The sequence below is a fragment of the Pseudomyrmex gracilis genome, unplaced genomic scaffold (genome assembly GCF_002006095.1).
Source record: "Pseudomyrmex gracilis isolate BER0280 unplaced genomic scaffold, ASM200609v1 scaffold_22, whole genome shotgun sequence".
NCBI lineage: Eukaryota > Metazoa > Arthropoda > Insecta > Hymenoptera > Formicidae > Pseudomyrmex > Pseudomyrmex gracilis.
Window position 1 is genome coordinate 960,020 of NW_018020606.1, and position 72,089 is coordinate 1,032,108.

The 72,089-nt window shown below is 32.1% G+C and overlaps 1 protein-coding gene across 1 annotated transcript; it reads left to right on the plus strand.

Annotated features, from left to right (window-relative positions):
• The first annotated feature begins 1,505 nt into the window (after window positions 1–1,505).
• Window positions 1,506–42,147, plus strand: LOC109851906 (inhibitory POU protein). The gene is made up of 4 exons (XM_020422486.1): window positions 1,506–1,667; window positions 27,808–27,864; window positions 36,195–36,401; window positions 41,041–42,147. The coding sequence occupies exons 1-4, from the start codon at window positions 1,506–1,508 to the stop codon at window positions 41,803–41,805; spliced, it is 1,191 nt and encodes a 396-aa protein (XP_020278075.1). The 3' UTR covers window positions 41,806–42,147.
• Window positions 42,148–72,089: the final 29,942 nt, after the last annotated feature.

Consider the following 72,089-nt stretch of genomic DNA (forward strand, 5'->3'; position numbering starts at 1 on the left):
GATAAATTCGATGATAAAGATTACGTGAGAGCACGTGAAAGTATTTATACATCGGTAAGATATAACGATAACGCAACTTATAACATTTGCGTACGATCGGTGGCACGCGAAAGCAAAGCGCAAACAAAATAGCTAATATTTTGCTACGGAAGAGAAAGACGTACCGGAAGAGGTTACAGAGATATACGAATAGAAAGACGGGGACAGAATGAAAGCGAAAAAGATAGACTTAGTTCAACTAGAAATATAGAGAGAGGGTGTAAAGAGGATCGAGCGCGAACGCAACGGCAACGGGCAAAGCGTAGACGTACAAGGGTGAAGGGATGTCGAGACACCTACACTCACCTACATGCGCATCAACGTAGATGACAAACGTACACGAAGAAAGGATGGACAAACGGGTGGTCGCGGTTAGCGACACCCATGCGAGGCCTGAAAGCAAAGGCAAAGATGGCCGACGTGCATGAGATTAGGGGCGCAAGCGTAACCGCGCGAGGCTCCGCCCCCGTTCGGCGAGGCTTTGCGTCCCGCTGGCTGCTGCCGACTCACCCCCGTCAACACGCGAGCGAACCCTCTCTCTCGTCGTGAGCAAGCGCCACGCTGCGCCGCATCGTCCAGGACCACCACCGTCAACCCCCGCCGTCTCCCACCTGCTTGTCCCGTGATCGGACAGAACTTCTGCCATCCCCCTGGAAGAGTTCATCAGCGGAGCGTTTCTCGCCGGCCAGTCAGCGCCAAAAAGTGCAGAGCTTCGGGACGGAAGAGTCCGCGTATTGCGCCCTGTGCGTAACCTACTCCCTTGGTACACGGCAAGTGACAGGTGATGCCGGTGCCTCCTCATCCCTTTCCTATGCTGTTGTCACCCGTTAATCCCCTCGAGAGTGCCTCGTGGAACACGGGAATCTGGTGACTTGATTGCAATCGTTTTTCGATTGGTTCCTCAGTTCTCCTTGGCGCGAACGTTTTGAGCCCCTAGGTAGAACGCAAGTGATTCCCAAGTGAAGTGTCATCCAATAGCGTGCAATCGATTACAGTTCAGAGAAGAAAAGGTGCTTGCAAAAATATACGATCGTGATTGTTGTTTGTTGGATTGATAGACGCATGTAAGGAGCTTTTTTGTTAACTGTGGTTTACGGTGGCGAACGGTGTTCAGTTGAATCAACAGTCGAGATGTGGGACCGCAAGTCTTTAGTGCCTGCGTATATAAACTGATCGCTACTGGAATTGAGTGGCAAGTGAGATATTGTGTGTGCCAACATCTTTCATTCAAATCGTTGTAAAAATCGGTACATTTTTAAGTTCAGCTGAAAGTTTTTAACTTTTTGCTTAACTCGACTGGCTCGGTGAACTTTGAATCACTTTTGACTGCCAGATATTCGAGTATTACACAGATGCGAACCAAGAAGCGCAGCCGTCGCTGCCGGTGTTTCGCTCATCGTTCCGTTTGAGGGTGTCGAAAGTGCCAGGCGCGGACCTAAGCCGGGACAGGCTTAGCGGCACGCAGAATGATGTACTCGCCGGACAAGATGATGGGAAGCAAGGGGCTCCACGGGGCACCGATTACCGCCCCGGGTTGCTTCCCCTCGGGGAGATACTCGCCGCCACCTTATCGCGCCGCGCCGGATCCGATGCCGCCGCCGCCGAGACGATGTATGCCGAATCCTACCGTGAGTGAAACTGCCAATTCCTTTCAATTTCATCGAGAATCGCATCATCACTTTCGCTGAAAAACATTTGAATGATAATGTTGATATGAAAACTTTTCGCCAGATATATATATATATATATATATATATATATATATATATATATATTTGTGTCGAAAAAGAATAAAATATATCATCGTTGAGTGCACAAATAATATAATAAAAAAATCTAAATACTGAAGTTTTTTTCAATAACTTAGCGACAAATATCTATTCTAAAGTTAATTTTCTTGGAAATTGATGATTGCGAATATTTTCTAATATGTTTAGAAATAGATAAGACTAACTATAAGTTTCGTTCAACGATTATATTTCCTATTTCAACAACAAAGACGATAAATCGTAATTTTATGCATTAAGGAAAGTCTCTTTCATATGTTCACAGTTTTATAAATTATATTTAATTGACCTATAAAAGTGCTATTTTTTGTTTTATCAATGAAAAGAGATTAGATTTTTTAAGTGATTGAATTGATTGTAAAATCACAAATTTATTATTTCGAACGATTGATAAATATTCGAAACACTACTTAGCGACAATATTACACATTATTCTTGTTGTTGAAGTTTCATCCTTTAGAAGAAAAAATGTCAAGCTTATTATAACATGTAGTGTTTGTGTGACAGCTCGCCAAAGGTACTCTCAGTGATTTTTGCCAATACACTAGCTCACACTTCAATTGTTATAATGGCCAAAATTTACAAGTTGGGCTTTGCTGATTTACTTGCTTTATTCGCCACATATGGATCCATGTCATTTTTATTTCCAAATCTGAAAAAATGATTCGAAAGAAAAAGAAAGTATTGAACAACAATCTGAAGTCATCGATGCCGTAAATTGTTATATTTTGGCGTGCTGTCACACAAACACTACGTGCGATAATAAGTCGGCATTTGACATTTGTTTTTCCTGAAAAGATGAAAGTTATTAACGACAACAATAATGTAATATTACTGTCGCTATTTATTGTCGCGTTGTTTCAAATATGTATCAATCGCCTTTTGTATATAAAATTATTATTTTAACACAAAAAAGTTGCAAAATTATACACACTTAATAATACTGTCGTAAGATCCGAAACATAAAAGTAATACCTAGGAAAAATATTATTAACACAAAATATTTATAGATTTATTTAATTTAAAGATATTTTCTACAACATAGTTGGCTTAACTCGCTTACTTGATGTACCTATATGACATAGTTGAATATATTTAAAAACGTCATATTTATTGCATGTTAGTTTGCGAATTATTGTAAGACTAAGATATGGACATTCGCCATATGGACATATCCCAGTAACCATTTAAAATGGCGGACCGAATAAATGCAAGAATACGACACTGTGAAGCATTTGAAATACGTTGTTGAAATTTCTTCTCATTCGTTTTCATTGCCCGACACTTGACCGCGTCGGCATGCTGTATTTTTCATACTTACAGGCGACATCAAGACTCACTCAATTTTAAGTGCAAATATATATCTATAAATATAACTGTAGAGAATATCAAGAATACACGAACTCGTTTCTTTATTCATGGAAAGATCAATATTTCTTCCAAGTTGCGTCTATATTTATAAATCATCGTGCTTTCAAAGAAGTCTGAAACAGTTTCTTCAGTCATTGAGTCATATTTAGCTAATAAAATAGATATTTTTAAAAAAGAGAGATATTAATTTTACATTTATTTTACATGTTTTGTTATTTGAAAAAAATAACTTTGCTGAAAGAAAAATTTGATGTAATATCTTGTAAATAATATTTTCATTTGTGATGTGTTAAATTAATGTAAACAGAAAGAGAAAGAGAGAATCAAATATTTTCTCAAATACTTTTCCATCATTAGTAGAAAACACAGTATTTAATGTATTTGTAGTGTAGCTTGCTTTTTGAATACGATCACCATATTGAATAAGTAAAATTGTGTTCGTTGAATTGAATTACTTTGAGCCTACAATTTTGCAATCACAAATAAATATTTTATTACTCATATTAATACCAACAAATGTTTTTTTTTATAGAAAAGAATTGAATAAAACATATTTTGTGTGATATGTTTACCGTTAAGAAGGATTTAACAAATTGTATTGATACGAAAAGACTCTTATCTCTAATAAGCTTCAAATCAGAGATGATATAATTAAAGACCCAAATATTATAATTAAATTGAATTTATTATTTATTGTTATTGTAATTTATATACATATATATATATATATATATAATATTGTAGTACAATATTGTAATACAATTGTAAATATAACAATCAATCGCGTGGATCTGATTGCCGTAAATTACATTACCGATTTGTCGTAGAATCGCGCTTTGTTCGATGCAAAAGTGAAATTGCTCGGAGAAATATCCGTAGTGATAGAATTTGTCCGGTGAGAAGCTCAATAAAAATAACTTTTGATTCGCGCAATGCGGTTAAAATTAAACGTCTCAAGGTTTCATTTAAATCATATTCCGCCGTTCGACGAAGAGCCGCATTTGGAGTATGTACATTGATATCGAGCGCTGTTTTTCCATCAAGGTCGAACGAAACATCAGCACAGCGAATATATAATAGTTACTTATGATATTCGCTGTTCATAAGTTTCGAACAAGCATGAAGAAGCTAAACGTACGCATATACGTGTAAAAGAAAATTCTCTCTCTCTTTCTCTCTTTCTCTTTTCTCTTTCACTCAATAATATCTATATAAAAAAATAAGAAACTTGATGTTATTTGACAATAAGAATGAAACCAGTTAAAGGCTAGAATTTTCAGCAAATATTGATTATTTTAATGTCTTATGAGTGTCAGACCAAGTTTACTCAGTTGTGAATATGCCGTTAACTTTACCTTATATTGTTAGTCTTCATGAATTTATCAGAATGACACAGACATGAAAATCATTCATTGAAGTTTTTTTACATAGAATTAGCATTGTATTCATAAAAGAAAGTATATAAAACATGTAGAAATTAACTAAGATTTTTAAAACACTATTTTATTTATTTATTTATTTTAAGTTCACTTTTAAATATTAAATTGTCTTTTGTTTCATTGTTTTAAATTGCCAAATTCTTTGTTTTTTAATCTTAAGTTAGTTGATAGAAGTTTCTTATAATTTTTATATCAGTTCTATCTGTGTGCATTAGATACATATTGATATCATACGATTCTTAAGAAATTAGAACACAATACAATGTTAAAAAATTGAATTTTGTGTTGTTTTTTTTAATATTATTGTAGCTTTAACAATCCGAGATATATTTTAAAAGATCCTGTACAAAACTTCAAAAAAAAATTTGGTAATTTTTATCTTCTTTTTTATCTTCTTTTTTATCTTCTTTTTTATCTTCTTCTCCCTTTGTCCATTTCTCTTATAATTTTGTGATAATCATAAAGCTCTCAAAAGTTAATATCTATAACAGAATCAATCACAATTGAGCTACGGTTCTTTTCGAGTCCAATTTCTCTAGTTGTGGTGCTATCTCTCTTGTCTTGTTCTTTTCTTTCCTGATTCTTCGACTTCTCCAAAACTAAACCACATCGAACGACGAATCGAGTCTCTTTCCGACGGATGCGCGATGCGTTCTCCCAGGGTTACATCGCGGGCTCCGCAGTCTTTAGTTTATTCATGTGACGTAATAGGATAAAAACCGTCGCTACGAGCTGAGTGCCTAGATGAGATTACAGCCGTACTGTTACGCCTGGTAACGCGAATCCGATGTAATCGCCCCTTCCTTTGATTTTTCTGTCCAATTCTCTGGATAACGCGAGAAGTACTCATCACGCGTCCCGTTGTACTTATGCTATTTCCATCCTTTCCTCCTCTCGTATTTTCCTGTGCTAATACTTTATCGCGTTTTTTCTGGATACGATTGAGTACAATCAGAATAATGGTGATTGAGTTAACAACTCTGAACAAAAGACGCGCCCGAGAATAAAATACTTTCAATTTTGTTTTAAACTTTTATCTCTTTTTTATTGAGATATTTTAATTAATTTATTTTCAATAAAACTTGTTTTTTTTTGCAGACTTTCTTCTTTTACTAATTGTGCTTAGTTTCAGTAATTTACACACATGGAAACGTTTATGACCTCAAAACTTTGTTAATTACTATGATTAAACAATTGTAAACATCTAAATCATCTTAAAATCAATGAAAAAAAAAAGGAACTAAAAGATTTTTTACAATATTTTATTGTGTAGAATCCATTCGTCACAACAATATTGTCAATTAAGTGGTAATTATTGGTATTGTAATTCTAAATAAACTATGATGTATATAAGAATATACATCATAAAATCGTAACATTGTTGTTTAGAAGGCAATCTTTGTTATTTTATATATATATATATATATATCATTAAAATATAAGTAACAGTTTTATATGTTTATTAAATTAAACCTCTATTTGAGAGTTGCGTATAATTCACGATCCGTAACTTTACAGATACATATTATAAGATATTTACCTCAAATAAATGTAAAACAAAAGTGTGAGTAGAATTGTAGCTTTAAGTTTTTATGACTTTTACGACAACAAACTACAAGTCTTACAATTTCGACTAGAATTGCAACATTAATTTGAGATAGGTACTATGCTTCTGTAGTGAATATTTGCAGTTAAAAGAAGGTATCGATGAAGGTCGATCGTTAATTGTCTATCGCTATTAATTGTCTATGAGCATCAGGCGCGGTTTTCACCTATGGTGTTAATTATCTATGATAATTAATACAGAGATGCATTACATATTTATCGGCTTGATGGTAATTATTCACGCTTCGTTGGACATTACTTTGCATGTTTTCTGGGAACCCTTTTATCCAGCTGGCATATTAACGACGCAGCTTAATAAACGCAGCTACTCTTTTTACACGTCATTAATCTTTTAATTTTGTCTCTCACCGCAATGTAGTCGAACTTTGATATCAAACATTTGAATGCTGTGTATGAATTATTCAATGCATGTCGTGGTGTAGCAGATGAGTGATGCTCACTTTATATCGACTAAATTTTCTTTATCTTTGCATAAAAAGATATCAAAATATTCAAAAATTCAATTTTATTATGCGCTTCTAGTTTCTCTCGCCAAGAGATATTCTTACATGTCAGTGTTACATGCCAGAAAAGAGAATTAAATTTTTTTTATTGAAATTTCTCGTTTCACTATGCGTATTATATTTTAAGTTTTCTTCTAATTTTATTTAAATAACATCAATATATGCTCTTCTAGAGTGTACATGTGTATATAATCAGATCTAACATGTGAGACTCTTACTTGATATACAAATTAGTAATTCAGACTAACCGTACAAATTCGATTATACTAAGGCAACCTCGTCTACATTAAAACAATGTTCAAATCATTAATTACTATTTCTTTAAGTAGTTCTTAATAGTATTGTAACGGCACTAAAATTTCTTTAAAAAACATAGAATGAAAATTTATTTTAGTTTAATCTAATTTAATTTATTTTATTTATTTTATTTATAGTGAATTGTATATGTGTACCTAATTGTAAGTTTTTAGAATGTTTCATAATAAATATATAATATGTTTATAACTGTCTATAAAACGTCTATAATGTCAAAAAATTTACATTTGTTTACATTTTTTATTATCTAATATAGTATATCTAATTTTTAACTTTATAACAAGTTCTCCATACACACGCACACGCACACACACATAGTTTGATTTAAGTAAACATTAAAGAATATGAACGATATATTTTACATATATTTTATAAATTTTTACTCGCACGCAACTAAAAAATATCTCGAAAATTGCACTGAAAAGACAATGACAGCTGATAAACATCGCGTAAAGAGCGGCTAGAAGCGGTTATTGATTAGTTCTCTATATTCGGTGTGTATTACTCATTAACCATTGAAAGTAAAAGCTTTATTACTATCGAAGTAGTAGTATTATTAGACTCTAATAGTGATTTGGTTTGTAATTGCAACCTTAAAAAGTATTTTTATTAAGAAACAATAATCTAATAAAATTGTTTAATGTGCCATTGAACTTAAAACAAAGTTTTTTAACATATACATATATATTACGTAAAGATTCCTAACTGTCATAACTCTTATAGATTTAATATTTTTTTTTAAGTAAAATGAATCTTCTAAAATTGTGACCAGAATAATACAATTTGATCTTTTATACATATGCTTTTATAAGCACAGATATACACACATATCAAATTTCTGTTATAATTTTATTTATTTGCCTATTTCAATTACTTCATAAGCATTAAAAAAAATCTTGATAGCTGATAACAATCTTGCAATATTGTCGTGGCGCGGTTCTTTGCATGGTTTTTCGCTGCTTCACTTCTATTAAAATCTGAAGGGTATACATATATACGTCGTGACAAGCGATCGTTCGTGTGCGACGCGACAGTAGTAAGGCGACAATTAACGTTAGGAGTGTTTCATCGGGAAGGGGGAAGATCGGTGGGGAGCGGGCTTAAACTATTTTATGCTCGCGGGGATGGTTCAAGCATAGGGGCCGAAGGAACGATCGTAGCCGTGCATTACGGCGTATACGTGCCACGGCTCCCCGCTCGACCGCAAGATTGCATAATCGATATCCGGCCTACACCTGTGCCTCTCTCCACCGAGTACACCACCTGTGTACAAGTGAGGAAAGTAAGTGAAGCGTGTGTGCTTGAAAGAGATTATTCGTGGATATTTCACCCGCTGGAATATTTGTAACCTGCCGAATCTGAACTGACTCACTTATATGTGATATAAAAGCATATAGTTGCATTGTTAATATATTGATTGTAAAATAGATTATAGATCTTTGGTTTGGGTTTTTTGAGATTGGCGATTTGTGTGTGTGTGTGTGTGTGTGTTAGTCTGAATTTTATTAGAAAATAAAAAGTTTTTCGTACAACTAATTACAAAAATAAAAATTAAAAATTAAAATTTGTTATTGTTTGTCTTGTAAAATGTATAAATTTTATTTAAATACACAGAAATCCAATTTAAAAACACAGATATGTAAATGCATCATGTTAAGCAACATAAGAACATATTACATCATCATATGATTGCAGTATTATAAAAGAAGAAATTCAATAGATGATTAAAAAAAGAAGAAATTTAGTAGATGATTAAAACAAACACACACAAATAGAGAAATAAAAAAAGAAACGTTTGTAAAATAAAATTGACACTTCGTCAGTCTTATTTTATGTTTGAATTTATCTCATTATTCTAAGATTCTGATATGATAACAAAATTTTAAAATCCGATTTAAATTCAACGCAAAACAATTTATAAAAATCATCTGTTTTCAGTAAGAAAACAAAAAAATGTTTTCTTTTGTTATTAGAGATCTATGAAAAAACATGTAAAAATAATTTTTAATTCTGTTATAATGTTTTTTTACAGTAGTGGTTTACTATTCAGCTTAGTTCAAAAAAAGTTAAAGTTTTAATGACAGATACAATTAAAAGAAAAGAGTTTAAATAACAGAAGACAGTGTAAGAAATGCTCTCGTTGTCGTTAGTACATATACAAAACATTTCAAAGTATCGAGACACGTCGACGCCAAACGAGTACAACGTTTCATAGTCGTTGCGATAGTGAGGATAAAGTAGGTGGATGAGAGTAGCAATAGAAATCGATGTGCATTCTCGCGTATCTATAAGAATTGTCTGTTTTTATTAAGAAAGCAAGAGTGTTAAATTTATTTTCTAGATTGTTAAGTATGTCTAAATAATTCTTTTTCTAATATATAAGTCAATTGCATATAACATTGTATAGAAAATTAATTAAATGTATATGTTAAATTGAGAGAAGAATAATTGTTTAATATTAAAAAAAACCGATTTAATCGGTGGCAAAAAAAATTATTTTTAATATTATATTATTATTAGTCAATTTTCTTCAAGTTTTCACTTAGACGATCAATAGAACATACATTAAAATCGTTTAAAAAGAGATGTATATATTTATTATAAATAACAATTCAGCTTATCTCTGAATATATGAAGATAGTTCATCGTTTCACGATCACTTTGCTAGATACGTGTACCTCTCTCTCTTGGTCGTAGAAGACTCGCGGACGATGCCACACACGGGACACTGGGGACACATAACATCCCCGGTTACATCCCCAATCACTCCTGATTTATATTTACTACTCACTTGGCCCCTCCCCTTATTTATTGCGTTTCACGGAGACACGCAGAACGAAAATGTTAATTTACTCAATTGAAAATTATGTGAACACTATAAGCAAGAAACTCTTCGAGAAATGCGTTAACAAAGCTAAAGAAAGATAAAAGAAAGCTCTCTAATTTTTTGAATATTTCTTTAGAAGATAAACTTACAAAACTAATCTTTTGATTTCAACATATTTATATACTCACCCATTATATACTCGCATCCACACAAGCTTTCATCTTATTTTTTTGTATGTCATTATAGTAAAAATTAGATTATAACATTGTGAAATTTTCAATTACAAAATCATTTTTCAACTAATAGTTTTTTTTTTTTTTTTTNAAAAATAAAAATTTTTTTATTTAATAATTATTTAAGACAAAATTTTGAAAAACATAATAAAAAAACTTTACTACTTTTCTAAAATCATGTGGAAATTATAAGGCAGAAGTAACGACAAAGTGATAAGTTATTCGTCGTATCGTCTTATAAATAGGAACTTTACGACACGCATATACAACTTGTACACGCACCATGACCACCAGGGTGGTTGCACGAGAAAGTGAACATTATATTCCCATACCGTTTTCTCTCCGCGGTTTAACGCTCTTATTATTATTTTTATTAGGGTACCGTAGTATATAATGCCATCAACCCCTATGAGAGTACGCGTTCGCAGGAAATAAACCTAAGTGTATAATTACAATAATACTTATCGGGCTACCCTCTTCGTGGGTTCTCCCTGTCTTCACATACCCTTCATTCCTTCCTTCCTTCCTTCCTTCCTTCCTTCCTTCCTTCCTTCCTGAGTTCTCGTATCCTCTTCTATCTCATCCGCTTTCTCTTTCTCTCTCTTTCTCTTTCTATCTATCTATTTATCTCTCTTTATCTTTCTTTCGTGATTATATACATATATAAACACGGTTTTGTATATGCGTGCGTGTACCTAAAAGCACAATATACTAAAGGGGCGAAACTCAACGAGTAGTAAATTTATCAGAGGTTAGTCCTGGTCCCCTTGTTGCGATTAGATCTGTAACGATAAACGCGATAAGTGCGCTAAGTTTTTCCGAAGAGATTGGAGAAACAAAAATTTTACGAAAAATGGCAAAAATTATAACTCTAAACATATAAAACAGAAAAATGTGCATATAAAAAGCTAAATAGATGTGTAAATAAAATAAAAATAAAAATATAACATATAAAATAAAATCAACAAATTTTACATCCTAAATGTTCGACTCTTTGATCCAACAATTTCTACTATATAAAATTTCATAATAAATATAATTTCGTTTTTATTGAACTTATTCAAATGTTACTATTGACATATTTTCAGAGTTTGAAATAAAAAAAACTATGTATCGCTTTCTACGTACATGTATAACTCGCGCATGATCACACGCTCATTTGATTGTGCTTTATACTCTTTAAAATACGTCGGGGACAGTATCCTTATCCAAAGAACAGCGCACGTATGACCAGCGTGTGTCGTGTCGTACATAGGTTAAGGGATGGGACACGTACGTGTGCCGGATGCCGCTCGATTCCGTGGGAGAGATGATCGTAACGGCGCGGTACAAACACGGACCATTCCCCATCTGAACTCTATCCGAACTTCGCAATTCTCCCGTTTAAGAATTCAGTCACGTATACCGCTGTGCCGTGTTCAAACGCACACACCGCAGAATTGCTTATTTTTTATAGCCGCGTTTGCACGTGTTCCCGATACGCGTGTTTTATGTAGGTAGAGCATGCAGAAACATCTATATTTATATCATGATATTTTGAAACTTTAACTTGATAACATTTAATAATATTGTTTAAAATAGGATAAAACGCTGTTGAGTATTTTACTTTACTCTATTTTTAGATTACCTCTATTGTATATACAGTGTTTCAAAACTACCGAAAGGTATTTTAATGATTCTTTGGAAATATTTTAGCATAAAAGTCTAATACGAAAATGATGAGGCTGTTATAAGCGATTAAACATCACCAATTAAAATGCATATTTAAATCAGATATTTTTCCAAATATGTGTCAACTGTCAAAATGTCACTAATTGATGCAATGAATGCTGTATATATGTATGATTGTCTGTAGGTTTCTGTTTCTTTCTTGTTATATAACGGTCATCGAAGAGCGCGATTATGCGATTACATTATCCGCGAAAAAACATTGAATAAAATAGTCAAAGAGAAAATTAGAATAATAATCATAACAAGATGTGTGGATATGTGCCGGCTATTCTTTTGATTTTTGCTTTCAAAAATTAAAACTGTATTACATTATATACAATAAAGGACGTTTTTCCATTCCTTCAAGAACTTTTCTTAAGGGTAATGACAGCGGTATCACTTTGTTTGAACCTGATACGTTGTCGTCAAAGTAGAGTTTATACTTTATGCGAAGTTACTTCTATTGTCGGCACATTGTATAAAACGTACAATCAATTTTTGAAGAAGACATTCAATCGATCTGTCTTGCAGCATGCAATCGAAGATGTTCCTTGAATAACAAATCAATCGAAGCGGCTTTGGTAGCCGACTCGTGCCTGATCGCTCATGTAGTATTATTTACTCGATCACTATTTCTTGAGCCGTTTGCATTTGCACAAACAAAATGAACTTCCATGTAGATGAAGATAATATATAAGACGGCTACCGATCTGAGATTTTTCTCTCTGACAACAAGACTCTCTAATGTTATTTTGTGATAAAATTATGCCTAATATACCAAATAACTTTCTATTAGCATAGATAAACCGCTAATTGTAATTAAATATTTAATAATTTTAATGGTTGTGTAATAATAATTATTAATTTTGTTAGTACAACATTATTGTGTTCATTGTCTCGTTTACCTGAGAGACTCAATTATTTCAATTATTAATTTTAAACAGTTATATTATGTGAGAAGTATCGGTTCTTGACTGAACCTGATATTAAATGCAGATGACTTTATTCGCGAAATTTTATTCATCATCAAAAAGTTAGGGAACACATGTTTTTACAGATCCAGAAGAACAGAATTTTTATTTAATCTAAAAAACTAATTATCGCAGAGATAGTTTTGCAAAGTTATTGTAATTATATGTAATTTAATATAGCGTCAATATAGTTTTTTAATAGTTTTTTATTGCCGCAAATATTTGACACGTAACTGTCATTCATAACTGTAATTATGTAAGTAATTTATGTGCATAATATCTGCTAAACGCGCGACAAATAATTTTCGACATTCCATTTCATGTTATTTCGTATAATTTGTTTTTCGTCGAAAGTAATGATTGCTGGCTATTGAATAATCGAAATCGCAGTACCATTGTGAGAAACAATTATCGGTTCATTAAAATGAAAGCTATTGTTAGCGAGACCGTATATGAAAAAATTTGATAACTTTTACGCAGTCGATACGTATTGCGAAACGTATCTCATTTTAACGATATAACGAATCACGAACTTTCAATTCAAAGGGCGTTTTATTACGTGTCATTTTACTATGGTCTTTGTGTTTAAGTATAATTTATCGAACACACTAGTATCATTTATTATAAGATATCAATTCAAAAGAGATGTTAATAGTTAGCAAAGAATTGCTTTTTTTCTTTTAAAACGTAAATCATATTAAAAGTGAAAAATATCGGTTCTCGGCTGATCATCAAGACCAAACTACTTTAAGTACAATTAATAGATGAGTAACTGTTTGATGAGTGACGGGAACTGTTACCGTTGACACATTGTATTCGTATTATTATTTATATTAATACAAAAAACCAAATCTATAAAGAGTTTTAAATAAAACTGTTTTAATGCTTAGTAGAGACGATACGCGCACGCGATATAGATAGTTGTCGCGAGCACAAGTCTTTTTCACTTGCTAGTCCAAATGTCTATGAACAGTAGTACATTTTGCGTTTATACTAGAGAAACAATCACGGGATACTCGTAGGGAGCACCCCTCGTCAAAATCAAGAGTCTATTATTATGACCATATGTTTACGCCACGATTATATCTTGACAGAGAGGGACAAACACGCGCGTTAGGGTGAAGGGGCACACTTGTGCACCTGCTCGAACACAACAGCATGTGGATAAGAGTGCGTGGTAGAGAGCAAACATTCACGACGAATATGTGTCATTCTATAAACAGGATGGCACACCACGCACTTTAATGTGCCGATTATTTTACATTCAAAAAATGCTTTTTATTTTATTCTGCACGCAAAGCTTCGATTTTATTCTTACAGTAGAGACTAATTTCTAAACATGATCCATATTGACATGAAATTTTGTGAAAGTACTTCAAATAATAAACCGACAAAAATGTTTACTATATAAAATGTTTGTATAATGATAGTTGCCGATTGTGTGTCTTATAAATGTTTTTGGACATTACTTACTCTTATGTTTGTACATATATTTATAGATACATAAACATTTTGTATTTCAAGTTTACATTTTACACAGTTACACATTCAGATAACTTGCTTTTGTGTTATTTTATCTTTGTTGCTTAATAACTTTAGAACAAATATAGACTAATATTTTTAACACAAAAGCAAACAATATACAGCCTTGTATGTTTTTTTCGTGATATGAAATTGTTTAGTAGTCATCTTAAGATTGTATTGTCTGTTAATCGTGAAGAGGGGAAATATTTCTCGCGTTAAAGCATTATAAAAATGAGTAAAAAAATAATGCTATTGTTAGTGGATTTTAAATTAAAAGATATTACAGTAGTTATATTACAAAAAAATATTTATTTAAAGATATTTTAAATATTTTTATCAAAGTTGATAAAACAAATAGATTAGGATAGAGTTTGGAATTTTATTTGAAAAATTATAAAAAGAAATTATATATGTATATATGTGACTGTTTCTAGAAATATACTTCTCTTTTGTATATATATATATATATTTCTCTTCATTTCTATCAGTGATGTCATAAAAAAAAGCTTGAGTTCGGGTTAGACGGCCAGATATACTGCGTCGGCTTAAATTAGCATCATCGGCGGATAACTGAAATCGACCGCGAGATATCCTGCAATGCCGTGGCCCTCAATAGTGCGGTGGCAGCAATGTTCTCTCCCTCGGAGAAACGGCGGTCTTAATAAAATTATCGTCAGGCCGAGTTTCGAGGACAAATCGACATTTCAATTTTCTTAATGCGCTCATCTCCCCAATGGGGATATGCCCATGAGCTCGGCATGGAAGGATATGGTCCTGACGGTAGATTGTAAGGACCAGGACTGGATTATCAACTAGATACCTACGGAAGGGCGTACACACAGTCTGAGCCCCAAATCCTTCTGGATCACGAAACGTATTATCTTTATGCTCGAAAAACCTCAAGATGTTTGGAAATCAGAATATAAGTTGCAGTTTCTGAAGAGTGCGCACAAAAATCAAATTTAATATAATTATATATGTGTATATATATACATGTAATCAGAAGAAACAAAACACACATACTATTTTTTAACTTTATGATTACATATTCTTTACAAAAAAATAATAAAAAGTATTTTAAAAGTTTTTGTAAAATGGTTATAAATATAATTACAAATGTATAGCAAAAGAGTATGGAAATATGTTTCAGACCTACGTGATCCTACATCCTGTACTGTTAAGAAGACAAATTGCATAATGCCTTTAGAATCGTTGTACTACAACCCCAATATATCGTAAAATTTGACAAAGAGATAGTTGCGCTCGAATGCCGTCGTCACGTGCCGCCACGTGCAGCCACGTGACCAACCTGCTACACACTATTTGCTCTCATCCTTCCTTAAGTGCATTACTACTGTTCCAATTATAGGGGTGGTAAATTAACGCGTCACAGTATACCGTCTAGGACCCTTTCGCTGTCCGTTCCCTGATATTCAGTGTGTAACATAGTTACACGTCTGATTTATTATAACAAATTATCTATTTATTTAGTTCTTTATTCTCGAAAAACACTGTTTTTTAAGTTCACTGCAATGAATAAATTATGCAGCATCAAAGGTTTATAGTTATATCGTAATTACCTATTTATATCGTAATATTACCAAATATGTTAACATGTTTATACAAATCTAAGTACATATTATTCTCAGTTTTTAACAATTTCTGATCCAAAAGATAATAATATGAAAAAGTACACAAAATTACCGTAACAAATATGTGCTTTTATTACATTATAATTGTAAAAACACGACGAAAATACAATTAAATTAAAAGGCACAAATTACTAATATATTTGAAAATCGTTCATGCCAAATTGATGTATTTTATATTCGCAATATAACGTGTATCTCACACACACTGACGCGTGCGCGCACAAAAAGAACACGCGCGCACGCACGCACATTTCGCTTATAATTTTATTTAACGCGTCTGTTACAGATCTCTCTGCATTTCAATTTTAAGTATGAAACGGCAATCAGAGATGAATTTTACATATCTTTTATTTATAATGATCATGTATTTTATTTTATGCGTATGTAATGATTAACACCGTTAAAATGAGATCGGTACCGTATCCTCTCTTGCTCCGCAGTGTTTTCCCGTAAAATACTAATTGCATATTTTAAATCGCAATCGTACCGCCGCAAAATTCTATTATGCGTAAATATAAAATTTCATCCATATTTTCCGATTATTCGTGCGTCACCTAACATTAAATATGTAAATCAATTACTTATCATTTACATTTTTTATTCGTAATGATTTTATCAAATATCCAGTTGTATTAACATACGTGATGATGCAGTAAAAGGTAATATATTTTCCATCAGTGTGTGTGCGCTTTTAACATTTCACAAGTTTAACAACTAAAAAATAATTTTTATGCTAGATTTTACGCTTTTTGTTGAAAAAAATGGCATATCATATATCTATATAATTATCAATTGTACTTGCTTGGAGAATATAATGCATAAAAGCATTAATTGAAAACGTTCCAGGCTGCATCGTAATTACATAGTGTAATAATTACAATTGTGCTAATTGTACACAAAACAATAGAATATACAAAACAGTCAACTGTGCTTCAGAAAGATGACAAAAATTCCAAACAAAAAAATTATAAGCTACATACATAGATCAACAAGCAGAGAAGATTCCACGAATTTTAGTAAACTAAAAACCAGGAACATGAAAACTCTACGGAATATTGCGACAAAGAGAAAGAGACAACGAGAAGAGCGAACTTCACGCACAAGAAACCAAAAGAATAACGAAGACCGTAAAAAAAAGAAAGAAAAGCTCGAAACAAGTAAGCATTGGAATGACTCTCGAGTGAAAATCAGTGAAAGCATGAACAAACAAGGAGACAGGTAGGAGATGGTCTCGACAAAGTGCAAACGCTTACACAAAAGAGCGACGGACACAAACAGGGCCGCAAATAGGACGAACGAAGAGAAGAGGAAAGACTAAAGAGAAAGAGATAGAAAAGAAGAGAGAGAGAGAGAGACAGGCAGATTTAGATTTAGTTTCGGAAGTGATGCGGACCTTGTCTAAAGAAAGCGTGAATGGATGCACGGAAGTCGATCTGGAAGAAACAAGCCTCTATTAGATATGATGTCTACCGTCGCTATATATGCGGCGCCGTATTATTGCGGTCGTGCGTTAACTAATTAGATAAGATATCTATATGCAATTTTTTGTGCAACACGCTGCGCACGTTCACCTTCATCCTTGAACGAATTTACACCGAATTGCTCTGTAATACTTGTATAGTTTTTGCGAAATTTAATATTCTAAGTGGCGTTAAAACAACATTTGTAAAGTAGCGAATAAACACTGCGAACTGAGTCATTTCAAACTTAGTCACACAAGTGAGTATAAGCGAAGTGTGTAGACATTATATTTTAGAAAAAATTAAAAAACAATGTACTTAAATTATAATATGTATGATATGATACATAAAGTACATTTGTATTGTGCGTCAAAATTGTGGTGGTGTGTGTAATCGTAAAATTTTCGAGTTATCATACAATAACTAACATTTTTAATATATAGAAAAAAAATTACGATTATCGTATTTAAATCGAATAAGTGAAGAAATAACGTATAAAGAAAATCTCTAAACAAAAATAAAAAGGTTTGATTTTGTACAATGTGATTGAAAATCTACTATGAATTACACGTATCTAAAATAACATTGTATATACAAATACAGCCGTCTTATAGACTTAAATACATATACTCAACAAATGCAACATTCTTGTTTACGTGTTTTTTTTCATTTTTCCCTTCGTCCCATGGTTAACGATTCGTTCACAATTCTCTATGTTATCGAATGTATATTATTCTTTAGTCTGGGAAAGCAACACTCGCGTCTCACGAGCAACGCGTATGATGGATGAGGAATGATTACGCAAGAATATCACTTTATCATATTTAGCAACAGTCGAGCTAGTTCTCCCAAAACACTCTGTCGTACAGCAAAATATCGTGTTATGTGCGACGTTTCTGTCACAAATAAATAGCAGTGTAGCAATCAACAGTAATCTTATTATAAATCTTACTGATATATATCGAGATTTGTTTATTGTAATATTTGCGACAAAAAAGGACAGCATTAAATTTTATTTAGTTGTCAATATTTATATCTCATTATATTTTTATACTAATATTTTGATTTTTTTTGCATACAAGAGTTTATTTCTTCGATTTATAAACACAATTTTTTAAAAGTTGAAAGAGATACAAAATATCAGATACAATTCATTTATGTGTGCTAACTTTGAAAACTACTGAATTTGTGAAAAAAAAAGTAATACAATCTCTCTCTCTCTCTCTCTCTCTCTCTCTCTTTCTCCCAGCGCAAATTCTCACGTCTGTTGAAACCAAGCGAGAATATAGTGCTGCAAAATTAGCGAATTTTGTGACAGCATGCAACAGCACATAAATTTTTGATCACACGCAGAATTTAACAGCACTGAGTAATTTCGTTTTCGTGAAAATATTCGATCATTTTTATGTTATCGATAAAGACGATTTTTTATTCTTCTGCTACACAAATAATATTCAATAATAATTGTTTTTTTTTTGCTACAATTGGCAATACAATCTATATTTTTTAAATAAACTTAACCTAGAATACACGCGTGGAGTCTAAGAAATTTTACGCATTTACTTTCACATACATATATATGGATCTTTTCTTTTGCCATCACGTTTATATTTACAGCACATAATTTTTAATACTTTTTGATAAATTGCAAAACATTAACAACAATCGTTCGATTTACAGTCCGACGCAACATTTTGATTTTACACATTTTAAATAAAAACTGATCAATCACAGAAAGAGCTGTGTAACTTTAAAGTTGTAAGATCTGTTAGACTCTCGTGTATATTCCCTGAAACAAAAATGTGTATAATCTAGAGTTGTAATTTTAACATGAAATAGCAAGTATATGTACAAAATTGTTACTTGCGTACGAATATGTGCAAAATAAAAGAAGTGTGCCATATCTATTAAAACTAAATAAATTTAGAAAACAAAAAAATATATATATTTCTCCTAAGGTATATATTTAAAGATTGTATACACGTACATAATGATAATATCGAAGTAATGTAATGATGCATAATTATAGTATAAGAAGGTATCGAAAAATAATATCAAGATGAATGCTTCCAATTTTCCGCGTTAATCATATCAAATAAAATGTCACAGCGGTATAACATGTACGAATACAAAAGCAAAACAAAGATATGATTTATAGTCGTGTAATCGTCGCGAGTTGACGATGCGGATGAGAGGAAAAAAATTAACGACTGCGTCCGCACCTGCGCTTGCACGTGGCAAATAGATACGTACAAAAACAATACTTTTACATATAGAAACAATGACATTGCATTTGCGTTTACAAAATTGACGTTTAACAGAAATTAAAGTTTTTCTCAGCAGAGAGATAATAGATCGATACTTAGCTCGCTGTTCCCTATTGATATAATATTGAGTTAATGCATTTGATCGCTAAATTATACATTCTAAACAACGATATAAATAATAATGAATGTTGCGGAGTTCGAAATAAACCGACAGTCTTTGATGTTATAATAATTGGATCTATATTTTAAGAGTCAATAGTATACGGAAAATTCTTTTTATTTTAATTTGTTTCGCGTGCCATTACGCGCGCTTCGAAGCAATGTAAACACGTAAAATTGTTGACGAAATTAACGTCAATTTTCAACAGCCACTCGTAATTGGTTTGATGAGAAACTGATGAGTTTGTTTCTATACGAAATTTCAAGTCCATTATCATTTCTAACTAAATTGACTTTAATGTTTAGGACATCTAATGTGAATTGATACTTATTCATGAACATCATACAATTACAAATATACGTGTATTCATGTTCGCACCAAACACACACAATCCTCTTTATAATTTATACGTAATTGTTACTCTTTTCACCTGCTACTTCTCTATTTCCTCTCATGACCTATTTCTTCCGCCGTCAGAGTTGCACCGATGCAAAAGTCATTGACACGATCACGACATTTCGTGTGTTCTGTGCTATATTAATAAAAATTGATACAAAAGATTATTATTTTCAAGTAATTATCTGAGTGTTGCATAGAGAGGTTGTTAACATTTTCATAATTATCAAGAGCATTACAGTATATACAACGTAACAAAGTATTTCTTGTCTTGGCTAACAAATTTAATTTAATTATATTTAATTATATTTGACAAATAATCACATTTTTGACAAACTAATCAGATCGGACGATTCGCAATTATATAGCCGAAACTACTAACGTGTAACGATTCTATTCAGATAAACTTATCGCGCTATATCGTTTAAATCTTTATCCGTCGATTTGTTCGTTTTATTGAACGTGGAAATGCAAGCAGTTGTATGTGTTGGTAACGTTAAACGTTTCTTCGCCTGTTCGGTTTTATATCGCTGTGTCTTGTGCTAGATCGCTACACGGTCGGAGAAGGATAGGGGAAACGGGCAAGAGAACTGAGCATGGCGGCTGAGTATAGTGTGGATGGTTTGGATCGATGAGAGAAAGCCGCCGGTCTGATTGGCGGGGCTGCGGGGGCGGAACAGGACGTAGCCAATGAACGTGGCTATCCCCGACATATAGTGGTTACGAAATCACTGATTTTTACGCTCAGCTCTCGTCAATTTCAACTCTGCTGTAAATATCATAAATCGAATACTCACAATTTAGATATCGCGTCGAGATAAGACTTTAACATTTACACGAAACAACATTGTATAATGTTGTGTAAGTTACTCTAACAAAGATAAATAAAAAATATAACTTATTATTTATAAAGATTTTACACATTTTAAGCGAGTAAAGTATAGAATATTATAAAAATTAGCCATTTTTTTCTCATTCTTATGACAAGTGTATTTGATTTCGAATACTTAGAGATTCTATAGATACATATCTTTAAAAAACAATATCTTTAAATTATTCTATTCTTTTTCTATACGTCACGTGATGAGACTACTGATAATGAGATAGCTATAAAACGTGACCGACATATAATGATTTATGCGATAAATTTTAATATATCCTGCGTTATTATACCTACAATGTCGAATTATTTATAATTGTAATGTTAAATCATAGAGAAAAAGAAAATACAGTATATTGTTCGATAAATATCAATATTATTATGTGATGAAAACTTTGTTTTTTACGTTTGTTCGTGAAACAATAGCAGAATTATTTTGCATGTAAAACGTTATGATGATATTATTAATAGAACGCAAAAAACTGAAGTTTTTTATTTAAAAAAAAATGTCTTTGTATATGTAGAACTCTTATAGTAATAATTTGCAATGATATAATGAATATCTATATTGTTGAATTGAACAAACTAAATATAATAATTTTATACTATTTTTACTATTTTTATTATTTTTACTATTTTACTATTTATACTATTTTTAAAGATTTTCTTATATAAAATTATGTAATTTTGACGCATTTACTGATATCTAATATATTTTTGACGTGTGTTAATGTCTTTTACCATCTAAACGTGTGTGTGTGTGTGACTCAAGAACTAGTAAATATTTTCAGTCTCTGTATAAACATTAAATTAAACGTTTGTGATTTATAGCATATCATTGTTTATGTATGAACACTAGTGTTAAATTTTCATGCAATCTCGGATGGAAAACGTCGCATTTGTTTATAGACATAGACTAGGCAAAAAGAGCGTCGATAAACGTTCGGAGTCTCGCCGTCGAGTAAAGCTATCTTTGGTGTCATAGGTGGGCAATAATTGATTATTATTCACTGATTTAACAGTCTCCTTGACAGGCATGTTGAACTCCGTCTGACCTCAGCATGTTGCTTCGGCCATTGATCTCACGAAAGCAAGAGTTGTCAATGCGGTCGACCCAAATTTTAACTCGCGCGCATTATCCCTTTTTGCACTTTTCAACGCTGCGGAGATACATGTGTCACGATAAAAGTTTCTATTAAAAATGTGCATTTACCTAACCAATCTGATCAACACATATGTCGATATCTATTAATAGTCATCATCAATATGCATTTCAGTTTTAATCAAATATATATTATATATTGTATTAATTATGAAATATAAAATAGTTTGCACACACATACACGCATACATATACATATACATAGAAAAAGCATTTACTCCAGAAATTTTATAAAACTTTCTATGTATATTAATTATATAATATTAATTAATTATATTAATTAATATTTTTAATTTTTAGAAATCCTTATTAGTCCTTGCAAAAAAAAACAATATATATACATATCTGCGTTTTACAATATCATAAAAAATACACATTATTGTATAAAACAAAGTAATCTATTTGTTAAATAATCGAAATTTAAGCTACGCAATGCTATTAATATATGTCATTATTTTAAATTTTTGATAGATATTTCTGTGTGTGTGTTTAGCAGTAGATTTTAAACAATTCAACACATGCATTGAAACAAATAGACGTCTTACTTAGAGTGTCTATTAAAAAGCAATTTAAAGTAGTAATGTAATATTACATAAAATTATATACAAATTTCAGAAATGCTATTTTTGGCACATTACTGTTTTATTAACTGTCGAGAAGTGAAACTTAGCGAAATAACATCAGGAATAACGAGAAAGCAACGCAATGTCTGATAATACAGGATTGCTGTCCAAATTTTGTCAGAATTGCATTAATTTATTTTGCCCTTTTTCAGTACAGCGAAACTGTAGCGAAATGTCGTTTCTAAAGTCGCTTAATCCGGTTTCGTATTGAGAGTAAAAGAATTGCCATGGCAAGCGTGATATATATAACGAAACTACAGGCAAGACGCAGCCGCCGGAAACTGGAATTATTAAATTAGGAAATTTCATAAATTCTCTTTAGCGATCTCTTAGATGATTCGTGCTTCAAAGCTCGTGTTTTTCGTCTGAAATTGTAATGAGCCGTGTCAAGCTAAATCTACGTAGCACAGCTATCCGTTCCATATTTTGCGTGACAACAGCGCCGGCGCGGGTTTTTTCAATCTAAACATATATTCTAATATTTATCCTCATATTGTTATCCTGCAACTAAAATCCTGAAAAAAATGTTTTAGAATTACATACACAAAATAAAATAAATTATTGTTATTTATTTGTAGTATTCAACATATTATAAAAATAATAAATTTGTGTATGTATCTGTATAAAGTAGAATTTTATATATTTAGAATTAATTAATACAGCAGTAAAGAATTGTGAGTTGCCAATTTTTCAAGTTTTCATTTCTCAAGACTCATTGATTCTCACTTTTCAAGTTTTTGTCTTGTGCTACTCTACTATTGTAAATTTAAAAGCTGATCATACATGCATAAACATAACCACCATGTCAAGTAGAGTAAAATAATGTTGTTAATAGTAATTTATCTGTTTTGAAATTGCAGTATTAAATTTTTAGAACTTGAGAAGCGATAATTAATTGGTCTCGACTATCTTAAAATAGGAAATTTATTATTATGTTCTATAATATGTTTTTTTTTTAATAATACATAATTAAAATTAGTGAATATTTTAAAATAAATACTCATGAAAGCAAGAAATTATTTATATAAAATTTATAATTTTTCTTTAATAATATGCATAGAGGTTTTAATATATGTATGTATATATACATATATATTATATAATATATTTTACTTCAAAAGCTCAATTCTTTACTCTTATCTTTGATGCCAAAAACAAATTCAATTTAAGCAACGCAGTATCATTGATAACGATGACACTCGTGAATCTGACGAGAAAACGTACTTCGAGAATATTGCCCGAGAAGGTACATGAGATTCTTCGCGGAAGTTTCACCAGTAATTATCTAAAGTTACCAAGGATTACGAGTCAAAGTGTGAAGTCGTGTTCGAAGTCTTTCTGCACTTTAACGCTCCTTCACGCCGGTTAATAACAAATGAGTAGGGCTGCAAGCCCCTCGCTTTTGTTATAATCAGAGACACTTGCCCTCTCCGTACAGTTACTGTCTACTGTTCTGTATTATTCAGTGACTTCGTTTGTAGCATTCCAAACATCCTACTTATATCTTTCACATCTTTGATGCTTTTATTGTCTACAGTTAATTTTCTAACAACTAAATTTTACGTAAAACTTTTTACGTATACATGTTAATATTTTTATAATTTTTTTGTAAATAAATCTTCAAATCTTTCACATATATTTGTACATACATACATATATATTGATCTTAATTTTTAATACATTTTATCCCCAAATCTTGGTCTACCTAAGGCAATAAATAAAAACTTACTTTTGTCTATAATTTGTTCTTTTCTAGTTAATAAATCAAATAAAATATCTAAATAAATTATCTAAGAATTTTTTTAGACATATAAATCAAAAACAAAATAAACAGGATCAGATTCTAATTACTCTTATACAAGAATTTTTAAACAATATTTTTATCTTATATTGCTCGCAATGAGAGAGAGAGAGAGAGAGAGACAGACAGACAGAGTCTGTGTATTAAAGATCTTCTTTTCTACATTCGCGATATATTGACGTTTCATACGTTCGTTTTGTGCAACTTGACAATGTTCAATCAAATGTTTGTCGTATTTTACTTGTGCAGAAAGGGTTAGATTTCCGATATGCGATATATTCTGCCATGTCGTCCAATCTAAAGTATCAGTATGATCCTCGAGCACGGAGCAGCAGTTGATTTACAATCGGCCGCGAGAATTCGCTTGATAATCAAACGAGAGTTTCGGATTGGATTTGTACAGTACGTTGCACTGTCTCTCTATATTCGAAACTGCGCTGCACCGCGCCGATACGCGCGCGTGCAATGCGCGCTGTATCGGCCATGTGAAGGAAAATCAATTAGCCGACCAAACTGATTCGACTGCGTCTGTTTACTCGTACAAGTCCGCACGAGTGTGTTTCGCGTCATAGATATAGCTTTCGCTGCACACACATGTATTCGACGAAAACGAATACGCATGTACCATATAGAAATACATGTACATAGATTACCGATACAACACGACTTTTGTACGTGGTTGATGCACTGTAGAGTTGCCGCACACGCGCTGCAATAATACACACATGTCTCAACACACACAACGTTTCTTTCGCAGCCACGGTTGCGTGAGCTGTACGCACACAAACACACATTTACTTGTGTATATATCCTCGGATATATATTCTCGCTATATCTTTCACCTGCGTACATATCATGGAATTTAAAAGATGACGTGCGTCACAGTTTGCAATGCTTATCTAATGCGTTTTACATTATAGTTATTATTACGTATTATAGTTATTATACGCGCGCGCGCATTATCTTAGTCAAGAAGAAATCGATAAATCACTTTCCTAGCTATTACTTGAATACTTTTAGATTAATTTTTTTACAAGTGTACATGTGAAATTGCAATTTGGTTTTTACTACTAAAATACACGTTTAAAACATTTTAAGTATTTTCAAATACGAGATAGTTTTTAGTCTCAATAAAACGATATTTTTAATGAAACAAAACGTTTAAAACTTTTTATTGTAATACATTACATTTAAATATTACTATAAATTATATTATATATATTTGCTATTGAGACATATATATGGAAAAGCTCAAGTACACTTCTTTTGACAACAATAATCAAAGTGTCACATTTTCACATGTTGTCAAGATATTTTATCCAAAATATCTATACACACACACACACTCATTCACATTCACATATATAATAAACAACATCGAGCTGTAAAATATCTAGTCTAAAATGTCAAATAGATGACATCAAAAATAGATAAGATAATATTGTCAATGAAAATTTGACAATCACGCAAAAGAGAAATACTGATAATCTAGCAAGAAAGAAAACGCCAAGATTGTAAAATTATGATCAAATCAAGGCAGTTCTTTTTTATGATTAGTTTTGTGATTAATTAAACTTGCAAAACATTTGATCTATTCTTATTAATTGAAACTCTTATGTTTAGATAATTCTAAAATTCACAAAAAGAAAATTGTTTTTTAATCTTTTTATCTAACAACAATACTTTCTTTTTTATCGCTTTCTATCGTAAATATCTCAATAATTAAATCTCAAGTCAGACTGTCTTGTGCTAAAGTGTCTGCTCCTGAAATTAACTAAAATCTCAAATTCTAGCTGTTAAAATCTTTTCGACGATTATTTGTTCTGATAAATATTTGATAAGCGCACCAAAAACGTGACAACAATATTCCCTGAAACAAAGAATGACAAATGACTGAAAAATCATGTCAAATGGGCGCTAAGTGGCACACACACATACATGTATGTATATGTACATCTGCGTATGTATATTTATAATCGAAGCTTTCGATGATATATCGTGCGTACACGTCGATCCGAAGTATTGCCACAGATAGAGTACACATTGAGACATGTGACACACGTTAATAAAGTACGTCGCTTCGACGGAGTGATGTATTCATATTAGTCTCGGTACCCGTAATCATTGTCATCAAGAAACGCGCGAGTGCAGAATTGGCCGACGCTTTAATACGGACGATATTGAATTACCTAGTTCTGCACGCGAATCCTAAAATGACTCATTTAATTTGCGACGGCGTCGCGACGCCGGTATGCCCCGATTCTGTCAATCTCTTTCAGAGCTCTGCTCTTTAAATATAATATAAATGTATACGCGCGCGTATGTATAATACATTGTACGTGTCGAGAATCGGATGTGGTTGTCGCGTTCGCGAGAGCACGCATACTTGTTCACGTCGCGCGCGACGACCGGCGAAAATAAAATATGCAAACGAGATAAATATTAAGTGTCGTTGACAGGTAAATCGCGTATATGTTCGATTTCTATCCGGGTGAAAATATTCCTCGGTCATTAGTCGTGTATCAAAATTTGTTATGTGGTTTCTTTGTGAGATCGCGGACACAGATCCATCGATTGTATTTCCGTGATACGATAATGTTGATTCTATTTTTGTCATCCAATCGCATATGTTATTGTAACAAGAAATTTGTGTCATAAATAACAATGATATATTATTAGATAGTAGATATATTTGTTCGATAATACTATTTTGATATAGTTACTAGTGTGTTAAATCTGCTGAGATTAAATAGTCGTGCAAAGTTATCGGAGAATAATAGTCTTTCTCTCACAAAAAAAAACATAATTTATTAATACATATACATTTCTGCCGGATACATAAATTAATATAAACGCGTTAAAACGATAAATTAACTATACATGCAAAATAATATTTAAAATTTCACCTTCTTTAATGTAATAGTTTACATATTTGTCTCTTTTATACTGCCGTTTCTTCATTAAAAATATTTTTTTAGCGTTATTTAGACAAGAATTGGCTAAATATTTTATTATATGAAATCTTGGCTTCAATGAGAAATGGCATTGTTTTATTTTGCAGAGTCGTATATTGGAAGATGCATCCATTATGTGCAATTCTTGGTCACCGAGGCATAATGTGAGTACAGAATTACGTTTATGTTTTTTTATTATTATTATTATCATTACTTATCATGTATGTAATTATGAATTAATCGACAACTTTGCGTCATACGCATTAGACTAGATTATAATATTTAGTATTTTATATATCGTCATTTACTTTGTAAAATAAGTCGGTTTATTAATCAAATACAGAAAATATAGTTAATGAAATGCCTAGACATTGCGTAATTGTATTTTTTATAAAATGACATTACTATGCTGTCATTTTAATACACTATTAGAACACTTTAATTACTTATCATTCCTTCAGACGAGACAAAATAATTATATTCCAAGTTTTAACAACCATATGTTGTTATATTTTGTACATAGAAGTACAAAATATTCTGACATTGTTTTTAATTAACAGAAAAGTTTTACTAGATTTAATTACATCTTTAAATATCTTTATGCAATTTAATACAATAAAAATCATTCTTACAATTACGTCTTGTTTTTAGCAATATATATTTTAAATTTTTATTATTCAGAATATATATATATTTTTATACAAGAGCGTATTTTACTATACATACACTTTTCAGTATCACAGTATAAACACGCACTTATAAACTTTCTTTTTGTCGTCATTTTTTTTCTATATTCAATATAATAGCAAATAGAAGAAATATATAATTTACATTATTATAAATGTTTATAAAATAAAAATATATTAAAAGATTTATATTAAAAAATGTTGTTTTTATATATTACGATAATTATTTCTGTAAAATGTAAAGATATCTTTTATTACGTAGCAAAGATTTGATTAGATTTAACTATTTTCTCAGGATAAGTGAAGAAAAAAAAATAGAGAGAATAATGAGAAAGAAAGAGGAAAAACGATAGGCAAAGAGAAAAGAAAAAAAGGCGAAAGAGATTATGAGACTGTTGCTGTATACGAAATGCCTCATAATATTTATGCTTTACGAAGCTAGCTTGGCTCGTATAAACTCGCTAACTCGTGGTTACGATTATGGCCAGTACTAAATTGATTATTTAGATATATGATGCGAGAGAGAGAGAGAGAGAGAGAGAGAGAGAGAGAGAGAGAGAAAGAAAAAAAGAGAATGAGAGGGGAAGGAAGATAGTCGAGTGCCATAAAAAGAGTTACGTGACACACACTTATGCTCACCGCGGATGCAACAGATACCTTAGGCGGTTGCATTATAGTCGGAGCAATTCGTACTTTTTGTCATTTTGATCACCGTTAAATGATTTTTGATTGCACAAACTATTTCTACACCGATATATTTTGATTTATATAATAACACAGGAATGGCGATTTAAGTAGATATATTGAAAACTCTCGTGCGCACGAATATGTAAAAACCGCCATCGCGCGATTAAACTGCATATAATAATAACAATAATAATAACAGTAGATAACAGTAATGTACGACAATAACGCGGTAGAACCGCAACGACAACCGAGCGTGGCGGAAATGGAAATCGATAATGCAGATTTACCAGCAATAATATGAGGGATAATATAGTGCGCGAGTGAGCATTATATCACACACTGAGCATCGCCGCGTGTATTTCAGCAGCGACGGACATAAAAAGATATAATAATATTAGTGACAATAGCAACACTTAATATTAACGCTGTTAAGGGAACAGAACGTAACAGCGCTATTATAAATCGATGATACCGGCGGCGGTGACGGTGACGGCGGCAACGGCGACGGCAAGGGGGGTTGCAAATCGCGTCTGCGCTACGAATGAAACTGAATTTGATGGTCCTACCGAGGCGAAACCAGCTCGAATAATGTTCTTTACTCTAGACAGTAGGTACTCCGCCATGCAAGTGATAATTTGAACAGTCTCCTCGTTTTCGTGTCAGACGTCAGATTTTCTGGAAGAATTTACTTATTCATGCATCAGACTACTCCGTGATGTAGGTTATCGGACGGAAATAACGTAATTGTCCCAATTTGCGATATCCGATAGCCGACGGTCCGAGCGCACGCTGTGCGCGACACGACACTTGGAGACTCGGCGCGGTAACTGCGAAGCTGATTGCTAATTAATTTCATATACGAACCCGCGATATACGTAATTAATCGACACGCCGCTCTGCGCGTGAGACGACATTTATCCTTTTTCTCTCTCTCTTCTTCTCTTTCTCATTTGATATTGATGCGCCGCTCTTAGTATTGATAGCGTGTGCTATTAGTATCTTATCGACGCGACGCGGACTCTACTTGACGGCGTTCGGAATATCGATCGAATCTCTCGCGGATACCATTCGCTGACTAACCGCTCTTGGCTCAGACACGGCTGGGCTTTAATTGCTAATTGATTTTGTGCACACGCTTGAAGGTTTATGTATACTGCACATAAAGATGTGTCCAGAATATCTAATTTTGTATTTGTTTGCTCTTTGGGCCAAATATTGTAAATTAATGAGAATATGTTTTCCGGAAAATAAGTTTTTCTAGAGGAAAATACGTCTCGTGACAGACATATTATTTTACGTACTCGATACGACCGTATTATTTGGACTTATAGGTCACGGTGTAATTGACTTTTTTTTGCTTAATGCCTTTGCACCGCTGAAGAAGATACATTTTTTAATTTGATGCAATGTACATCTTTCTAGATATATATATATTTTTCTTTTATAATAGTTATAATATCTACAATACAAGAATTAATAGACCACGCATATAAAGTTTTTTGATTATCTAAGTCAGATATCTGCTTAATGCGTTGAAACATCAATGACGCTCTTTTTTGGTTTTTTTCTTTTTTCTAAATTCTATAATCAATTCTGCAACCACGCTACCATAGCTACGCTATCTTGTACGGTTATCAGTAATGCGTTAACTATGCTTAATCGAGCCCATCTCTTGTTGGACAAATTACAGAAGGGGAGCGTAGGAGCTGATAATTCAATTGTAATTGGCTAATCCTCATAATATACTTTAGCTTCAGAAGACGTATCTCTCGTGCGCAGGGGTGGACCGCATCGAAAAATGACTCTATTAACCGCGACGACGTAGCGAATCGCGTGAGGGGGAAGAAACTTCGCTAAACAACAACACAAAGTGTTAACTATGAGACTAATAAGAGCAGTCTCTACCCTCGATTCTCCCCACCTACCCCAGCATCATTAAGCTTTGTTCACAATATAATGCAACAATGAATAAATAACTGCTTGCGTGTGATATTTATCCTCTTAAATCTTCTCAGATGCGCTTTTTTATTTTACAGTATAATTAGATAATAAGCAATCATTCTTTCATGAATACGTATAGAATATCAATTAGACAGCCTACTAAACTTACAAACGTACCAAACGTAAGTTTTAATAAAAGAGATTATATTTAACAACTTCGATGCAATGACGGTTAAATAATATAAATACAGAAAAAAATTATAAAAAAGTAAATAATATAAATACAGAAAAAGTTCTAAAACTTTCATATTTCTATAACTAAGATGAAATTGCAATTAGGAATTTCAAAATCAATGAAAGAATTAAAACGTTAGTATGAAAAAAAACTTACTTGCTCTATGTTCAATTTTTAAACAATACTCGCAAATGTCACATGCCATATTTTTACTAAAAGCCATTTTGAACACGCAACTAACACGATAGCAACTTATACTATAAAGAAGAATATTTCTTTCTATTCTTTAAGCGAAATAGATAAGTATTGTGACAACTCATATCCGTGTAATTTCTAGCTGCGGTCTTTCCTTTGGACAATTATATGTGTGTGTGTGAATTTTATGTAAAAATTATACAAAAAACAATAGCTCTCTCTCTTTCTCTCTCTCTCTCTCTCTCTTTCTTTCTGAAGATAAGCAGACGTTTTGTTCTAATTAGTCTCATTTACTCAATAAATAGGAATTGTGAACTTGGAATGAATCCAATTTGTTGTTATAAACAGAGATAAAGAAGGCAATAATGTGGGATATTCTAGCGTCTTTTCCCCTACATAAAGTCGGATAACTTTGACTCCAGCGTACACACATGTGCGTATGTGTGTGTGTACATTGTATATGTATTGTGCAGGCATGAAGATCGAGTGACTACTGTTCAAGTGTTACGTTAAACGAGGGTCCATCGTGTATTACCTCTTAGCCGCGACCGTGATTTATCGTTCTGCTAATGCTTCGATTAAGCAGCATGTCTGTGTGAAAAATGTCGTCATTCGGTACAAGTTATTGCAGAAAGTTACTGCTTCGCATTAATATTTCCACGTGTGAGGGTAGTTTTCTTACTCACATTCCTATACAGTACTCACATCCTGGTGAAAGCAAATCATTTTATCAAACCTATTCTTAAACTTATTATTTATTTTTTCGTTTCTTTCATAACTTTTCCTAATGTCCTAATGTAATGTCTATTATTACGTAAATTTTTAAAACTTTCACAATAAACATAAATATTTGTATATTAATTGTTTTTTTTTTTTATTAACCTTTAGACAGCCGGCATTTTTTCATTGAAATAGTATATTGAAATAGTATTTTTTCTTTCAAAACTTCATGTATATTAAGAACATACACGTTGGTCTAAGGGTTAAATAACAGTAAATTTTTTAAAATAAAGTAAGATAAGACCAGGTCAATCTCTAATAATATTTTATTAAATAAAAGAGTTTTAATATAAAGTGAAATAAAGTTGTTATAAATCAATGAATAATATTAAGTAATATTTTTATCGCTACGTTAAATGTCTGTCAGTTTGTTCTTAAAATCTGAGTAACATCTTACTTCGCATAGAATATTCATAATATAATAGTACATATTTATTAAATGCTACAGAACAAACTAATTTATAATCATTTGGCAATATATCATACAAATTGCTTGTAAAATATAATAGAATTGGCTCTGTAATTCGTGATGAGAAATATAGAGCGATCGAAAAGAAGCGAGAGTAAAATTTCAAGATTAAAAAGACTGACGGCAGTTCAGCAACCTATAGAGACAGCCATAGGTACGCGGTACGAAGACACGAGGAGTTCATAAATAATCGAAGCGCTGGAACACGCCAGTGGTTTCCGCATGAAACATTGATCGGGCGATGCGGACATTACAGGTCGTAATGAAATAAGTGGGCGATGAATCACTTTTAGCTTTATCCGCGTCGGCCGGGCTAACGATATTTTGATAACTATTTTAGATTAATCTAGATAGCAAATTTGAAAAACAATAAAAGATTGTCAAAGAAAATTAACAACAATATAATGTATAAAATACTATTCGTGCAATACGTTGAAGATACAATGTTGGATATAACATTTCCGTGAGAGAATTCTCTGCTGTTATTATTACATTGACATTGTTGTAACAGATTTTACTTTTTAACTGAAAAACATACATGGTTATCACGAAACTCATATGGATACGTTTTGTAAATATTCAATATTTTTATTATGTGTGGAGAAGTGTCATCAGGATAGTTTTTGTCGACTTTCTATATTAGTTAACGCAATTTTTATTTATAATCATAATAGTTTACATTGTGCAGTATATGTAACAAAATCCAATAGAATTACTTTTTATATGTTTAAACATTAATTTATCTGAGTAAAAGTTTGCAAATGTTAATATCGAATTCAATCTTACAGTACGCAATTTAATATTTTTAACGCCGTAATGCTAATTACGATTATTAATTTTGATGCAATAAAATTTATTTTTCAAACACTATGGTATTCTTTATGAGTGTTTTTATGAAACTAAGATCTCTTATTTAGTTATTATTTTTTAAATAATAAATATAAGTTTTTAAGTATAGGTATACTATTAATTTATAATTGAACAATAAGAAGTATAATATGAATAAATAAGAGCCAAGTGCTAGATATCTATGCAAAATGTATTATTCAATGAAGATGAATGTAAAATAAATTATATATTATATAATTATAAATTATGTTATTTTTTACAATGACTATTACTTGAATTAATTGGTTTTTTAGAGAGGTAAAGAGATTTCCTATATATATGAGATGCAAACTAAACATTTTTTTAAATTACATTTTTTGATTAAATTTGATTTTACTTTAAACTATTGCTCTAAAATTTGTACACTTTACATTTGTAATTGTATTTTGCTCATACATTTAGCGCTTGGTACTTGGCTACTTTACTATCGATAGCGTAATATTAAAAGAGCACATATATTTGTGCACTATTATCTTTAATTTATATACTTGATACTTAGCACTAGTTTTTACTAACACTCAAAGATTCAAATTTCAAATGTATGTTTGATAAATACTTTTATGTTGAAATCGCTTCAAAGAAGTTATAAGTTTCTTATAGGTACGTATGTATTGTAGTTTACAACTGCAATATTCTTCGAACGTAGAACGAACCTAGTAACATGTCACAAGTGACAGATGTAGTTGATGCAAAATGTCCCATATAATATCGATCACATCCATGGAAGTCACTGGCAAGTCTAAGTGATATAAGGCTATGAATATAATGTATAGCTTTCATTAAGATATCCCTTTAAAAGAGTTGCTGTAATCAATAGCTGAGAACATAGTAACAAAAATTTACTGTAACAGTAACAAGATAATGTAGTTTGATATTATAAAAATTTACACTCATTATAGCAATAATAAACATTTATGTCTACAAAATGTATAATTATTGTATGCGTATTATTCAAAGAAAAGCAATAAAAACAGAGAAAAAAGTCTAAAATAATTTTGTCTCAAAAAACAAATTTCATAAGAAATTGTTCTTTTATTACTGTTGTTATTAAAATTAATGAAAAAATAATAAAAAGTATAACCATATCAGTCTTATGAAATTATTTCTTGTACATCGACAAGTTGTAAGAAGAAGAGTTTAGTCAATCCTCCCTTTTGCACATAACGCTCCATGAAATAAAATCACACCCGTCCCTTTTGTTATTCCGTTCCGAACTGCTCATAAATTTCACCATAGCTGTAGTTTAAGCTATTTTCGTTACCATTAAATGTTGACTTCGCTAAGGGGAACTGCTGGATCTCCAAACGCGTAAAGGGACATCAGTATGATCCCCCTACTGACTCGTCCAGTTTCGCCATCGTGCGTTACATTGACGGATTCTATATTCTGTCCACCGTCTCTTGGGAAACTCGGTCAAGTATCCATCTTTTGGATCGATTCCAGCGTAACGGATGAATTTGATTACTAAACATCATAGAATATGTGTACGCGTTAATACAATAACGTTACCAGGCTCGAGGGAATCGTAACTTAATGCCATTTATCCGTGCAGATATTGTCGTTTTCTTGATTATATAACACTTGTTGTTTTGTTGTGTCTCAAAAATTACTGTATTTATGCACTCGATTTATATCTTTAAATATCTGTCACACGTTAAAAATTTTAATGCTTTTTTATAATAATTATTTATAGATTCTTTATATATATATATATATATATATATATATATATATATATAACTTTATATATATTTTCCGCACAAACATCCTTCTCTTTCTTCAGATAAATTAATATCTATTGATTTGTGTGTGTGTGTGTGTGTTGATTAGTAAATTCACATTTTACTCTTATTTATTAGAATTTGGATTGATAACAATTATGTGTGTGTGTGTGTGCGAGTAAGAAATTTTAGGAAAACTTTAAAGTAGAATTTAAAAGCGACAGAAATTTTATCTTTTGATCTAAAAAACTCAAAAAACGCCAATATCTCGGATAATAAAACTATTTTCGGGATATCGATCGTAAGCCATGTCACTGCTTGGCACACAAATTGGCTGGCTGTTGCCCAGACACTTACACACACAACGTCACATGGATTACATAAAAATTTAATGAGAAAATTTATAAAGTTAACAAATGTATGTAGCATCTCTGTATTGTAAATTGTGTAATTCTTCAGTTATATAAAAAAAAGCTTGTCCAAAAGGGAAAACGCGTTGTGACATTTTATAATGCACATTAAAAGCATTTTGTTAAGAAAACCTGAGTAATTTATCACATATAATCCAAATTAGAAACTTTAGAAATTTGGCCATATGCTAAGAGTGAAAAAAAAAATTAAAAACTCAAATAAAAAATAGTGCAAAAATATGTACGATAATATAAACATAATTAAAAAATTATTAAAACTTTATTGCATGTATTAGTTATTTGTTACTCCAAAATTTTTAGAAAAATATAAAGGAATAAAATGTCTACAATCGCGCTCAAGAATTTAGCAAAGTAAAGCGCTTATATCTAGAAATTGTATTCTAATTCTTATGTATAGTAAAGATACTGTTAAAATTTTCCGATTTTACAAAATGACACATGACATACTTGACGTGTTTCAGGGTGATATATTCAGTGGCTTAAACAGCGGTTTGCAAGATGGGTTACTTTCAAGAGCGGAGGCTTTGGCAGCCGATTTAGGAAAGCACAACGCTGGGACGCCAATGCCTTTAAAGCACGATCCTGTGTCTGTGTACCATCATGGAGCACACATGCCCACCCCCCATCCAAATAATCGGCCACATCATCAGGTACAATCACATCTTCTTGTGAGTCCACCATTTACGATATATTATTCTATACGCTACACTACATACATTATATACTTACTCTTGTAAATATAGTTACAAGAAGTAAAATAGATATACATATAAAAAAAACACATATTTGAAAAATATATATATAATATTTGAAATACATAAATATTTGGAAAAAAGTAAAAATAATTCGTGTACAATATAAGTCGTTTGAGAATTACAGTCAAACCTCGATAACTCGAACCTTTATAACTCGAAAACCTCTATAATACGAAAATTTTGTTCATTTCCTTCCGCTCCGCGGAAAGGAAATAGAAAGCACTTCGATGAGCCGAAACCTCTACAACTCAAAGATTTTAGCTCTTCCCTTGAGATTCGAGTTATCGAGATTCGACTGTATATAAAAACAGTATGTGTTACAATCATATTTGGTAGTACTGACAGTAAGCGAAAACATTGCGCATTCTTTTTCTTCTTTGCTTAAATGGCGCACGCCTCTTCGCGAGAGAAGCAAATGCCAGTCTGTAGTCGTTTTTATATTCTCAGAACGAATGGGGGATGAGGAGGATGTGCAATTGTTTACTACTACCACGCGATACACGGCCGTCCTTTTCGGGATTACACCCGAATTAATTATTGGAGGCCCCGATTAAGTTCGCCGATCAACCGATAAACTCGGTTGAAAGAGACCGGCCCGGAAAAAATCCTTAGGTGGTGAGCGGATTCGAACTCGGGACCTTCAGATTCGCAGCCCCTGCACTCAGGCCGCGAGACTACTGGGCCGGTCTTACGAAAACATTGCGCATATTCTTACGTCATATAAAATATCACAATTATAGATAGGTATATTCAGCGTATATTTAGCATATATAGGTACATCAATAATAAAAACAACAAAATTGTTCGCTGAACGATTATCGTAATAAAGGCGAAAAACTGCCGCTGTCGTTTCGTAAACCATCCTGTACGCAATGGCGGGAGAGGGTAAGAGGAAAGAGGCGTACATCCATAAAATGCAACGAGTCCAACGGTCGGTTAAAATCGTTGCCAATAATTAATTACACGTGGCAATTAATTTTGGATTCATATTTAATCGACAGATTGAAAAATTTAATTTACGCAGTTTATTTGTTAATATCGCGAACAATGCAGACAACGATTTTAATTTTCCGAGTTTTAATGCTTAATAAGCCGCATTATATTTATAACCACGCAGCACACTATGCGACACCGACTAGTTCGAGACTATAAGATTTTATGCCATTTAAAAGCGGGCGCGACATATGATTTCGCGCGAATTGCATTTCAATTTGTTGCCTCGTGTATCTTATGCTAATCTGAGCAATCTGATGCTGATGAATAAAACGCGGGGTGATGCTGGGGTGCAAGCGGGTAACCAATGCGCATCGACCCGGAATGATCTTCTCAAATGTTAGGGGCGTGTGTTGCTTGTATATCATCTCCGACTGCTAATGTCCCTCGACAGAGAATGTAATGAATTCTAAGAATACTGGGAGCCGCGTGTTCGCGATGAGGGTTCAACGCGGATTTTGCTTAACTTTTTCTATTGGCTTTCCTATCCTTTCGCGGATTTGCGTACGCGATTTTATTGCCATAAATCGTTTCTCTTGTCGCTAATGCGAGATCTAAATTTTTTAAGAATATAGAAGTTGCGATATACTCAGTCTTGAATAATTTAACAGTCAAATTTCCTCTAATCAATTACTTGTACGAGTCCGTTCGTACATAGTTATGCAAAATGTAAGAAATACGTAATGTGTATACTTTTTTGGAAGAATTATATAAAAGTTAGATAAAATATAAAAAGAAACCCCAACACAACTAGCAGAATTTTATGTATATTAAAAAAAGAATGTATGTAGAAGGATGAAAGTAGGAAGATGAAAGCGGCTTGAAGCTAATGCGAAAAAAAAAGAATGTGCGAGGGCGCGTGTAACATGCGCGAATATGTGCGCGTGTAAGAGACAGTAACGCGGCAACAAGGAAAGAGGAAGAAAAATTAGGGGTGAGAGGTGGGCAATAGAGCAAGGAGAAAGAGCAAAACATAGAAGCCAGCTAACCCTACCATCGTGTCAGCGTAATGATGAAATATTGCGCAGGTCTCTAGGGCCCTACCTACACCCCTGAGCAAATCCCCCCTCCTGAGTTGCTGTATATTTGCTGTCGGTGGTGCTCTCTTCCCCGTCTGCTTCCTCTACCTTCTGCCTTTTCCACGCTGCCCGCGCCGGTGTCCGTACCAGAGTACACCCCCTGCATTTCTGATATAACTGCGCTATCCCAGAGCACCACCGCCGACCGAAACCGTGCCATCCAGTTAGCTCACTATACTGCCGTTCTCATGAGAATAGATGATGCGCGTGTTGCCTACGCGTGTACGTATGTGTATAAGCTGGTGCCCCGCGAGATTGTATAAGCGCTTACGTATGTACGTGAGATAATGGCCGGATTGAGAACAACGTAGATATTTTTAGTAGAGTTTTCCGGTAATTTTGGTTATACATTCGACATTAAGTAACTATTCAAATGCGTAGACTTACAAGTTTTATTCGATTTTCAATAACGAGTATTTGATACGACACGTGTTCCAACAAAAGAAGATTAGATTTCTGATTAAAATTATGAAAAACTCTAATTTTGAATGTAGAGAAAGGTTTCTCTAGAAAAAAGAGAGAATGTGTGCACGTGCGCGCCAGTGTGCGTGTGTATGACTAGTGTAAATAAATCTTTAGAAATATCTCAAAGAATGTATATCCTATATATGCATACAGATATATATATATCTGCTGTTTCAATTCTTAAACAATTTTTTTTTTAATAAAATACTAGGTTTTTAAAAATAAAATACTAGTTAACAAATCAACTATTTTGTCCATTTGTAATTTGTGCTTTATTGTGTTTAATTTGTAATGTCTAACTTTATTCAGCAGATGTATATATATATATCATAAAAATAAATTCATATGTGTATACAAAGACGTCCTATTTCTCAAATATACTTGTGTATAAACTAATTTTGATTATAAGCCTTGTCCCTACGGTCAAAATTATAGCATTCAGTTAATTTAGTGTAAAATTCTCTTGAGACTAGATTTTGTATACGCGTACACACGTATAATGTATGTATAATGTGCACATATTTTTGTGTGCGTGATAGTTTATCTACATATTTAAATATATAAAGAGATACAAGATATATACAAGATAAATACATTAGCACAATCTCATAAAATTATAATTATAAAAGTTAAAATCTGAACATATAAATATAAGGAAAACAATTCTTAAACAATTTTTTTTAAAATAAAATACTAGTTTTTAAAAAATAAAATACTAGTTAACAAATCAACTATTTTGTCTATTTATTCGTAATTTGTGCTTTATTGAGTGTTTAATTTGTAATGTCTAACTTTTATTCAGCAGATGTGACACATGATATACTAGCCTTAAGAAAATAAGTTAACAGCATGTCATTTATATTATGGCACTTTAAGCGGAGAAAAATATGAAAGGAGTTCATAAATAATTTGTAAGGAGTTGTGCTGAAGGTGCGTTCTGCATTCGTGACGACACGGCCGTGGCACGTGTTGCATAATTATGCGTGTTAGCTTGTACATATTTTCTGCTCTTTCCACCGCACCTAACTTTGCTTTTTATACTCTTCATTCATGTTCTTCCCTATACTACGACGGAGCTTCATCATAATGCATTTTTACAAACTCGGCAATATGACGCGCATTTGGTTTTTCAAAGTATCTTTTGCGATTTTACTTTATCTTATGTATTCATTTAATTATATATATGATGAATTTGATTGTATATGATTATATATATACATGTAAATTTGATTACATATATATACACATATAAATTATATTTTTCAAATTTGATAACACAAATAATGAAGAATTCAGGCTCCTTAAGTTGAAACTAGCAACGTGAAATTTAAACAGTCATGGAAGCCTTACGACTGTTTAAATTTCTCGTTGCTAGTTTTAATAACACAAGTTGAAGATTTTTTATTTTTTTTTACCTATTTATTTATATATAATTATGCGTGTTTAGTTTTAATCTCTTTGTAAAAAAGTTTTAAATATGCTGGTTTTTTCTACAATTTAAAAAATTTATAATTTTTTTTCTTATCTCTCTCTCTCTCTCTCTTTCTTTGTTTATTTAATTTTTTTTTTAATTTTTTTACATTAAAGTAATATTTGAATAATTATAAAATGTACATAAATATGTAGATATATATGTACATGTAACATCTCTCGTTGACAGGTAGAAGAAGTAAAACTGAGCCGATACGCGCGTAAGACAGTCCGGCGCGCTTATTCGCGGATCTTTGTTAATTAAGATCTCGGTAAATATTGCGAATCTAGTAAAATGGTATAGGACTTATCGACTCAGTTTCATTCTTTCTACCTGTCTACGAGAGATGTTACACCAATTTTGGGACACCCTGTTTTGTCCCAAAAAAACGTGAAAACATATATAGATAATATAATAACTTGTTTACAGCAATAGCTTTCAATTTATCGTTTATCCGCTAAATATTACACAATGCATAAAAAAGTGTAAAGAAATCTTTATCACAAGATTCGTACTAAAAACTGTTTAATATACATATTTTCAGATGAGCCATCCGGGTATGGAGAGCCTCGATATGTTAGACCCAGCGAATTCGATGACAACCTTAACGCCAATGTCCGAGAGCACGGGTGGCGGACCAGGACATCACACGAGTATTCACGGCCCGTCTGTGTACGGCGGTATGAACGGCATGATGAGCCACCATCATCATCACGGCAACCTAGGTGGTGGTGGAGGCAGTGTACCACATCCGGCTCATCATCATCCAGCAATGGCCGCCGCGGCCGCAGCTGCCGCCGCTGCTGGCCTTCATCCTGATGCCGACACGGATCCTCGAGAGTTGGAGGCGTTCGCCGAGCGATTTAAGCAGCGACGCATCAAATTAGGCGTCACACAAGCGGATGTCGGTAAGGCACTTGCAAATCTCAAGCTACCAGGTGTCGGCGCGCTCTCGCAATCGACGATTTGTCGCTTCGAATCACTTACGCTGTCGCACAACAACATGATTGCTCTGAAGCCGATCTTGCAAGCTTGGCTGGAAGAGGCGGAAGCGCAAGCGAAGAACAAGCGACGCGATCCGGACGCGCCGTCGGTACTGCCGGCCGGCGAGAAAAAGCGGAAACGTACAAGCATTGCTGCACCCGAGAAGCGCTCGTTAGAGGCATATTTTGCGGTACAGCCGCGACCATCGGGCGAGAAGATCGCGGCAATCGCGGAGAAGCTTGACTTGAAGAAGAACGTCGTCCGGGTTTGGTTCTGCAATCAGCGACAGAAGCAAAAGCGTATGAAATTCGCGGCTCAACATTGACCCGAGAGTGGCTTGTGACAGCAGAACTGACCGTATCAGTTGCCCAGTCTCGAGCCCAAGCCTGAACCCCTGACTGAGTTCCAGGGGTGGCCGTGAGTCCAAAACCATTTTTAAAGATAAACTGGGAGGGAGGGCCGCGCGCGAAAAGTTCCCTCCTTCGACCCCGTCGGCGGACAACATCCGACGAGAAGATTCCGTTCCGAGTCATCGTCGGAATAAACGTCGTCGGGAGATCCATCTGTGAGAATATCTGCTTAAAAAAAAAGTGGCTCGATGTTATGGGTAGACTATGGGTACTGACAAAGCTGTCACAAGCTGAGAAGATACATAGCTTTGTTATCACTGCGCGTGTGTAATATGCTTGTGTAACAGCATATTCTGAAATCACCGGTTGCAGGGAACTATTCTTGACCCGTCGGATCTCGCGATATTTTCTCTCTCTATCTCTCTCTTTGTATCACAAATCTTCTCGTGTGATGTTGTCATATAATACAACTAGTGCAAACCATGCAATGTAACGCTGGTGACGCGTTTACAAATGTTTCACAATGGGTGTTATTGTTTCTCAATGTGATTCGTATATAAATGTTAAAGTCGTGACAAAATCAGTTCGGTTCAATATATTGATTGTCACTTGTTTTTTAGTGGAATGAAAAACAAGATAACGACTTGTTTTTTAACATTGATAACATAGAAATTTAGAAAAGTCGCAATAAATTTCTAGCTACTTTCCAAAATTTCAGACTTCAAAATAAAAAAAGAAACAAACACCTTGTTACATTTCAAAGTTGAAATACAACAAAGATTACTTATAGAGAAGCAATCCCGACACACACATATCAAATAATACATCTTTTTATTTCAAACAAAAATACGGGACCACACAAACACACTGTTTGTAATAGAAAAAAAAAAAAAAAAAAACAAATCATGTGTATCAGCAAATAATATACCAATAATACCAGGAAAAAAAACAGTTCGCTGCAATAATAGATAACGCTTTCAACATCTGATTTTTGGAAAATGGGTAGATGCGCCAGGAATATATATATCTTCTTTTGTATTTTCATTTGCATTAGCAAAAAGCGTTGTAGCAATGGATTTGTGTTGCATAATAACGAGTTTACATCAATGCCGTCCGGATTCATATGTTTTATCCAAGAGATATATTTGTTACTTTTTAAGAATATAAATTATATATATATATATAGTCAATATATATATATATATATATATAGTCAACATTTTTTAAACAAAACTTGTGTATTGCAACATTTACTTTTTATTAACGGTAAGCTTGAGATAAATATATGTCAATAACATTTTATTGCACTTTAAACATGTAATATTTTTTTATATTCTGTTAAAAAGAGAAGTTTGTTTTAGTGTTTGGTTTATTTTTCTATATATGTTATATATGTAATAATGTGTTCACACACAATAGGTGTACTGTTTCGCAAGTACTCGAAAAAAGCTTTGAAAAGCTTGCAGTCCATAAAGCTACGAGATCGGAAAAGATACCACCAACGATCGCGATAAAACAGTTTACGATGCTATTTGCCCTTCGACCCTTTACCGTGTAAAGCATTGACACAAAATTGTCGTGTGGCACTGATTTCACAAACAAATATATGAAATTTCAACATATGTATAGAAAAATAAATCTACAAAAAAATTTAACATTAAAGAAATTAATCAAAAAATAGTTATAAAGTTATAATTTCGAAACACTGTCAAAAAATTTCATAGTTTATTGAAATTGTGTGTATTTTTTGTTCTACATATTTAAATTTCGAAAAAAATTTACTTACTCTAAAATTAATATAATTAATATATGAAAAGGGGTCAGGCTAGAACGCGTGATTCTAGTTAATACAATGTTGGTTCAAAAACACTACATTTTATCTGAACTACTTATGACTAAACAACGCTTTAAATTTCTAATTTTATATATTGTTACTGAAGAGAACTCAAACCAGGATTGAAACATAAAAAATTAATTTGAAAAATAAATTGTTGCGCAAAAACCAAGCATATTGACTCTTATTGGCCTTTTTGTATATTAATTATAAGCATTTAATTAAGAAAGAGAGAGAAAGAGAGTTGATTATATGAGCGATTTGAAAGTATTTTACTAATGTGTGTATGTCGTGTACATATGTCTATTCATCGTATCATAATCATGTTTCTTTTGTTTGATTACAGTAACTGATTATTTTAGAAAATATCATGTCAATTGTTTTTTACGTAACAAAATAACACGTATCGGAAATACTAATAAATCACCAAGTCACCATTGCAATAATTTCTTGAGCAATAATCATTGAAAACACAATCGTTAGGAGACAATTGGGAGAAAAGAATAAAGGAGAGAGAAAGAGAGAGAGAGAGAGAGAGAGAGAGAGAGANAGAGAGAGAGAGAGAGAGAGAGAGAGAGAAAGAGAGAGAGAGAGAGAGAGAGAGAGAAAGAGAGAGAGAGAGAGAGAGATTTCTCGTCGTTTGCTTTTACGGACGAGTCTGCCGTGACAAGTGAACAACGCGAAGCAAGAGAATTACCGACGCGTCTTGAAAAGTACAATTTGAAACATAAAATATAAAGTATTGTTATAAAGACGACGCGCGGTTTTGTCGCGCCGAAGAAAAAGTGATATTAATCCTAATGAAGAGACGCTCAGTGCAGTGTAAGCAGTGAAAAGAACGATAGCGTGCGCGTGTGAACGAATGAATGTGTTCGTATGTGAGAGAACAAAAGAGAAATTAAAATTAAAAAAAAAAAGCGAGTGAAAGATAAAGATAATTTATAAGAAGAAATGATGAGAGAGAAAGGAAAGAAGCGTAGACAGAGAAAAAAAGAAAGAAAGAAAAGAGAGAAAAAGGGAAGAAAGAATAAGTGAGTGAGTGAGAGGTAAACTAACAAAGCTAAGAAAAATGTTTTACGTAGTGATATTGGACAATCAGTGAAAAGACTGTACCATATCATATTAAAGCAATACCGTAGCACATAGCAAAACGAATTAATTATACTCTGTTCGTATTTTTTATGATCGTCCGCGCATCCGCCATGCGCTATGCGTCGACTATTTTCGTAAAGAGGAGATGAAAATAAAAAAGAGGTAAACCACGCAACGCGTGAGTTCGCGAGGTGTGTTTTAGTCTCTCGATACATCCTCTTTCGCAAAAAAAAGCCCGGTGATTAATATCTTCTTATCGATCCGATATCAGGGATACGAACGACGCGACGCTACGCTCGCTTTCCACTCGCGTAAATCAACGCGTGCGCAGTAAAAACACGGCCACACGGTCGTGTCGACGTGCGTGCGTTGAAAAGTATTTAGTTTTCCGGTTCCGTTTTTTGATCTATACAAAGCGCGGTTCTAATATCGCAACTCGAGATTAAGGATTCATCTTATATGTATTTATCTCCTTTTGTTTGTTTGTTGTCGACGAGAATTTGTCGTATTGCGCGCTGTTCTGTGACGACAACGAAATTCAAATATCGAGATCAACATTTCTACATAACAACATAACGTCCATTAGACATCTAAGTGGACGTTTATAATTCTATGTAACATCTAATGGAGGTTTGTATAGAATATTGTTATCTTGGCAGAAAATAAGGCGCAATAGCGACTGGATGAAAAAAAAAAAACGTAAGTTACTTCGACACGACCGGAATAATTCTGCTAAGTCGCGCGCATCAATCACAACTAATGAACTCTGCGCAATGTATTTTCTAAAGTTGGGTGCAAATGACAGCGTACTTTACGCACTTCTAAACCTGCATTTTAATTGTCTTGCATATTAACAAAAAGATTTTTCAAATATTCACAAATCTATCATTACATTAACTATGGAAAATATAAAATTTTACTTTAGAGAGAGAGAGAGAGAGAGAGAGAGAGAGAGAGAAATTTCTGTACTATAATATTAATTCAATACATACACACATACAACAATCCATTGGATATCCTGAATAATCCTGGATATATTTAATATGTATCTAATATATCGAAATGATATTCTTAGGATACAGTTTTGTTTTCTGTATGGATATTCTTCGATATTAACGACATTTCACCGCTTTTTGAAATGTTACTTCAAGTCAAATCTTAAAAGCAAAATCTTAAAAAATTTTTATATTTTTTAAAATTATGATAACTAAATTTAAAAATGAAACGTTCTTATAAGTAATATATATACGTACAGTTTTCATAGAATTTATATTAAATAGAAAAATGTATAAGAGAGATTAAATAAAGAGACGTGCAGTCACAAGACTATGATGAAAGGAAATATAAGTTTTTTTTTCATTTTATGTATGTATAATCAGTGTATAAATTAACACTGAAAATTCATTTTTTATTGAGACTGACTGAAAAAGTTTATAGTTGTCAGAAATTATATTGAGCTATATATTATTTATATATATCTATACACAAAATAATTTCGGTAATATTTAATTAAACCAATTAATTTGTTCATAAAATTCTATTTATTTTCAAAAAATTTAAATTTAACTAAAAATTCTATGAAAAAATTTAAAATTTTCTAAATAAGTCATGTGTACTCAACATTAGAAGAAAGTATCCTGTGAAGAGGATGAGATATATCCAGGCAAATAAAAATACTAACAGTTAAAGATAAAAAATGAAAAAAATCAGTAGTAGTTTTTAAATTGTACATAATGTAAGAGGATAAATATTTTATAGGAGAGTAATAGCCTATTTGCCATTCTACTATGTAGTAAAAATGAAGTTTTAGTGCAATATAGAAGTTTAGTGAAACAATAATCGTTATTTTCCTTCGGTACATGACGTATTCGTTTGAACAGGCCAATATCAGCGCGCTTATCAGCCTGTGTACGGTTTTTGAAATCCGCAAACTCGCTCTGCACATTGCAACCGTTTCTCCCGTAGAAAAAAATAAAACAATGAATTATTTTCTTACGTCACTGTTTATTTGCGTAACATATTGATACTGTTAGGTAGTGACATCAGCTGTTTTGAAAAATATGTTTTTCTAGACACTGTACATATTTGTTTTTTTAAACCTTCGTGTGCTTGATGGGACTTAATAAATCTCACTTTTTTTTAACATAAGAAAATCAAATGTAATGTATATAATATCTTTTGTAACAAATTTTCTTCATGAAATAACATCAAGATCTGTTAGCCAGAATTGTTATATACGCATTTCATGTGACTAATTTTTATTATAAAGGACTAATTTTGGTTAAAAATAATTACAAATTTTTTAATTTTGAGTTTTTAATAAATAATTATAATTACTTTTTATTTTATTTGTTAAAAAGTGACTTTTTCTTATAAACTTTACTAGATATATTATGTACCTATTTGTCACCAGGCATTCGAAGGGCATTACTCTTCAAATCTCCCCATGAATTAATATTTTATGTATAGATATTGTGCGCGCAAAAACGGGTCTAACATTTTTTTTTATTCGTTTCTCATCTATCGCAATATCATTATACAGAATGTTCTTAAAAATGTTGTTATGTAAATGAATGAACTCTTATGTAAATATAATTTCACTATCTTTCTATGTAAATTAGATTAAGATACTTTTCACGCGCATTTGAACAGACTAAATAATGAGACGTCAGGAAGTATGCAGAATTATGTATTAACATTGTTGCACATTATTATAAACGTTAATTATATTGTTACAAAACAGTTAAATTTTATTGTATAAATGATTTGTAGCTATTTTTTGTAAAAATATTTTGTTTTGTTTTTATTTTTTTTAATAATTATTATCAAACTTTAAAAAAGTTTTAATGTTTTTATTGAAAAATGTTCTTTAATACGTACGTCGTCTGAAAAGTTTTGAGCCTAACATAAAACCAATTATTTTTTCGATCAAATTCAGTTTTATTTTTCAACATAGTCTCCTTTTAAGTCGATACACTTTTTCCAGCAATGTTCCCACATCTTTAACTTATTCAAATAGTATCAGTGGTGGTCGCAGTTGTTTGGGCCGTCCTGAACACTCATCATCAGCCAAGCTGATACGACCACGTTTAAATTCAGCTGCCCATCTTTTCACGGTAGCAAATGATGGAGCAGAGTCCCCGTAACCAGCGTCCAACTCGGCTTTAATTTGCACATGCGTAAAAATTTAATCACGGCACGATATTCAATTTTTTCCACTTTTACAAAACCATTGACATCGACTGACACAAATGACTGTCAAACAACAACTGAGCGTCCAAAATAGCTATAATTTTCACAGAACATCTCTTAAAGCATGTACGATTGTGTGTAATATCAGAATGGTTTTGACGAGTAATACCATCTTCATGTTGAGGCTCACAACTTTTCAGACGACCCTCGTGTACAAATATAAATATTTTATTTATTTTCTAATAAAAATAACTAAGTATATGACTACAATTTACTTCTATTTTGTTTTATTAATTATTGCATTATATAAATCTACAGAAATGCCCTGAAATAAATTCCATACTTCCTGTATTTCGCCTAAGTTTGCGTCATTATTCTTTTTTTACTTAACCATATCATAATTGTATCATATACACGAATAGATACTTTACCAAAACTTTACGCATTACATATTTACACATTATACAACAAAATAAAATATTTAATGAGTTGTTATAATTTGTCATTTACTTACATATATATAATATAAAGATAAGTTATAGATAATATTATGATAAGTTTTGATTGTTTAAATATTTTAAACTAAAAAAACATCACTGTCTACATATATATAAAAACAATTAAAATTTTAAGCGTTACGTTATTTCATATGCAATATTCCATAACCTCGAATATTCTTTTATCTTCAATTATTTAAAAAAATAATTTTTTTAACGAGAATTTTATAGTATTGATAGTTTTTGCGTTGTAGTGCAAATTATTTTTTCTTATTTTAAAGAATTTAAATACCTACATAAAAAAGCGAGTATAAATATATCGATAATTTTTGCTAAACAAACCTCAAACAAACTTCAAATTAGCTGAAACAATTGTAACAAAAAGTTATGTTATGATTATAAAACGGTTCATATACTTTTTACACACAAAGACCAATAATAATAATTTATTCAAACGTATCAATTGGAATGAAAAATTATTCACGCGTTATTATGTGCAACGTGTGAATGTGAACATTAACTTCTTAATAATATTTAATATAAATAATAGTTTACAAAAGCAAATGTTTACTACAGATAAAGGAATCTCAACGAACAATGTTTAGCGCTTTAATTAGAAAATACAACTCCTTTTCCGTTATAAACTAAGTAATAAAAACCAATACATGACATATCCCGATTTTGATAAATTTTTGTTATAAATACATACATACATACATATATATGTATATGTACGTGTGCGCGCGCGCGCGTGTGTGTGTGTGTGTGTACGCGCGCGCGCGCGCGATATGTGCGCAAACCTTGGTTTTTAAAGAAAGACAATTATTGATGAGTAAGACTGTAAGGCGACATGGGATTTCCTCAAGCGCAAAACAATGTATACATATTTAATACAGGGTAAACAAGTCATATCATAAAATATGTTTCATTAATTGTTATCTTGTCATAAAATGCACTTAAGAGTTTTGCCAAATAACGCGATCAGACACTTATAATATGAAATATTTACATGTAATCTTCAATTAGATTTGCGCGATTTGTAGCTTGAAAGAAAGCAATATTTAATCTAATATGTAAACCAAAACACATAAATAATTTGTTTTTTTCTATTTTCTATTTTAGTTTAAAACTCTTGTTTTGAAAAATTTATATGAGAGAAAGAGAGAGAAAGAGAAAGAGAGAGAGATGTGCGCATTTCTTGTATCACGCGAAAAAAATAAAAATCATTTTTTAAAAATTGGTTTCTATTTCTGAGATTTAAGAGGATGTTGAAGCGACAACTCGGATTTAACAGCCGCTCAGCCGCTACGCTCCAGTAAGTAGCGTCTTCTAATCGGACCGAAAAAGATAGATGACATAATAGAGACAAAGCTAGACATATATGTCTTTCCGGTCTTCTGATAAAACTGTACTAATTCTAGTTCCAAACTTCTGTTGTTTATAAACTTCAGTCTTTTTCTGAAACGCTCAAAATATTTGTTCATGTCTATAGAATGGAAATCTATAAACTTTCGTTTGGAATCATCGCCAATTTTGTATACAAAGTGAAAAACTGTGGGTAAAACAGAACGGTTCAGCATTCTCTTAACTTCATGAGTAATAAAAAAGCTTAAACATTTATGACTGTTATTTTAATAAAATAGTTTATGATTTATAAATTGCAAATATGTTATACAAAGTTCAGAAATAAAAAAACTATAGCGTTCAAAGAGATTCCTACAATCTTACAAAACATGCAATATGTATAAAAATATATCAAAAAGAAAATGACGCAATTATCAATTGCACACAATCAATTCTAATTTTTTAAATTATCTACATGTGACACACTAATTGAACGTTATCTATGACAAAAAATATGTAATCGCGTTGTACATGATATGTAAAGACTTTCATGTGTATTTATGTATAATTAATTTAGTTTTTATGGCGATTGCGCGGATCACATCAACAATCGCTCTAGATATCCGACTATTTTCTGGCTGGGTTTAATCGAAAAAAATATTACGTCAAAATATATGACGGGAGCATATTTGTATAAAAAAATACGGAAAATTAATAATTAATATAAAGAATTATCAGTAATTAGAATAAATGTTTATACATATAAATTGAGAAAGAGCCAAAATAAATTGTTAAATTTAAAAAGTCTTACTCATAGGTGTTCACGTCAGCTTTAGATAGCTAAATTTTACATGTATAAAAAACGCGATATTGTTAGTAAATTTTCCTCATTATTTGATCGGATCTCTATGAAAGAGAAGAGAGAGAGAGAGAGAGAGAGAGAGAGAGAGAGAGAGAGAAAAAAAGAAAAGTTGATATGCAATCGCTCGAACGACTTCGAAGCTGTTATTGTATATTGCAATTATTTTGTGAAACGAAACGTCGTTGATTCCTCGTGTTATTTGGTTCGTTAAGATATACTTTATATAAAAGTACATATAATAGAACAAATAAAATCTTAAAAACTATTTTAAATAGCGTCAAAATAATGATAACATAAGAAAAAAAGTAGAACATATATCTTAATCTTCCATTAAGGTGAATATCGCGCTTTTGTTCTATACATATCTCTTCGTTCTCTTCACACTTTTCAATCAAGCGTCTTGTATGTATACATTTACAGACTGGTAAGAAACCTGAAAAACGACTGCAAGAAAAATTGTCGTTTAAATATAATAGAAATAATCGACATACTTGTGTTTACACTATGTCTACGTACAACACATTCAACGTGTCTCATAATAACTCCCCAGATATGTCAGAATATGAATCTATATGTGTGTAATAACGATTGACATCATAATCATGATTTTGCAGCGAATTAAATTCTCATTAGTCTCTATGAATTGTAATTAAACGCGATCAGTGTAAAAGTGAAACGCTATTTATGAGTAAGACTGTAACTCTATATTGCGAACGATATAATAATATTAATAAAAAACATATCACGTAAAGAATACTAGTATAATTGTATCTGACATTGTAGAAATTTCCATGTAAATATGTTGCGTGCAACTTGGAGCAATGTTTCAAAGAGAGGTTGCGTTTATGTATAAATAAATCATGTGTCTTATATATAACAAGCTATTTGATGTTACCTTCTTCTTCTACTTCTTCTTCTTCTTCTTCTTCTTCTTCTTCTTCTTCTTCTTCTTCGTCTTCGTCTTCTTCTTCTTATTTGCTTAATAGTATTGCTTATACTATAGCATTCTTACAATCGCATTAGCCACTATTTCGAGGATGTGTACATAGTCAACTAACTGTACGAATTGTAAATCTATTTGTAAATTATAGTAGTTATTAGTTTATCATTTAAATTATATTTATTCTTTAAACATGTAGCATAGCTGATATAAATATACGTTAGTCTTCGCAAACGCGTTGTGTTTTTTTATATACAGTTTTCATTTTGAAATAAGTATGAATATTTTGCGGTAACTAACAATAATAACATTACTTTTATGTATCATTACGATACATGAATATTGCAATAAAAAAAGAAACAAATAACATATTTTACGTCACAAATGATAGATTTTTATAAATTTGCATTAGTTCATACAGAGAAAGAGGTATGTTATTGACTTAAACTTACCAAATTGCGCGCAATGTACGAGATAAGGAGAAAGAAAAAAAGATTCCTCCACACTGTACATATCATGTGCCATAATTCATTTATTATACTTCATATCTAACTTTATTCCAAGTACCTACTACAATTATAAATATTATAGTACATATATAGTATAATAAAATAAAACCTTGATGTTATTGACAATTTTATTATACCTTTTCACATTCCATTTTCCAAATATCTAAAAATTTGAAGAAGAAAAGATATTGAGAACTGTTTCTTTTAATTATATAAATTTTTCACATAATTTTGATCAATTATTATATATATTTTCTTTTTAATTTATTTCTCTTATTAAAAAATTTTGATTTGTCGCGATCAAAAAAATTTTTATATTAATTGTTGATATATTGTTATGAAACAATTAGATCAACAAAAATATCTAGTTTATATTACGAATTTTGACGTTATTAATTATTAATAAATACTACTAGTTTGCAGTATTTACAATGTATATTTATCAATGACAAGTTGAAATAAAATAAAATATTTATGTTTACTTTTGTATAATTGTTAATTTAAATATTTATTATTATGTCTCGTTTAATAATAGAAATTCTACAGTTTTGAGAAATAAACATACACAGACGCAATAGTTATATCCGGCGTGGAAAATAACACATGCAATGTTTTTATTGAACCGAATCTAGACACTGTAGAACGTGTTGCGTGCTATACCACAACATTGCGTGGAATTACAAATGTATACGGTAGCACGTGTACGCCATTAAAAAGATTATTTATCCAAATCAGAATATCGTGCCTCGCAATTCGCATTTCACGTGAAACGGATGCTATTTCGTATCGCGACGCAAGGCGCAAATGGCACTTTCTGATAATCATCAAAAAACATTAGATTCACATCTCTTTGAGTTATGCATCCGTGTTAATTAGGTTAATATCTTGTCCCAAAGTTTGCTTTTCTACAATTATGTTTGACGACAAGTATAGAATTCCGCAATTAACATCTCATCAACCATTCACACACAGTTCCATCATAGCTAAAATACTATATTATTGTATAAATCTATATCTATAAAAGATGCAAGTAATTACCACGCGTCAAGTGAGTGTCTTCAGAGTAGGTATAGACCGTTCTTGTTAGGACAGTTTTTACACATAATATTATATGTAATATATATATATAAATAATGTATCGAAAATTGCAAAAAAAGATGTAATGATTATTTGTCACGTTGTTACAGTACTTATTCATATTTTCAAGCTGAAATGTTTTTCTTCGAAATCCTGGCTGTTTGCACAAAGAAGAAACCTGATGTAAAAAAACTAATGTAAACTATATATCGGTTAAAAATTGGTTACTTTATTCGAAAAAGAATTTCATGAATCAATTACTTGACAGTATAAAAAAGATTAGTCCAATACGGTGACGATAAAATCCGTGACTAAGAACGAACCGCGAGGGAAATGAGTTTTTACGGGATCTGTTGATTAATTGACATAGCGGACAAACATTGGTCGACAGACCTAAAGCTTGTTTGGCATTATATACATCGGCCGTAAGGATGAAGGACTATATAGATGCTTGTTCACGTATTGAACGAGCGGCACGTTGACACGAAACGCTCACGCGTTCTCCAGAACATGTGGCAGGCGCGTACCTACCCATGTAGCTTTTGTGTTACAAATCATGTTTACATTATCGCTACACTTGTGCCGCTACTAACCCGTGCTCTATACGCGCACTCATTCTCGACAACCTAATAGCCCGAGGAGACTAGGCAGCCAATTTACTGAGCTTGAGGGCTGTGCCGATTAGTTTGATTTTCGGATTCGTTAGGTCTGTAGTTATCGAGAAATCGGTCTCTGTGAATATAAAGGGTCGGATGCGTATGAACAAAAAAATACTGCTATAGAGTCAAAAGCACTACATTATCATTATCATTTCTCTCTAACTCTCCTGTATCAATATGTTAAAAAAAGCTTACATACATGTATTTTATTAACTTGAATCGGATAACTCGGATATTCTCTATTTCATTTGTATAAATAATATTCGGCTATCCATGAGCCATATTATTTCACATATTATTCGGACATTCACTTATCTTATCTATATTATCTCGAATACTTGTATTATTTGAATATTTGTAGTACTTGAGAAGTAGAGTAGAACGTGTGTGCGCGCGCGCGTCAACTTGTGTAATTTATATAAAAAATATAGTCTCAGATATTATTTTTATTTTTTATCTAGAAAACACAATTTATCTAACGTAACGTTTCCTTTAATTTTATTTTTTTTCATTATATTTTGCACTGTTAACTTTTTTCTCTAGTTTTGTAACAAACTCGGCACAAAAAAATATATAATAATGATATGTACAATTTCTCTCTATATGTATATATTAACTTTTTTTTCAAGCATCCTGTATAATGAAAATAAAATTAATATTTACGTAGAAAAATAAAACTGAAAAAAATTATGTAACAAGAAATCGTGTTTTCTATAACTCCAGGTAAAAAAAACATGATATCTGATATTATTGTTCTTAATAGAGTTATAATAATTCTAATATCTCTTTTTCCTCCGCATCCTTGCAATACTAGATACTTCAACATCTAGCGTCGTCGAGGTTACTAATCGTATTAGCAACCAAGTTAAAAGTAGAACAGACTATAGCAGTTAACTATTGATTTGAGAACATTTAACCGTCTGCGCCAGAACTAATCAACTGGAATGTATTTTTTGGATAGAATTGCATTTTCTATGGTTTGCACATTACGCTTAAAAATATCTTGTTTGCATATTATAGTAATATTGGTATAACTCTGTCATTTTTTGAACTTTTCTTATAGAAATTTATTATTTTTTTGACTGTTTAATGTGACAAATATCTTTATGCAGAGACAAACCAAGTCTAAAGATAATTAATGATATAAAAAATTAATATAAAAATATACCGTTATGACTGTTTTGTCAACTGTCATGCCATTGATTACGGATATGCTACAGTGTTAGTTACTCTTTCACCTTTAACTGCTTTTTAACATTGATAAGGACCGAATCCACGGTCGAAACGTCTGATTTATGTAATTTACTCTACTTTTTTTAATAATACACAACAACGACTGTGTCTATGGACTTCTACTGACCACTTATTTCAACCTCATATTGATTTATCAATCTTGAAGTCGATATATATTCATGTTTCTAAAAATATATTATTTAATATTTAAAAGAAAAACCAAATTCTTGAAATTTGGAAAGCAATGCAACAAGTCCAAATAGAATACAGCAATATATTTACTAAATATAAAAAGATATTTTAATATATTATTAATAATTGTATATTATTAAAGAGATTCAACATCTCATGATATAATACACATAATATTTAATAATCTATATATTATATATATATATATACATGTACGTATACTAATTAATACCAATATTTCATACATATTTCATTTTATTGTCTGACAACAGCAACGACGTTAACTACAAATCTATAAATAGAACGTTTATTTTCACATTTATTGTTTTATATTATAGACTAAGAAAATATAAATATAATTTATATATTTTTTTTATATATATTTATATATAATTTATATATATTTTATATATATTTTCTGTAATGATATAGCAATATATAGTGATGTATAGTATATAACAATTTATATTAAATTATATATTTATTTATACATATATAAAACTTGTTTATAATTAAACTGTTCAAATTTGTACATGTATAACTTATCTTTCTCATAAATTTAAAATAATTAAATGGTATTCAAAAGTGTATCTAATTATTTCCAAGTCAAGTAATTGCCGAAATTAAATATTTAAATATTAAATATACGTCGAAGCGATAATAAATTCACTACGGCAAGTTTATAACATTCTGTACAATTCAGCTGAACAATAAAGTAATATTACAATCCCGTTAGCAATGACAATCGAGAGAAGAGAGGAAACTTTTTCGAGAACACTGTGGTGTATTAGTCCGCACGATCACGTCATAAAAGTTATTGCGATACAATGACCATCCGCATAAATGATTCAAACGAGCGCGGAATTGTCAGAGTTATGTGACATTGTTCGACCGCACTCCGGATACGTGCTCCGCCTACTTTTCCGCCTTCCCCTTACCCCCTTCTCGAACAAAAGACTCTCTGACACGCAAAATTGACCGAAGGAAAAGAGAGTAAAACAGAGATGTGACTGGAAAGAGAATAAATGTGTGCGGGTGCCGTGGTAGTGAGCAGCAACAGCAGCGCTGCACAAACGAGAACGACAGAAGTCGACGGAACGAGAGCGTCGCGACGCGGCGCCACGACGAGAAAACGAGAGAACAAGAGAGAAGGTCTCTCCGGCGCAAGGTAGGACAGCGAGGAAGGAAATCGAGGGAGAGCGAAAAGAGGGTCTCCAAGATGTCGTGACAGTGAGGGGTCGGATATATCGTTCCACGAGCCACTGTAACAGATATAACGGGCACGGATGGGGCCGGAGTTGCCGACGCGAGACCCGAGCGATGAAGGTGAATTATACATGATGCACACAACACACACACATACACACACATACATTGAGAGAACACAATCGCTCTCTCCTTTTCCCTCTTTCCTGTCCTTTTCTCTCCTTCTCCTCTCTCTCTCTCTCTCTCTCTCTCTCTCTCTCTCTCTCTCTCTCTCTCTCTCTCTCTCTCTCTCTCTCTCTCTCTCTCTCTCTCTCTCTCTTTCTCTCTTTCTTTCTTTTATCTACCCGGCTCTTACTCGAAAGGCCCTCACCTCTACGCCTTCTGCCAACTGCCCGATACAAATACCGATACTCGAATAGCTCCTGATGTCCACTGTCGCTCGGTCTGTCGCTCGTCGTTTTCCGAACGCGGATGTCTTCGATTTCTACGGGAAAATCACAGATCGCGGAACATCATGCTAAAAGTGATTGACTTAGCCCATTCATTTTGTCTTCAATCGCAGTTAATTAGATTGTATATACATTTCTACTTAATATTTCCCTTAAATGTGTTCAAAAGTTGTTTAAAATAATCAATTATTGTAGCAAAAAAGATATTAAATGCAAAAGATATTTTTCTCTCAGTTTTATTACTTCAAACTTTCAAATATGACTCTGACCGGAAATGTTTATAAAAAATATAAAGTTATATATTTGTAACATTTTTACTTTAATTTTATTATTATCTTTTTTTAATCGCAAAGAACAACAAATATGTTTAACTATTTAAGTATTTTGTACAATTGTACTAATATAAGTAAAATCTGATTTGGAAATTATTAAATCATTTCTGTCCATTTTACACCGGACGTTGATCTTATATTTAAGTGAAAGAGTTGATACGGCGAAGACGGCCGCAGCGGTTCGTCGTATTTTTACGAGAGTGTTAATAGCGTCGAAAGACCCTCTCGCCTCAACAAGTATCTACCCTCACTTCTCTCCGCTTGTCTCGTAATTGAAAAAATATGAACTTTTTTGTCGCCGCAGGAGAGTACTTTTTTCTACCCTTATTGCCCACCGTTGTCTTAATTGCACGTTATTATAAAACATCGCTTCGTAGGCGAAAAATTAAGACAAGTTCTGTCGAGAAAGACTGATTTAAACAGAGTTACACAAGTTGACATAAAAAAATTTAAGTAATATTCTAAAGTAATATTAAAATTAGATTATTTCACTTTCACAAAACAATGCATGGTAGTGTTATATTTTACGAAGCATTTGAGAGAGCAGAGCATTGACATACAGTATTTTATAGAACATAGAAAACGATTTTAAGAAAAGAGACTCACTTCTTAACAGAAATAATTTTTGCATTTTTGTACATATACACACACGCGCGCGCGCGCAAAAGGTATATGAAAAATTTTGACACAATTAAAGTGTAAAGATCGGTTGTCAACTGAATAGAAAAGTCATTTATCAGTTTGTACAATTCATAATATTTATTGAGTTATTAATTAATAAATATAAGTTAATAAGCGTGACGAAAGCGATAATCCGGACTCTGTAGGCGTGTATAATTTTTAGGTGTAAAGAAAAATGATTTATCTTTTAGCAATGAGAGCGGAACAAACAAATAAGCGGCATGTAACACTTCTTGTGATCTGCTGATTTCCACAATTGAAAATCATATAAGCCTGTAGAGTTCGGACCATTCGTTTTCCACGCGCTTATAGCCTTATATTCAGTAATTAATAACTCAATAAATAATGCAAAATTTAAAAAATGATAAATAATTTTTCTGTTCAGATCTAATTTATTTTCATATTTTGGCTGTCAAAATTTTTGAAACATCTTGTATATATGTATGTATATGTATGATTTTCTTTAATTTATGTTCTAGAAAAATTAACTTACACCTAAGATAAACTAAAAAAGTCTTTTTTAAATTTTTATATAAAAGATTCAATACATTGTGATATAAGCAACAAGAGAATGTTACTTTTCATAAAAACACATCTGAAATAAATATTTTTATTAGCCGTGTAGTTTCCGAGAAAAATTATTTTTTTATTTTTTATTTGTTTTTTTTCACGAAAAATAATCTTCTTGTTGGTTTTACCACATTTTAGTGAACGTCCTGAATAAAATGTGAATATGATTGTTTTACTAGATTTTATTTTGCAAATAGTTAAAAATAAAAAGCTTTTCGCAAGCTTCTTGGATAAAAATATATAACAGAATATTTGTTTCCCTCTCCTTTTCGTTTTTTGAAAGTAATTTCTAAGAGAATCTTTAACACTTTAACAATTAGTTGTCAAATATTAAAAAATCTGTCATTGAAAAAGATAGATGAGAAAAAAAAACGTGCAATATCTACATAAATTTCTACTAAGAAAAATCAACATTAAATTAAGAATATATATATTTTTTTAAATGTATATCTTTAATATTTTCGATCTTTAAACGTTATATATATACATTTTTTTTAGAGAGAAGTGTATGACTATTTTAAAGAAGCATGTATCTATTATACGTTTTAAAAAAAGTAAATGTGTGTAATTATATAAACATGTATTTTTTAATAATGCGTTCATATGATTAGGTTATAAATCTTAATTTGTTTGCACGGGACAACAGTCTTTACAGGTTTCTATTGAGATGTCCATTAGATGTCACATAGAGTTATGGACGTCCACTAGATATCTACTAGATATTATGTCTTTGTGAGATCCTAGTGGCAATTCCCATGCACCTATATGTAGAATATGTTTTTTAATTCCGAATTATGTAGATATATCAAATTTGATAAACTATAAACTAATTTTATTGTTGTAATGTTTTACAGCATTTTCTTACGTTTCTACGATTACTGAGAATTGTTAACGTTAATCCGCGAGCCCAATTATCATGGTGGTTGAAAGACGCCAACCATAAAGTAAAAACAAGAGCTCTTCTCCGCTAATCAAAGTGTTTGCCTGTGCTTAATCCTAGCTTAGCGGAGACTTAAATATTCCTTGTAAACTCCCGGCCAACGTCGGGGATTACTAAATGGGAGCAGCGAAGGGTCTTGTCTTCGACTTAGCTAGAAAGTGCCAAGCTTGACTGTAATAGGATAAGACCGGAGAGGAGTTTTCTCCGACGACGGTGTACGCTTCAAAGCGTATAATGTATCGACGGGAAAACCTTCGTCTCTTCACTTCGCTCGTCCGTTTCTCTCAATGTCCGCGGCTTTACCGGCCGAAGCCCGGTTTTGTCTTGTAATAACCCAGAAGACATTCTAATTTTTGCATTTTAGATCGCGAAGTAAATTTAATACTATTTACAGCTAATTCGCTTTCCAACTTCAACAATGAGTCACCGAGTTAATCATTCTGAACAAATAGGACATTCATCAAGAAGCAAACAGACTAATTACCTATTTCCTATTCTCTTTAGTACGACATATAACTTGTTCTGGTAGAAAATTATATCCTTGAAACAAATAGAACCTCTACAACTACAGAAATTAAAATGATTAATTGGTTGAGTAATTTTTGCAGTATATCTATGACTCTGAACAGCACATTTCGTGTGTCTAGAAGAGAAGAGAAAGAAAGCAATTTGTGCGCATTGCACGTGCAAGAAAGCGCATGCAACTCAACCGTCCGCTTTTGCTTGCACATACGTATGCGAACGAGGATACATTTGGTCACATGCACGCATCTATCTATCTATCCACCATCCAATGGTAGAGTATATCTATTTTGTGTGTGTGTGTGTGTGTGTTGTACCACACAAACGTAGAAAAGGGTGCTCCATCGCGTCGAAGCGCTTCGTCGCGATGCCGCGCCGCGTAATGTACTAAGAGAACTGGAGAAGTATGCATGTTTTGAGAGCGGTATTATATCGAGCATAAAGAGCGGCCGCGTCCCATGAGAATGCAGTATGTACGTGCTCGTATGCCTTATTCGACCCCCTCGACTCGGAGAACAATCTCTCTCTCTCTCTCTCTTTCTCTCTCTCTCTCTCTCTTGGCGACCCCATCTCGATCCACCCTATACTTTCACCGCACACGTTCTCTCATGTATATATACCATCATAATTCCTTTTCGCTCTTTCTCTTTCCTTCCTTTCACTATCTGTCCTTTTGACACTCTCTCTCTCTCTCTCTTTTTCTCTCTCTGTCTGTCCTCCCTTTCTGTTAGAGTGTGCAATATAGAGAATGGGACCAAACAGGTTGATAATCTCCGTATAATGCAAAAACTCTCTCTCTCTCTCTCTTTCGTATCGTAGTTCTGTGTGTATCAGCCCTTCTGCGCTTCTTTCTAACCACTTCAAGTCACCCTCTCGATTTTCTCGCTGTCATCTTATTAACACTTTTTTCTGTCTGTCAAACAAAAATGCAACATGCAACCATGATATTTTCTTAAATATTGTTTTAAATAGATGATAATAAAAGTACTATCCTATATAAAGTTTGTATAATAGATACTATATATTATAATAATATATGTAGTTTAGATAAAAGCTTACTGTTCACATTTTGAAAAGCCGTTGTTTTAACAAACATCGAATTCATGTACCATGATCAATTATCATTATAACGAATCTTGCAATTCACACAAACTGCATGGTCAGAATAAGATCGGCAACATGAAGACACATGGAAACTCATATACCATGTGTATAAAAATCGCAAGAATGGTCAAACAATGCAGCTAGTTCGGTTTATCCAGGGAATTACTGCGAGCCAATACTTTTAAAAGATTAATGCGTTTCTTTTCTAGGTAGTGACGTGACATTAGAAGAAAGAAAGTACGTTGCACGGTTTTCTGGAAGTTGACTGCGGCAGCGTCAACCTGAGCCTGTGTGCGCTTCCTAGTGTCAGTGCATCGAATATAACCGACTTGGTGATCCGGTCGGACTCTCGCCAGTCATGATTTTTTTTTCCACTTCCGTAGCTTTCTCCGAGTCCTTCTAAACTGACTGGCTTGTTTCTACCCTCGTGCCTTTCACCTCGCCTGTCCTCCTTCGACTTGTACCTGTCTCTCTCCGGAAGTCCTTGTCGCTCCACTTTTCGTTTGCTGTCGTCCCTCTGCACAATTAAGTGGACTCGCTTTGATTTCCGTTGGCGAGATTCCTCCGCAGATTCCTCTCTTGATTCCTGGTCCACTATCCTCTGTTATCGCGTTAAATTAGTTGAGAAAAATGATTATCGACATCGCATGGACTATGTTCGCCGGTTCTTCGTATCGTACCTCACATCCGGATACTATGATCCTTAGGTACATAGTAGCGGAAAGTTGAGGAACATAGTTTGAATAAATAATTTCGTATGCACGAGAGAAGCGGCAATTCATAAAAGTCATTCTTTTTCAATTTTAGCAAACAAATATTAATTAATTGCTCAGATTAAATATGAAATCGTAAAAGATAACATATAGAAATTGCTCAGATTAAATATGAAATCATAAAAGATAACATAGAAATATTGAATCAAAAATTACGTAAAAAACAAGATACGCGCGAGAAATATGAAAAATAATGTATATTTACACATAAAAACAGCTGATGCGAAAAGAGATAAATTGTCTCAAAAGTGTAATAAAACGTATCGGTAATGCATATCGGTAAGAAAGGCGCGTCTTATATATGAATCTGTGAAAGTTAAGAAGACCGAGCATAACGGTACTGCGTGACAGTGTCTCCTAAATATTCAAGCGGGGCAGGTACCTAAAACTTGGCAGCTTTATCTCGGCATTACTCGAAAATTTATTCATATATAATGAACGGCTGAATAATGTAAGAGGTTAACCCCTTGTTCTGCGCCTACAAAAGCCTACGCGAGGAAACTGGGAAACTCCGAATATTGCGAGGAGAAGATGGAAGAGTAAGAAGTAACAAACGCCGTACCAGATTATATTTAACAGCCCGGATGGGGGTCTTCAGATTGGGGGAGAAATGTATTTTCCGTGGAATTATGCGAGGATACAGTAGAATTAAGTGTACCATATTTGATTATTACCCTTTTAATCTGACTGTACATGAGGTAGATGTTTTCTCGTGTAATAGATCCCCGCGTAATTGCACGTTTCATTATATCATCGCGATATGTTTATAAATTATCATAACATGATCTTCAAGTATTGCAAATTTTTATCTTTCTATGACATATAAGACGTATACTAGACGTACCTAGACCGTTCTAAAACAGCCGTTCTAAATTTATGACACAAGTTTATTAAAAAGTATATTTTATCGATAAACGCACATTTAAACATTGCATATTACTAGGAATGTACTGTTTTACATAGTCAAGATGAAAACGTATCAAGAAAGTCTTTGCATCTCACATTATACACTATCGAGTTTATAATAGAATAAAAAGGGCGCTGAAATAAATCCGTTTCCGATACTCTTTGTAATTTGAGATGATCGGCTTGGCGTGGTCGTTCTCCCGGCTACTTTGATATGTGTCACCAAGAAGCAGCGCTGATCTGTGATGGTGGGCAAAAAAGGTTACGAGGAGATCAGTTCAAATGGATTACACTAAAGAAAAAGTAAGAAAGAGAAATGTCCTTCTCCTGAAAAAAAAAAAGTGTAACTTTGTCGCAACAGTGATCACAATGCGTTTAACTTATTTGTCAGAGATCGCAATATAATAAAACATTAATAGATATATGTATAGACAATAAAAAAAGATTTAATATATTTCTCGGCAATAAGATACATTTATTTTACAGATTATAAATATATTTAGTTGAATCTCTTTCTCTCTCTCTCTCTCTCTCTCATTTGTTTTGCTATGATGTTTATTTCTGATCCTTTTATATCAGTCATTTTACATGCTTCATATGATTATATTTTTGTCTTGTTTTTCAATCTTGAAAACATCATAGTTTTTATTTTATTCAATTTTTGAATTTGTACGAGAATTAAAAAAATACATATTTCATAATTCAATGCGTTATATAAAAGCTGCACCAAAAACGCTTGGTTTATGACAAAAAATTTTAATTAATTTTAAAAAATAGAAAAAAATATTTCTCTTAGTAAATCTGGCTTTGCAAAACGATTGTGAATATAAAACCTTCGAAGTGGTTGAGTATATGTCGAAGAAAAGACCGATAAGAATAATGCATACTTTCGGCATAATAATGGTACCTAGTTCATCCTACACTATATAGGAACTTCAGATATAATGGTTGAGAGAGCAGAGTGTGAGGAAGAGGGGTTGGAAGAGATCGGTATAGTGCTTGCTAATGGAGGCGCATTGCTCCCGTCAAATATACGTCTACTTATCAGCTTAATACTCACGCACGTAAAACAGCAGAAATAGCGGACACAAAAAGCGATATGTGTGGTATAATGTATAAGAAAAGATCGCGTGTATATCTTCTCTTTCTCTACATTGTAAATATACTCTTATTTTTCTCTTTAAAACTAGAAACTTATGTAAATAAAAAGTATTTTTCTATTAAAATTATATTTGTAATACAACAAATACCAAAATTATTACCGTATTGAATTTAATTGAGATTATTTGTATTTGAGAAGAATAAACCGATCTATTTGTATATTTTAAGTAAGTGAAAGTATAAAATGAGAAATATTTCTGTGACTTTTTGAACTCTTTTTTTTTGCTATCTATTATCTTTTTACTTGAAATACACACACACACAACACATATATTTATACTTTTATACGTATATGGGTTGGTTAATGGCGTGAGAGAAGAGGTATGAATGAGCTGTTAAAAGGCGTAGAATAGACGATTTAAAAGAGAGCAAGAAGATATAATAATGTATGTCAGATATAGAAGATATAGAAGAAGAAATGGAAAGATTGCGGAGGTAATAAGATATTTATTAGGTAAGGAAAAAAGAAAATATATATATGTATACATGTACTTCTATAAAGCCATATGTATACACGCAGATTTTTTATCGCAACAAAAAAATAATTATAAAATAATTGGTTTACTTTTATTTATAATATTTGTAAACAAAATTCCTAAACTTTGTTAAATTTGTAAAACATTTATAAGAATTACACCGAACTTTGCTTGTCCTCAATATCTTAATCGCTTAACGTGAATCTTAAATCAGTATTATTATTACGTTCTTATTAGTAAGACCTAAGTTGGAGAAGAGTTAATCTACATTGAAAACGTATAAAAGATTATTAATTTAATTACATTAAAGAGAGAGAAGAGAAAGAGAGCAAAAAAGTTGCTTTTTTTCCTTATACATTTAATGATGTGGCTGCTTAAAACATCTTAGTAATTCAATTTGTCGATTTTTCTTGTGAGTGTTATGTACGTATCAACTATCAAAATTATTGTTATGTATATTTTCCGTACAAAAAAGCAATCAAACTTTTGCAACTACTTATAAATTAATTACTTTTGCAACATGTCATGGATCTTCTCATTAGAGATCTTTTCTAGAGAGATATTTTCTAAAAATTCCCTCACTCTTATTATTTAAAAAAATTATTTTTAGTTTTTATATTATAAATTTTATAATATTTTATAATATAAATCACACTTTATTGATTCTAATATAAGTTCATTGATCTTAACATTTCTTCCAACTAAAAAAACAAGTTTTTAATATCTCAAATCAGTAACTTTATTGAAGACAGAACGTAATAAAAGAACAATAAATCTTCTATACGGACTTTTATATGTATAGATATGTACGTTATTCACTTGTCGATTCAAAAACGCAATCAATAATATCGTGAATCAATCCTTTAACTATACTCTATCAATTCGATAATCCGATAATTCATCGACTTGGTAGAGATCACAAAACGTATGAACGAAAAGGAATAGATCAGTAAGAGAAAAAAAAAAAAAAGAAGAACGAGAGAAGAGAAGAGGGAAGAGTAATACGTAGAAAAGAAAGAGAGAGAGATAGTCGCGTGGATGCTGCGTGCTTCTCCATTTTGTCTTAACGCGGTGTATGCGGTTGCTAGGCAACAGCCCTTACGCTCCACTCATATATAATTCAACAGCCAATGCGGGCCACGCGGGCCCGCACCCTCGCTCAGTCATTCGGCTTCGCGCTGCTCCGAAACGGCGCGTTGGCGGCGGCGGCGGCGGCGGCGGCGGCGGCAACGGCGACGGCGGCTGAAATAGTGGTATACGAACGCAGCTTCGGTTTTCGCGTACACGCATATTTCCGCGCCGTGTTATGCGCGACCATCACCGCGCTTCTTTTCTCTTTCTCTTGTGAGACCGACTCCTTTTGATTACCTTGACTAACCTGTTCTTCTCGATGCTTATGTATCTCGTTATTATGTTAATATGTTAAAAAACTAAAAAATTATGTTAAAATAGTTTAATTTTATTAAAGTTATTGTTAAGGTAAAATCGATTACTTGCCAACTTTTTCAAATTTGAACAACGTATTGAGCGAAAGGCTTTGTAAGCGCTCGTGAAATTTCTAAATGTTTGACCGTCCCAAAGTTGAGATAATTGCAATTATAAATGACACTTTTTACATATAGTATATGCGTAAACCTATTGAAAAAGACACATTTTAAATTCTAGGTAGCTGTCAAACTATGCAATTGTGATAAAAAAAAAAACTAGAATGTAGTAGATTACCAACATACGAATTTTATAAAAAAACAATTTAAAACTATTGACTATCTAATTTTGTTTGTTGAAAAAGCCACAGCAAGATTGCAATATTTCTTGACAAAGCATAGTTAGGCAGGTAACAACGGTATTAACGTTGCCTCTGGCACAACGTTCTTAGATCTTGACACTCCACTTTTTTGTGATTTTCTTGTCTTTGTCATACTCGAAATTGCTCTTAAGTGATTTTTTAATATCTGTATTGAAATTGAGAAGCCATTTTAGCAGGTTTTTTTTTATAGCTGAGCAAACTGACAGATTTGGTTAGAACACGCGCGAAGTTGCCAGATTGCCGTTCGGTACAAAGCGTGGACAACCGTTACTAAAAGTTTATTGCATTGGCAAAAAGAGTAAACTTGTTTACACCATTTTTGAGCATAATAAAACTACTTATTTATTTCTACACTAATGACATATTAAAACAGAGTCTAAAATATTCGTACGACATATGAATCGAGTTCTGAGAATACTTTTCCAAAGCATAAACTTTTGAATGAGACTGACGCGCGATACCTATACCTTAAAATGTCTACAATATTAATAAAAATGTTGGTATACAACTTGACAAATATACATGTACTGTATATATATATACATGTATATATATGTACATATATATATATATATATACGCTATACATATACTATATATATATATTTGTCAAGTTGCATACTTAATGACCCAATATCAACGTTTTTTATCAATTATTTTGACTACTCTTCTATATAAGTTTTAAGTAATTTATTTTGCGTTGTTTTTATATTGTAATTAAAGTTCAAACAATAAATGTATTATAAGTATAGTGTTAATTACTTAACAGTTTTAGTTTGTCAGTAAATAATATTTATTATATTTTGAAACATATAAAAAATAAACTTAACATTTTAGTTTTTACTGTATATCTTAGAAATTTGAACAATTTTTCTTTTAGCAATTCCAATAATATTGTAAGTTTTAGTTAAATAATGCTATAATAATTAGAAAAAGATTACGTGAGATGTAGACGTATTAAAGTGATAGAGATCTTATAATAATGTGTGTATTACGGTTATAATTTAATAAAATTTTTAATTTGTACATTAATGTTACTGTGCTCTTATTTTTATTTTTGATCGGCTAATAGACTAGTAAATAAAGAAATTGTTATTAAAAGTATAAATAGCACTTTAAAATTTTATTGATTGACATTTACAGGATAATAAATTAACGTCGCGTTGTAATACGTAGCAATTTTGACGCGAAAATCGACGGCTTAATAACGTTGAATATCGTAGCAGGCACCACAACATGTGTTGTAACACGCAACGTGTTATAAATTGCAAAAACCAAGAATTCAAATCTTTATAAACTAATTTTATTAAATTTGCAAATTTATCTACCACTCTTCTTTAAAAGCTGTTTTAATGATGTTTACTTTAATTTTTATGTAAATAAATTATTCCTCGAAGGTTAGAAATTACTTAAAAGAAAAGAAGAGATTAATATATAAATCTTGGATGTAGATAATCGAGTGTTTTTATTGTGCACATACGATTATATCTAAAATGTCTAGAAAACACTTTGACTTAGATAAAAATAATGTTTATTTATAAACTTATTACACAAATAAAGAAAAAACTTAAAAATACAACAATAAAATTTTTGATAAAAATATAGTATACACAATAACACTATATAATACTTACTAATAATTACAAGTCTTAATAAACATTAATTTAAGTATACGATATCACAGTTCTTTGTACAAGATTTGCTTGATCTTGTTTTATCTTGTTTTAATGGTTTTACGTATATATAAAATACGCGTCAACAATTAATTTGTAACACCAATGTAATGATAATCTTATCAAATATACTTTATTATAAAGCGAATGCGTTGAGTGTTGCACAGTCTGCCAAGCTTCTAACCGCTTGTTGTAAACGTGGTTTCTTCTCCGAATGTCGTTTCTGTGACCGTAGCGTCTTTCCAACCTCGTAAATAGATACGTACTTATGCTCACGCTGGCACGTTCCGCAAAACGTGCGCATGTAAACATATCTCTATCTTTTTTTTCTTTCATTTTTCTCTCTTAGTCTCGTTCTCTAGTTCCCGTTTTCTCGCCCTCTAAGTCTTTTCCTGACCCTTATTTTTCTGCTCCTTTACTTCTTCTCTTCTAGCCGCGTGTTATTTTATTTAGCGCTTGCCCTCCTTTTCGCGCTCGCAGTCTTCAATTTTTCGTCTGTTTGTGGCCGCAAGTATATCTCGAACTTGTCCGGCATCGAGGTGAACATAAACGAACGATCAATAATGAACGAGCGAAAGCCGAGGCCCGACGTCGTAAATCAGAAACGTTTGTCCTTTGGATTTGCGGTCTCAAAGAGTTCCCAAGTTATATCGAGCAATCGAAATCAGCGCGGTACATTTTCATTAATTAAATATCTAATTAGAATGTTATATGCCGCGTATAGAGATTACTATGAGTATTATATTCTCTCTCACACGCGCGCGGGCGCACGCACGCACGCATGCACGCACGCACACGCACGCACGCACGCACGTGTATGTATCTATATATATAAGGTAAAATATTTTAAAACTGAGAACAATATCTAAAATATATAGATAACATTATAAAAAAGTATATCAGTAGAGTTTTTAGTTGCTTCTTTTAGCTCTTTGCTTCTTTAATTTCTTTTTAAAATTATTTCTAAAACCATTCTTTAATATTCAAAATTATAATTAAATTAAGCAAGTTGTTTTATAAAAATTTACTTTTCTACATGTACTGATTTTTTTCCAAACTTTGTAACTTTAACTTTTATATATAAAAAAAACTCTAACTTTTTATATGTAGATAGACTTATGTATATGTGTTATGCGTATGTTGCGTTCTGAGTATTATATAATTTCAATAACTATTATATAATACTAATAATAATAATATATCTTTTTGACTTTCTGATAATCGCACAATTAGATAATAGTCACTATGAAAAGTTTAGCAAAAATTTGTTTGAAATCGTACTTATATGACGGTGAATTCTAAATAAGAATTTTTATTTATTTAGAGAAATTATATTGATACTTTTTCATGATGCACGCAGAAGTGACATCCTCTGTATGTCAAAAAGGACTTTAATCCGAGCGTCAACAGAGGCATTATTGTGCATCGATAGCCTCGACTCTTTCCTTCCTTCCCTCCCTCTCTTCCTCTCTCTCTCTCTCTTTCTCTATCTCACTCTCTCACTCTTTACCTATCCCTTCATATTCCCACCTCAGTTCCCTTTAACCCCGACCATTGGCCACGGGTATGGAGCCTAGCGAGCGAAGCGAGGAGTTAGCGTCCCCAGCTCGCTCGCCTCATGCGATATTCATGGTTCATTATCATAGCGAATCATGGCCCATCAGCTTTTGATTGTCCGCCAGCGTTGTTAGTCCTAACTAATGCGACTGCAGTGACCACGATGGCGAGGATGGTCGGGAATGTTGTATTAGAGGATAAGCGTCATCTTTCCTTTGCGATTACACCAGCAATGCACGATTCTGCAACGACCGCTACTATGTAACGCAACGCCGGATTTTTTTCTCTGAATAATTAAGGAATTGTTGATTAAAATAATTATTTAACATTGATTAAAAACTGGAGTTCATATATTCATGTTTTTAATTTAACTCTTGCAAATTCTCTCTCTCTCTCTCTCTCTCTCTCTCTCTCTCTCTCTCTCTCTCTCTCTCTCTCTCTCATTCTTTTCTTCTACCCGATTTTTGAATTGATTTAAACTAATTTACATAACATATTATTGTAATATTTTTTTCTCTCATGTAACTCTTCAGATAAATTTTTGTAAGATATTGAAATTAAAATTATATATCTTTCTATGAGCAAAAGTGAAAAGTATATAAGAACAAAGTAAAGGAAAATATTATATTCTACGTTTGCAGTAATTTATTGTTTTTACTTGCTTGTTCGCAAAATTTAAATCATAAATAAAATAAATAAAAATTAAATATTTCTCAATCTGTTAATTTAGATATTTCTAATGTTGAGATATGTATGATATGGTTAGAACTAGAGAGAAATAAAAGTACCGAAGAAAGATGCTACATTTTTAACAAAGGTGTTGCAACGAAATCTTCATGGAAGGCTAGAATACGAAGTGCATCTATTTCCATATTCGCTATCTTGATATAAATATTAATAAGAGTCTCTTATAATGTGTTATATGGTCTGGCAAAGATAAGTTGGCTTATGTATAATTTGATAAAGATGCTGACAAAAGTAAAAACACACAATAGAAACTTTCTACCCTCTCTAAGATAATTTATTCACGATTCTCTATTATGTGTGTAATTCCATCTCTCTTGATATTCCGTTTCAGTAGAATTATTTTCTGTACATTATATTGACTATACATATATATATATATATACAGACTATATACAATACATATATGTACAGAAGTTTCTTACCTACACACGCACGCACACACATATATATCTGTATATATTATAATAGATATGTTTTTCATAAAGAGATTAGGATTGTTAATGTATCTCTTATTTAGTTTCTAGCTTTAAAATTATCACAACTTGTAAGATAATTTATACATAATGTTTCTTCTATATTTTTCATGCTTTTTTAATATACAGTTTTGTTAAAAAATAAATAAATTTTTTAATATATATTTTTGTTAAACAAATGATTTGAATATTAGACAAAATTCTTTTTTTATATTACAAATATATTGAAACTGACTGTAAAGTATTTGGATGTGTAAAGTCAATAATTTTAAGAAATTCTTGCAAACGAGAGAAACCGTTTTGCATACATTATCGCTGATGTACCGTGTGAAGTCGTTTGATTAGACAGCCTAACTAAGTTGGCACGCCAGGCGAACGGCAAACGGCCTTTTCCTCTCTGCCTCCCATCACTGCACCTTGACTCCTGCTCGACCACAGTTTCACATTAAGTATTCACGTTGACCCCAATTTGCGTGCAAGGAGTGTTCTAGGAAACGGAAAGCATGATGGTATGCAGATCCGGAAGAATTCTGCGCAAAAGCTTTTCAGAAAACTGCATTTTTATCTATTGTGAGAGAGAGAGAGACGAGAGATTAGATAATATTGAAAAGTAAAGGTACCTTTGTGCGTGTATAGTGTATGAGTATGGAGTCGTTATTGAAAATGGTTTTGTTTCATAATAATTTCTAAATAAATTGAGAGAAAAAATATATTGTGTGCCAGAAGTTGTTCTCAAGTAATTACTTCTGTAGTGCTAACATTTATCTTTGTTATTAGATTTAAAATTAAATTTGAAATTTTTGTCCGCGCGCGCGCGTAATATTTCTCTTTTTTCCCGCCATGATACAATTATTTTACATAAAAACATTGCAAACTGTATTATAACGTCATTGAAAAGTAATAAAGCTATTTTTTACATTAATGACAGAAAAGAGGATTTTTGCAAATGACATATAATACATCTCGTGAAGAATAGAAGATTCCTGAAAAGTATCACATTGTATGTGTTTATCAGTCGCGAATAAATATTAAATACAATCAAACGATAGTCCACCCACAATTGTTCCTATATAATTCACAATGCCTGTTCTTAGATTAGAAATGTTTTTCAAGTAAGATTAGCTTGTAAAATCAATTTTGTCACGAGCATAAAATTAACATTGAAACTACTACAACAAAAAATATTATACTGATTTTTAGTGAAAATTGCTATTAAAAATTATATATATTGTATATTGTATATAGAAAAAGCTCAACTTCAATCTTATTAATTTTTCAATTTACTTGCTTTTTAAAAAATTATATTTTTTAAATTTATTATAATATATATATATATACATATATATTATAATAAATTAAAACAATATGATTTTTTATATAGTGATATAGATTTCAATATATAGTGTGTATACTTATTTTAAGTAACTTTATATATATATATTTTTTTTTTCA

Bases quoted from the DNA above. Each gene is read 5' to 3' on its own strand.
- LOC109851906 (XM_020422486.1), top strand. From the start codon at position 1,506: ATGATGTACTCGCCGGACAAGATGATGGGAAGCAAGGGGCTCCACGGG. The intron at 27,865-36,194 runs GTGAGTACAGAA...GACGTGTTTCAG, and splicing joins CTTGGTCACCGAGGCATAAT to GGTGATATATTCAGTGGCTT. The intron at 36,402-41,040 runs GTGAGTCCACCA...ACATATTTTCAG, and splicing joins AGGTACAATCACATCTTCTT to ATGAGCCATCCGGGTATGGA.